The 72,089-nt window shown below is 43.5% G+C and overlaps 1 protein-coding gene across 1 annotated transcript; it reads left to right on the forward strand.

Moving 5' to 3' along the window:
* Positions 1–15,995: 15,995 nt before the first annotated feature.
* On the forward strand, positions 15,996–40,435 carry ifnlr1 (interferon lambda receptor 1). The gene is made up of 7 exons (XM_084336486.1): positions 15,996–16,252; positions 21,558–21,681; positions 28,809–28,981; positions 29,660–29,844; positions 30,276–30,417; positions 32,134–32,264; positions 37,212–40,435. The coding sequence occupies exons 1-7, from the start codon at positions 16,204–16,206 to the stop codon at positions 38,016–38,018; spliced, it is 1,611 nt and encodes a 536-aa protein (XP_084192612.1). The 5' UTR covers positions 15,996–16,203; the 3' UTR covers positions 38,019–40,435.
* The last annotated feature ends 31,654 nt before the right edge of the window (positions 40,436–72,089 follow it).

Consider the following 72,089-nt stretch of genomic DNA (forward strand, 5'->3'; position numbering starts at 1 on the left):
ACCGTGAACAGGGCGTGAAGAAGGTTGAAATACAGTACAATCCCGGGAAAAACGGGAGTGTTGACAGCTATGGTGTAGCACTACGGATGTTTGGAGGGAGTGAGTTCCAGAGGGTGGGTGCGGCAACAGAGAAGACTCTGGGACCTACAGTCTGCAGGTTGGTGGTGGGGATAGGGAGGAGACCAGAGTCAAAGGACCGCAGCCTCCGGGGCGGGATGGAGGAGGTCAGCTAGGTACCGGGGGGCAAGGGAGTGAAGGGATTTGTAGGTGATGAGGAGGATCTTGAAATTGATGCAGGACTTGACTGGAAGCCAGTGGAGGTGGATGAGGGTGGGGGTGATGTGGTGCCAGGACTTGGTGCGGGTGAGAACCGTAGCAGCAGAATTTTGGACGTATTGTAGCCTGTTCAGGGCATTGCTGGGTAGCCCTACGAGAACAGAGTTTGCGTAGTCGAGACGCGAGGTGACGAAGGCGTGAATAAGATTCTCTGCTACAGAGTCTGTGTGAGGGTTCGGTGTGGGAATAGGTGAGGAGACCCCAAATGCAGAACACGATCCGAGAGAGTAGAGGCAGAGACGACGGAATGAAATGAAGGGCTTTTACTTTGAAGTTTGCAAGCAACAATGATACGTTACAAACGGTAGCAAACAAAAACAAACTGTAAAAGCCGGAAAACAATACTCAGCAGTGCTGGCAAAAGTGGACTAAGAAAGGAATGGACTTGGGGCGGCTACGTGGCGCAGTGGGCAAGGCGCTCGCAATGAATGCTGGAGACTGGGCTCGAACAGGATGCCTCCTGTTCGAGCCCCGCTCTCCACATTGCTTTCAGTTTAGCTGGTCGTCCACAGTAATACACATTGGCCGTATTACGGGGAGGGAAACTGAAGGGTGGGGATCGGGCGTTGTGGACAGCGACTCCTACAGGTCGGTTGGTGCGCCTGCGCAGTAGAATCAAGAAGCGATGGGGGCGGGGCCCCTCCAAAGCCCAGACCCCCGACGCTGAAAGATCGAGCCTCGCAGGTGAAAAGATGTGAAGGCTGTTACCTCGAGTATCGGAGGGGACTCGTGCTATGTATGACTTAGTCCACATTGCAGCCGGCTTGTGGGAGGCAAGACAGGGGAGGATTGAATTGGACGATATGAAAATTGGGATGGGAGAAAAATAGAAAATGGGAGAAAAAGTGGATAAAAAATAAATAAAGGAACGGACTCACGGGGAATACAGGAGTGAACAGAGTGAGTGACCGAACACAAGGTTGCAAAACAACACAATGACAAAACAATGGTGCGACAATGTGAGAAACTAATTTGCTAATGAGCGCCAGCTGGATTAAGGCCAGGCATGGCCAAGACTAGTGAACACAAAGCATAAGCAAAAATAAGCCATAGGTTTAGCTGTAGGGCCTGTAGGACTAGCAATGGCTGTCCTAGCAGGGGACGCTAAGGAAGTAGCTGACAAAGCTATATTGGCTACAGGGGCTACAGGACCTGTGCTAGCAGGGAGAGCTGAGGTGCTAGCTGTAGGTGCTACGTTAGCAGGAAGAGCTAAGGTGCTAGCTTTCTTAGGTTTGCTAGCCCTCTGAGACTTGCTAGCAGTGCGTGCTATGCTAGCAGGCGGGGCTCTAGCAGACTGGGCTGAAATAGCTGTAAAAGCCTGGCTAGCTGAAGAGGCTAAACTAGCAAACAGGGCTGGACTAGCTGTGAAAGCCTGGCTAGCTGAAGAGGCTAAACTAGCAGACGAGGCTGGACTAGCTGTGAAAGCCTGGCTAGCTGAAGAAGCTAAACTAGCAGACAGGGCTGGACTAGTTGTGAAAGCCTGGCTAGCTGAAGGGGCTTTGCTAGCCTCTCTAGACTTACTAGCTGTAGCAGAAGGAGCTAAGCTAGAGATAAAGACCGAGCCCACAGTGAGTCTCCTAACAGAAGAAACCATTGACTTAGCTGTGGGGGCAGAGGTTCTGCTAGCTGCGTTAGCTACGGTAGCTAGGCTAGCGGCTATGCTAGTAGCCTGGGCTGTGTTAGCAGCGAGGGAGCTAGCTGTACTAGCTGTGGAAGCTAGGCTAGCGGCTGTGCTAACAGTCTGGGCTGTATTAACAGAGCAGGGGCTAGTTGCACTAGCTGTGGAAGCTAGGCTAATGGCTGTGCTAACAGTCTGGGCTGTATTAACAGAGCGGGGGTTTGTTGCACTAGCTGTGGAAGCTAGGCTAGTGGCTGTGCTAACAGTCTGGGCTGTATTAACAGAGCGAGGACTAGCTGCACTAGCTGTGGAAGCTAGGCTAGCGGCTGTGCTAACAGTCTGGGCTGTATTAACAGAGCGGGGGCTAGTTGCACTAGCTGTGGAAGCTAGGCTAGCGGCTGTGCTAACAACCTGGGCTGTGTTAGCAGTGAGAGGACTAGCTGTACTTGCGGAGGAAAGCGTGCTGGTAACCGGAGCTTCACCGGGGGCAAAGGACAAGAGCTCCCAAATCAGCCATCGGATCACACGGCCGTGCGCCTCCAGCTGAAGCGCCTGCTCCGCGCTGCACTCACGACAGAGGTGAGCAGCGTATACATCGTCCACCTCTCCTCTGAGGACGAGAAGAGAAAATCCCCCTTGAAGAATCTCCCCATGGCAAGGAGAGCGTCGCTCGCTCTGACTGTCTTTGTGACTGCTGGGATCAGGACTGGTCGCGCCATTCTGTGAGGGTTCGGTGTGGGAATAGGTGAGGAGAACCCAAATGCAGAACACGATCCAAGAGAGTAGAGGCAGAGACGACGTAAATTAAATGAAGGGCTTTTACTTTGATGTTTGCAAGCAACCATGATACGTTACAAACGGTAGCAAACAAAAACGAACACTAAAAGCCGGAAAACAATACTCAGCAGTGCTGGCAAAAGTGGACTAAGAAAGGAACAGACTCACAGGGAATACAGGAGTGAACAGAGTGAGTGACCGAACACAAGGTTGCAAAACAACACAATGACAAAACAATGGTGCGACAATGAATGTGAGAAACAGCAATAAATACTGCCCGTGATTGCTAATGAGCGCCAGCTAGATTAAGGCCAGGCATGGCCAAGACTAGTGAACACAAAGCATAAGCAAAAAGAAATCTCACACTATAAATAAAAGCATGTGTAAAGGAATTATCTTTAAGGGAAAACATATGTAAAGGAACAACCCTTAAAGGAAACATATGTAATGAAATTAACACCTACAGAAAAACATATGTAAAGAGACGAACCCTTAAAGGAAACATATGTGAAGGTATTAACACTTACAGAAAACATATGTAAAAGAGATGAACCTTTAAAGGAAACATGTGAAAAGATAAACCTTTTAAACACAAGCTATAACGGGGAAACACAACATGAATAGAGGAAACACAGCATTAATCATGGTATCTATTAATATTATCCAGAAAACCTAGGAGGTTCAGTATCTGGAGTTGCTGCTGCGTTTGGCCACCAGAGGGCGGCAGAAAACCACTGTTCATATTGTTCAGGTAGGGTCCCAGGCTGGGACCATGACACGGGGAGAGATGGCCGGAGTCTGGAAATGTTCCTGAGATGGAAAAAAGCTGATTTAGTTATTGATTTTATATGGGAATGAAAGGAGAGGGTGGAGTCCAGTATGACACACTGTACATACATCTGATTAGCACTATTATTCAGTAGTACTCTTTATATAATTTATATCCAGTTGAATCACCTGTACATTGTAGGGCTGACCCCTATTAATCGATTAGTCGACTAATCGGTCGAAAGGAGCCGTAGTCGACTGGCCAACCTCTTAGTCGAATATAATAAAAAAATATATATATTTATTACATGGCGTTTTAACATTCGCCGAAATGCTTGATTGTGATTGGTCAATAGCGCTCGTCAGAGGTCCGTTATTACTCGATAAGGGACCTCTGCCGAGTAACAATGACCGCTGTGCGCAGCTGGACCAATCAAGCCCACTGACATCAGTGCAATCAGACCACAGACCTGCTGGCTGCTGGCAAAGCTGCCGGCGATGACAGCGTGAGTGACAGAACAGAACTGCGTCTGCATTTGATCTCGTCTTGTCGATGGTGTAAAATGAATTATATATTGTTAGTAAGTTAGCCATGTAATAAGCGGGATAATGTATAGCCTATACTCTGTCATTGTCGCAAAATAATTGACCTTCACTGACGCAGTGGCGGCTGATGAATTCTTCCCCGGGGGGGGGGCGGAATTAATTAGTATCCCCCTCTATCTCTCCTTCTCTCTCTTTCTCTCTCTCTCTCTCACTCACACACAGCGCGACGTGGAATCGATTCGTCACACAATCAGACCTAGTAGTATGTGTAGTATATACCAAGAATAACTTCAGTATGAAAAGAATCTCCACTCTCTCTCTGATTAATCCAATAATAAACACATCCGCATACTTCGCCATACGCCAGTACGGTAATGCGCATTTCCTTTTCCTTCACCCAGGTGCTCGCCGCGCATGCGCATGAGGTCGCCGCTTGGTTCGACGTGAGACCCCCATTCAACACTAATCACAGATGCCAGAACGCGCCATATTAAACGCTGGTCAATCACATTAATACTATATGCTATTGCTATTGCTATATATTGCTATTGCTATATGCTATTAATACTAATACGGTATATATATACACGCGACGCGTTAAACGCTGGTCAATCACATTAATACTATATGCTATTGCTATTGCTATATATTGCTATTGCTATATGCTATTAATACTAATACGGTATATATATACACGCGATGGACGCAGCAGGCGATCACTGCTACTGTTATTCAGCCACGCCAGCCGCCGCGCCGCAGCCGTGCAAGAGGTACATGATTGATTGATTGATTGATTGTGTAGTGACTGTACATAATTCACACAGAACTGTTGTTGGGAATAGTAGTTCCCCCCGGACGATATTGTGTGTAGCACTTCCTGCCTCGAGCATTCATTCTACCTATCGATTCGACTACGTTGACATTGTTGTTATGCTGCTGTTGAATAAAGGAATTAGGTTCAACTTCGATACATCATTCTACCTATCGATTCGACTACGTTGACATTGTTGTTATGCTGCTGTTGAATAAAGGAATTAGGTTCAACTTCGATACACCGCCTCCGACTCCTTTATCCCAACTACTGAGCTAACATGAAGCTAACTACTGAGCTAACATGAAGCTAACTGCTGAGCTAACTACTGAGCTAACATGGAGCTAACTACTGAGCTAACATGAGCTAACTGCTGAGCTAACATGGAGCTAACATGAAGCTAACTACTGAGCTAACATGAGCTAACTGCTGAGCTAACATGAGCTAACTGCTGAGCTAACTGAGCTAACATGGAGCTAACATCAAAATCAAATCAAATCAAATTTATTTATAGGGCCCGACAACACACGTTAATGTCCCCATGGGCCGTACAGGTCTTCTTTAAACAAGTCAAGAAGACAACATAACAATAAGTCAAGAACAGAACAAGAACACCATAGGGTCCAAACATTTTTTAGATGAATGCAAATAAATGAAAGAATGCAAGCACTCCCAGACATACCCCACGCGAAGGTAAGGAAAAACTCACTAAAACCTAACAATAGGGAAAAAAGCTCCACAGGCAATGTGGAGGAGAGAAACCTTAGAAGGGCCGTTCAAGGGGGGATCTCCCTTCTTAGATGTCGGTGATAGTAGTGTTGCAGACGGACAGTTGGTAAGCATGCACTCATGTGTGTAGTGAAACACAGATGAGTGCATGCAATAGCAACTGTACATTTTGAAAAATTAAAGATAGAGTTGATAGCGGATCTATTTGAAGCACAGGGGCGGCGCAAGAGGGTCACGTCCTCCCCGTCTTAGTCACGGGACATTCAGCACTCCGGTCGTTGCTCAGGGACAGCCGGAGACAGGGGGAAGGGGGGGTGGCACAGAGAGGGTCGCGAACTCCCCGACATCATCGCGGGACATCCGGCACTCCGGTCACCACTACGAAACCTCCGAAGACAGGGGGGCACGCAGAGGGGGTCGCAATCTCCCGGCCTTCGTCACGGGACGTCCAACACTCCGGTCAACACTCCAGGACAGCAAGTCATAGGAAGACAGGGAGACGGGACAGGCGTTAGACAGCTCATGAGATTGTAGTAGGCGGACATAGCAATAGATACAAGTGGTAGGCATATATGTGAATGGAGTAGATATATGAAGTAAGCGTATTATGTGAATAGAATAGAAGTACTTAACCCAGCAATGAAACCGCGTTGACTGTTAATCTGTTAACAGTCTGTTAATCAGTTGACAGGACCACGGACAGACGGCGGTGAATAACTGATCCAATGCCTCGGAGGTGCATGTAGAGCAGTCACTACAAGCTTGGCCAAGACCCCGAGGCATCCATCACCTTGGTCAGCGCCAGGAGACGGGTACTCAGAGAGAAGGGGGAGGGAGAGGGGGGGGGGGGAGAGGGGGGGGGGGGGGAAGAGTTAGAGAGTTCCCATGTTTGTGGTGCTGCAAAGGAGCAGACATGTAGTACCCTGTAGTGCCATGTAGTACCCCGTAGTGCCATGTAGTACCCTATAGTACCCCATAGTGCCATGTAGTACCCCGTAGTATCCTGTAGTACCCTGTAGTGCCATGTAGTACCCTGTGGTGCCATGTAGTACCCTGTAGTGCCATGTAGAGCTGTGTAAGCCATGTAGTAACATGCAGCTAACTGAGCTAACTAAGAGGTACGCGATTGATTGATTGACATGTATTCCATAATATGTAAAGTACATGTGGTCCTCGTTTGGATAATATGTAAAGTACAGTTGACAGCTGCGTTGTGTTAACGTTGCAATGTACAGGGAAAACATTATGGCGTTGCGAGTGAATCGTGTCGCGATAATATACATGTATTCCATTTCGGCGTCTGAGCGGGGGAAAAGAAAATGCGCATTTGGAGGGCATTACCGGGGCCAATCAGGGCAAAATGCGGAAGCGCTCTTGCACTCTTCGGCTGGGATTAATATAGACGCGTCCAGACTGCATCCAGCTAGCCATATAGCTTCTTGTTAGCCAAGTTAGGCACCACAAGTACTGTGACGAGCTGTGTCTTTGCCCATTTCCGCGTCGAACAGCCTGCAAACTACCTGGTGTTCTATCGCCATGCTCTAAGACAAACTCTAACCTTAACCAACTTCGAAAGAGTGCCTAAGCTTAACCGTCGAAAGAACTTGCCGTCACGCTCTAAGACAAACTCTAACCTTAACCAACTTCGAAGAGTGCCTAAGCCTAACCAGTGTAGAAACAGGCGTCGGCCAATCAGAGAGCGTCTCCGAGAAATGCGGCTACGGAAGGTATAGACGCTGCTTGCTTAGATGATCTAGATCGCTTGAAAACGCGCCCGGCTTCCATCATATTACATCATATTTCAACGCACAGTGCGTTACGCACTGATAGGCAAAATTTATTTGGTTGACCTATTTCATTGGCTGCGAGGATACAGCGATGAAACCAGTGCACGCCCTGCCGTGCGCGATACGTCTTGCCCCGGCCTGAGAGGTATAGTTACTAGTGACTTCCTGTGAATGAAAAACAATTATTTATATTTGATATATTAACGTTATATTGTGCATTGGAAACACAAACATACTTAAAATGAGTAAATATTATTCATTTTAAACATGTTTATTTTATTTCTAGGGCTCTAAAAAAATATATAATAATAATATTTTCTTCTTCTCCTCCCTCTTTACCAGGGCGGTCGGCGCCCCAGCGCCCCTAGTGGAAAAAACCGCCACTGCACTGACGTTTAAAAATATTATATATATATATTTTTTTTTTGGACCAATAGTTGACTAACGGCAAATTTTGGCCAATCCTAGTCGACCATCCAAATCCTTAGTCGGGGACAGCCCTAGTACATTGTATATTGCTATTGCACTTTATTGTTACATTTGCACTCTGGTTAGATGATAAACTTATTTTCGTTGTACTGTATTTGTGCTGTATAATGACAATAAATTGTAATCTAATTGAATGTAATCTGTTTGAAATATGATTAATTTGATTTGATTTGATTTTTATTTGTCTCGAACATAGAAACATAAAACAAGTTTAAAAAACAAAAGGGTAAATAGTCTAAGACTATTTCCATACAATAAGTGTTCGAGAAGGAACAGGGGGAAGTAAAACAACGTATCAAGCCCTGCCCCTTCCTTACAATATTTGACATTATAATTTAATACAAATAAAAATAATATAACAAATAATATTTTTTTTTATAAAAGTACAGTTTTTTTTATATATCCAAACGAGAAAAAATAATAGGCAGTCACATTACTGCTCAAGCTCCTCACTCTTATGTGTCCATACATGCTTGTTTATAGCTACCTTTAAATGTTTTGATATTTTTGCTTAATTTTATACTCGCATCCAGACCATTCCAGAGTGATACCCCACAAACACTCTCTCTAGCCATGACATTTTTTTGAATGTTGCTTGGTAATTAGTTTTTTATTGCCAGAAACATAATTTGTGCAGATTTGAATTTGATTAAGTCCATGAATTTTAATGTTTGACTCCTTACAAACAGACTATTTGTGTGATCTAAATATCTACCATGATGTACTATCCGTATGGCTCTTTTTTGCAGTGTGCATATCTTTTATAAGTTGCTTTTATAAGTATTTCCCCAGGTTTCAACACAATATGATAGATATGGTACAATGAGTATGCAATATAATGTATATAGAGTTTTCTGATTCAGGATATATCTACTCTTGCCCAGTATACCAATACTTCTCGCTAACTTTGAACACAAATATTTTATATGGGGTTTCCAGCAGAGTTTGTGGTCTATTAAGAACCCTAGAAACTTGTTTATATATACTCTCTCAATTTTTACATTATCAATTTTCAGTTGAGGATCAGTGTTTATTTTACAATTTCCAAATACACACACTCATGAAGTTGGTTTTTTTCAAATTGAGTGATAACTTATTTGTGTCGAACCAACCTTTTAATTTGTCCATTTCTATGTTTGCCACTTCTAAAAGCTGCTGAAGGTCATCCCCCGAACATAAAATGTTTGTGTCATCCGCAAAGACAACAAGTTTCAGTATGTCAGATACTTTACATATATCATTTATGTATAAAATGAACAATTTGGGTCCCAATACTGACCCCTGTGGAACACCACAGGTAATGTTTAAGCATTGTGACTTGTGCTGACCCATCAGAACAAATTGCTGCCTGTTACTAATATAGCTTTTCAGCCAGTCTAGAGCAACTCCTCTGACACCAAACCTGTCCATCTTTTTCAGAAAAATCTCATGATCTATTGTATCAAAAGCTTTTTTTAGGTCAATGAATATTCCTAATACATATTTCTTTCTCTCTATACCGTCCGTTATTTCCTCTACAAGCTCCATTAATGCCATGGAGGTAGATCTAGCTGTTCTAAAACCATACTGGCTGTCCATTAGGAGATTATGTTTTTCAATGAAAGTGTCTAATCTTGCAACATATAGTTTTTCGAGTATCTTTGAGAACTGTGATAGCAGGGATACCGGTCTATAATTGGTAAACAAATGCTTGTCTCCAGCTTTAAATAATGGTATAACCTTTGCTATTTAAATTTTTTGAGGGAATGCTCCCATTTTGAACGACAAATTGAATATATGAGATAGTGGCTCCACAATTCCTTGAATAATATTTTTTACCAGAGACATATATATCAATGTCATCCCCATCTGTGGAGGTTTTATTCATGCATTTGTTTACCATCTCAATAATGTCCTCTTTCTCCATAGATCCCAGAAATATTGAAGCAGGGTTTCTTTCTCCACAATCTTCCACCGCAAAAATCTTCCCAGTGTTGACTATTTCATTGGCTAGTTTTGGTCCCACATCAACAAAAAAATTGTTAAACCCATCCACTACCTCATTTATAAGAGTAATCTTTCTGTCCTTTTCTGTAAAGGGGGGTTGAAGGGGGTCAATCTGTTGGGAATATGATTATTTGAAGGGCAAGTCAATATGTTGGGAATATGATTCCTCGAAGGGGAGTCAATCTGTTTGGAATATGATTGATCAGTTCTCCTACTGTAACAGTTTTGAGACTAGAGAGTTTTCATTCTCATGACAGGAAATTACGTAAGAGGCACGCCATGCAGCGTTGCAGCTCAGCCAGACAGCATGCTGATTATAGGACTCATTATAACACTTCACTTAGTTGATGCCAAACACTTTCAAGTTTCTTTATTAGTTGTCATACAGAAGTACAGAATACTTTTATACAAAATGCTTCTTTCTGTTACGCTCCAGAGACTGTGCTAGACAAAGGATAAGTATCAAATAAAATAAGTATAGCAAGTATAAAATAGAAGTCACGTACGTAGACACAAGTGTTCGGTATGTACATATGTACAATGTTCAATGCAGAGTAGAAGTAACTGAGTTACCATACAATATACTATACAATATACTAATTACAATATACTATATAGTGCAAAGAAGTTACTTTTAAATACTTAATATTACAGTCGACAAAGAAGAAACGAAACAATAAAAACACTCGGCTCACAGTGGAACCCTTCATCTATTTTGCTCAGTGGTAATTTCCACTAATCATCTTTGTCTACCTTTGGCTTTTCTCATTTGCATATCAAGGAGGTCCATCCGCATGAAACGGCAGGCCAGAACTAGTTAATTGGTAAGAGTCTAATTTATTTGCCGTATAGTCAAGTTTCTTTAATAGTTGTCATACAGAAGTACAGAATACTAGTCTAGTGTAATGTAGAGAGGGACTGCCAGCCAAGTGTAAAGCCTCGACTAGGGGATAGTCAAGGGCACTCGTCTCTCTTGTTTAATTATTATTATTTTTTATATCAGGCTGTTAGAGGAAATGAAGATGCAGCTGTGTATGACTCTCCTGAGAAAAATGCCTTAATGCTCTTCTCTGGTGCTCAACTTTGCTTTAGACTCTTTAGAGGCAGGCATAATGTTCTCTGAAAGTTTTTAATATAAATGGTATGGTAATTTACAAGTTGAAGTGCTGGGCGGTTAGGTGGCCGAGCGGAGATTGCGTTCGTCACCAGCCCCGGAGCTGAGCTGGATTTGCCTGTTCGAATCCAGCTCACAGCTCCGGGGTTGTCACCAGCTTGGCTGGCCGTCTGCACTGATACAATTGGCTGTATCAGAGGGTGGGAGAAGCTGGCGGGGTGGGTCCGGGTCGTTGTAAACAGCGACTCCTACAGTTCGGTCGGGGCGCCTGCTAAGCGCGGATTGGACGTGTGGTAAATTCCAACATAGATCTCATGATTAACTAATGTGTAGAAATACTTGGCCCTCAAAACAATAATTCATAGATTGTGTGTGTGTTTACATAGACTGATTGCCATTGTAGGCACACAGGTCGATTTACATATGAAGTGAGTGGTCAAATGATTCTATCTACGACAGGAACCCAAGGGCCATCTGCCATGGCCTGGGACAATGGGCTCTGTAAGATCAAAACAAAGACCAAAAGGTCACATAAACATGTTATCTCGCTGGAGTTTCCTGTGACACACACACAGACACACATTCAGACACACACACACACACACAGACAGACACACACACACACATTCAGACACACACACACACACACAGACAGACACACACACACACATAGACTCACACACACACACATTCACACACACACACACACATAGACTCACACACACACACATTCAGACACACACACACACACACACAGACAGACACACACACACACATTCAGACACACACACACACACACAGACAGACACACACACACACATAGACTCACACACACACACACATTCAGACACACACACACATAGTCACACACACACACACACACATAGTCACACACATACACACACATTCACACACACACACACACACACACATAGATACACACACAGACACATAGATACACACACAGACACATAGACACACACAGACACACACACACACACACACACACACATAGTCACACACACAGACACACACACACTCACACACTCACACACACACAGTCACACACACACACACTCACACACACACATTTTCAAATACACATACACACACACACACACAGAGAAGATCACTATTGAAATCCTTAATTTGAGCTCCAAACAAGCTAACTATTTCCTGGTATATTGTACTTGTAATCTTGAATTAAGTCATTGAAGTAAGTTAAAATATAATTAGGTTTGGTCATACTTAAAGTCTACAATTAGTTAATGTGTCTGTGCTGTTTCCAATTTATGTTCAATTTGATTAATTGATGGTTTTATATTCTGATCTATTCTCTTCTATCCAGTTCTAATTTAATCTGTTATTCAGTGATATTCTATTCTAAAAGAATGATTAAAGTCAGCAGACTTAGTGATAAAGAAATATATCTGTGTTTATGTAATCAATATATCTTGAGGTTCATCAAAGTATTAACAAGTCAAGTAATGTGTTTAAGTAAAAAATATAGGGAAAATATTCTCTGGGTAAATGTGAAGGGGGTTTGGCCTATAAGCCAAACCCCTATTTTCAAATGCCAGCTTAGCAGGCTTGTGATTGGAGGAAATAATGTGATGATGTCATCAACTCCGAGACACTGGGCCTTGGCTATAAGATCCCAGGTGTGATGGGAGAGAAGGACTCTGAAACAACCAACTCACAGGACAAGACCTCTCCACCATCCACACTCAAGGCGGGCAACAAGGACAAAGGACTTTTTGGAGGGAAAACAGACTGCTTTGTTTTGTCAGCCAGACAACAAAGACCATCAACAACTTATCAACTATCATTCTTTATACTGTAATATTAGTCTGGTTGTATCACTTACGGCATAGTGTTTGTGATCACAACTATAGCATTTTCTTATTGTAATTTGTATACACTCTTAAACTTTGATTAAACAGCTGCTATATAACCTTCTTCCTCCTAATTCCTTCTGCCTACACTGCTCAGTTTGAAGAGAAGTGATTCCCAGAGCTTTAAAAGTATTGAATCACAACGCAGAGTACTAAAGCAACCCGGTTACTGATCAGAGCAGAACCGGAATAGCTTGGGAAATCCACTTCAGACGTGAGGGGGATAGTGTGGTCCTCCCACACGCTACGCCCTCTCAATGAGAATCCGCGCTGCCAGGTGAAAAGAAGCGGTGATTGGCTGGACGTGTGTCGGAGGAAGCACGTGGTAGCCTCCACTCTCCCAGATGATCTGACTGTGGGGGGTAAGTGCGCAGCGACCAGGAAGGGACTGGGAATTGGCATACGACTAACATTGGGATGGGAGAAAATCGGAGGAAAATGGAGGGGGAAAAATACCAATAAAAAAAAAAAAAAAATTGAAGTGCTTGTTTATTGTGTGTGTTAGTGTGTGTGTGTGTGTGTGTGTGTCTGTCTGTGTGTGTGTGCGCGTGCGTGCGTGCGTGTGTCTGTCGGGGTATACTGACTCAACTTGAGCAGGAGGACAACTGATAGTATGCAGGGCTCTGTATATATTTATCAGGCATGGAACATCGACGGCAGGAATAGAACATTTTGGACTAGATTATTTTCATTCTACTGCTGTGTCAAAAAAGCCCTTCTCTGGAGAAGAATGTGAAAGTACAGCGAGGAGAAAACACAAACAAACTGAGCATTCACTTCTGTGCTCGAGTCCTCTCCTTTTATGGACAAAAAGGCGATGTCATCCATAATTTATGAGCACACTGCCTCCCTTCACCCAGCTCCCACCATAAATGTTATTTATGTAATTGTGCTCTACTTTTATTATAAAATACTTGGTTACGCAGGGCATGCTAGGGTGACGGTTGTGGGCTGAGGCCAACTCCAATTTGTGTTCTTACAAAAAAAAAACAGAATACCTGCTAAAGTTATATTGACCGCCCACTGAGTTCACAGTGCTGTCTCAAACGTGGTTGTGTGCTCATTATTATTGCAGTGTTTTTATTTGGGGTGAATCTATTGCTTTGAAACTTAGTCAAATTGAGCTTATTGGGAAAATATTATTGTGTTAAACATGTGGAAGGATAAAGTGCACTGACTCACATCAACACAGCTTCATGCAGTATTCAATTTTGTCGATGCAAGTTGACAGACACATGCTGTGCGGTCAAAGCAACGATAGTCATCATAGCTGAAGTCTGCAGTCCTGGACTGAACTATACCCAACCTCACACTGTGTCACCTACTGTACAGCTCATTTAAACTATTCAACAAAACCAACAAATAAACAACTATACCACAACAGCACAAGAGAAAACCAATGTGCCTCTCCCGCCAAAATGTATGGCAACGATCATACCAATGTTAGTATTATAATTACACCCATGGAGACTATATGATTACACTCATTAATCCAATCATACATTCATTGTTATTCATTAATTCCTCTATGGTAGGTTTAACAAGAATGTGGAAAAAAAGTCAGCACACCGTCTGCCGTGTTCCCACGTTTAATTTACTTTAACACAAGGTTTCGGCCTGTGGCCTTTGTCAAGTGTCGACACTGGACAAACAGACGGTGTGCGGACTTTTTTTCCACAACCTTACATATCTATTTGAGTCAAGCACCCGTGACTATACTTTGGATGTGCGTGAGTCTTTTCTACTGGTTTAACAAGAATGCCACCAGGATGCCAGATGAGCTGGCAACAAGTTCTGCCACCCTCTGTTCCTTGGTGTGTGCCAATTTCTTTTGTTTAATTATTATTTATTTGTTTTACCATATGTAATAGGCAAATGCTTACTCACCGCTCACTCCGGGTTGAAGGAATACAAAGAGCAATACGATACGAATGACAAGCAATAGTGATAACACCAGCGTTGCGTTGTTATTATGGGCTGAGCCGCCACGCAGGATAATGACGCCGCGCGCACATAAAGTGCAGACATATAAAATCAGTTTTTCACATTAGGATCTAACATCCCAACAGGCAACCTTGTTTATGGTTTGATTCAGTTTTAATATAAATAATAAAAATAAAGAGAAGATTAATTAATTATCTACTCAGTCCCGAAGTTTGTGATGTAGATATGGAATGTCCCGGGTTGCTGCTGTTTGCAGAGTGTGTTGTTGTCCGGGGGTGAGTGGTGGTGGGTGGGGGGTTGAATCAAAACAGTTGTCAATTCGGAATTGACGGCTGTTTTGATTTGGCCCTTCGTTCGCCGTCGTTCACCTTTGGACGGCGGTGCACTCTGTGGGCAGCGGCAACTTGGGACGTTCCATATTTACATCACAAAGAGTCCCAGACTGGTTGAAGACACCAGCCTATAGCGGCTATTGTTATGATAATGCGAGGTAGCGCCGCAGGTAAACACAACGATCCGAGCCGAGCGCAGCGCGTTCTCGCGAGCGCGTGCATGTGCGTGCACGCGCTTCTGCTCAAATCTTTAATACTCAGTGAGGTACCACTGAGTGGTACCCCGTGCCATGAACAACGCATGCCTGGATAACACAATACAAGAACGTTACACATTGTTAATATACAGCATGTATGCATAAAACTGATTTAAAGATATATGTATATACAATACAAACGAATTAATGCTGCAAATGAAAAAATATGTCTATACAGTAGCTATACAGTTGTATATATACAGTATAGTATAGTATACTACGGTCTACAGTGTGCACGTGCGTGCGCGTTAAGACTCATTTGTTTCCACGGCACTCTCAGATTCTTTCTATTTCTGTCCTGGTTGGATGAATCGCCGCAAAAAAATGTCAACAGATAAAACCTGAAAGACAAGTATCTAGGCAACAAAGAGAGAGAGAGAGAGAGAGAGAGAGAGAGAGAGAGAGAGAGAGAGAGAGAGAGAGAGAGAGAGAGAGAGAGAGAGAGAGAGAGAGAGAGAGAGAGAGAGAGAGAGAGAGAGAGAGAGAGAGAGAGAGAGAGAGAGAGAGAGGGGGTGGACTGTGGGGAAACAGGAACAAGTGATAAGATTGTTCCAAAGTTCACCTGCACACCTGGGGATTGGCACACCTTTCTCAGCGCAGGTAGATAGATGGTACACTATTATTACGACACATTGATTCACCACCTGGAATGGTACAGTACCTCACACTGTGGACCTAAGCTAAGCGTGTTTTTGAGATTATTTTGGTCGGTACCTGTATACAGTACAGTACGTCGCATGGTGGTTTTGCCAAGGCATGAAAACAGCGCGGGGACGTTGATCACTCTCGGCCCTCGTATCCCCCAGCGAAGACGATGTGGCCCGTGAGAGTGGCCGCTCTGCCCCTCCTCCTGTCTCTCTACGGTAAGTTGAAGTTCATTGTAATGAATGAATGAAAACTTTATTTAACAGATTGCAGAATGGGTACAATACAGTTCGGCTCAAGCAGGCAAGAGAAAGACGTTTGTCTTGTTTACATCAGGGTCCCCCATTTTCAATTCATAGTGACATTTATGACATACACAACATACATGACATTTATGGCATAGGGACATTATACATGACATACAGGTATTTAGTACTGTTACATTTGTGACATATACGATATTCAAATATACAGTAGGCCTACTGTAATGGCCATGCATCACCTCTCCGACTGACATGGTCTAATATTGACTATATCGTTGTCCACCTTGTAAAAATGCTAATTCTGAATATATTCCTCGTTACTATATAATTTAAACCCGACATAATTTACATTAAATTTTACATCATTAACATGGACTACAGCGGCAAAATTATTATGGGTGGCTCAACCAGTGCTGTGTGATCTTGGAAGTAAATTTACATAAAAGTGCTATATGTGCAGCAGAGCAACACTGTAGCCCAAAATGACCCAAAAGTCAAAACTGCTTTGAATGAGATCAATGAACAGTCAATAGCTGGCAAGTGTCCCCCTGAACTCTCTAAAAGTTGAGGACCAAAACTCAATCTAGAGTTTCTACCACCATGTTGAGAGAATCCCAGCTCATACAGTATAAACTCTCTCTCTATGGCACTGGCTTGTGTATGTGTGCGTGTGTGTGTCCGTGTGTGTGTGTGCGTGTGTGTGTGTGTGTGCGCGCATGTGCGTGTGTGTGTACTACTGAACCATCAGCAAGGTGTTGTAAATCTCACATCCTATTGTGTCAGTGACCATTATAGAAAAGTCATAGGACACCGACCATATAGCTATTTCATCTTTGAAATATGTTTTCTTTTGGCAAGGTTTTTTGGACAAAATTTGCTATTAATTTGTATGCATCAATTCAGGAGGTTAATGGTATTTGTAGCTCAAATTAGTAAAAAAAATCTAAGCTCAAATCAAACCTATATATGCCCGACTGAACTGACTGCAGGGGCCCTAGCAACTGTGTCACTGATAACCCATTTCAGGAGCTATCTTGATGGGTGGGAATCGCCAGAGACCTCACGATACTATCACGATACTTGCATCACGATATCGCGATTCGCGATACTAAATATATCGCCAAGCATCGATATTAAATTATTCATAATTTTTTAACATTTTATTTTAATTTAATTTATTACCTTTTTCAAGTAAAACTTTGTCAACATGTTTTATCTAATAAAATAAAGTTCAGTCTGTTCATCTCACTTCAATCATTTTTATTGCAGAACATGGTATTTTCTCAAGCAGACAGATGTAAACACTGTAATCTGTGCTGCATGTACCTGACAAACTGAACTGTTTGTATTACTGTCATATTCCAACTTAACTGAATGCACATGTGTGTGTGTGTGTGTGTGTGTGTGTGTGTGTGTGTGTGTGTGTGTGTGTGTGTGTGTGTGTGTGTGTGTGTGTGTGTGTGTGTGTGTGTGTGTGTGTGTGTGTGTGTGTGTGTGTGGACTACTGTACTATTACAGGTATTGAAATGAACAATGCAACTTCCTTATTTTTTTATTTTTTATTTTTTTTATGAATAATTAAATATCGATACTTGGCGTCCCTGTATCGATACAGTATCGCCACGCAAAGTATCGCGATATTACTACGTATCGATTTCCCCCCCACCCCCAGGGTATGCTATGTATATGATTACAAATAGTTGTGACACTGTGGATGAAGTCTACGTGGGAACTGGGTAGGCTACTAATGACAGGGTTGAGTTTTTGTTGCATGGATAAAGGTGACAGGCAGTGGCCTACTTAAAAGCAGTGCTAAGTATCCGGTCTCACAGATCAGGTTTGCAGCGGTTTGACACAAAACAACACATTCTGATTTCTGACACCTAAAAATGGCAAAGAAAGGTACACTTTTGTGGTTGAAACCACAATACCAAAACGCATGGGTATAGCAAGAGTGGTTGGAGTTTAGTAACTTATTATACTGTGAATTTCTCCATACCTCTCTTGGTAGAGAGCCTGATGTGTGGCCAGCAGTAGCAACTCCTCTCCTATACCCACTTGGGCGAAGTTAGTTAGTTTCATATTAGTGAGCTCCAGCTCAAATAGTGAGGCATGGGAGTGGCTGCTGACTGAGCCTGATACCCTTTCTCTCTCTCTTTCTCTCTCCCCCTCTGTCTCTCTCTGTATGTTCAATGATTTTAAGTAGCCAAACATTACTCTATAAAAACTAACTGGATAGTTGATGATAATAAATATTTCACTGCTTTTGCTGAAATATTCTAAAATCATTAAGTCTGATATACGTCATTCTCCCTCTTGCTTGTGTGTGTGTGCAGAATGAATTGTTACTATCCTAGAACAATATACAATATACCGTGATATATAGGCCTACCTTTACCGTCCAAATTTCTAAATATACTGTGATGTAAATTTTAGGCCATACCGCCCACCCAATACCAGGCCTTATTTCAATGGACAGATGGAAATGAATTCATGCATAAATGTTTTTAATGCATAGGTATAGCAATGGCAATAGGTTCACTATGGCATTTCCATGTTGTAAACAGGGGCCAGAGAGCTGATCCCCGGAGGCTCTGAGCAGCGAACCTGTATAGCAGGGGTCGCCAATTAGATTTGCCCACGGGCCAAATTTTCCCCAAGCCATTGTGTGGCGGGCCAATGATAAGTGAACATTTTTTAACTGTAAAAAAAAAACGACATATACATGTTTGCACTGTCTTTTTTCTATTATAAAGTGCCTCTCAGACAGTGCATTACACATGAACAGATCAGTAATTTGATTTTAATGCAGGTGCTCGCATTATAAATCGAGATCAGTAGGGTGCATTTGATTTTAAGCACCACAGCGGGTGTATTATACATCGAATGTATTATTATTATTATTAAAACACAACACTCACCGGCATAATGCAGGCAGCCCTGCCCTGGACTTGATATTGTTTCTGCTTCGGTCCTCCAAAATCCATGTTAATAACATGTTAAATGTCCACTCGCGTTGAATGCCCACCCAACTTGAACACAGTTGCTTGCTCGTGTTGCCATGTCAACAAGCGAGAGTCACCGGTTGCTTATTGCAAGAGTTACCTGTTGCGATAAACCCGTATTTTAAGAATGACACCTGTTTATTAAAATAAGCTTTATAGGTTGTAGGCTCCTCTTCTGGCTCATCATATTTCCCCGTTGCATTGCAAAGAAGTTATTCAAAGACGTTTGTTTTGTTTTTGCAAACGTTCGCTCGCCGGCATCCCAAACGCGGAAGTGAAAGTGAAATTCCATTGGTTCTCCCAGTCCATGTGACCATTTCTAGCATTTCAATTGGCTATAGTGACAGCCATAGATATGATGAATAGATAGATACAGCTTCAAAAGACACTCTGGCGTCACAACGAGTGAATATTTCCTGCGCGTAAAATAAACATCATATTCTCAAAATAACCTGACGGGCCAGAAATTATTGCTGGCGGGCCCATTTCGGCCCGCGGGCCGCCTATTGCCGATCCCTGCTGTATAGTATCGCCCCCTTGTGTTCAAATGGTGTAACTTTATACTGAAATGTATTTTGGACAATGATGGGATTAATTCAAATAAAATACTTATCATTGACCAATTTGAAAAATGTTCAAGGAGGCACATCCTTCCTCTGCTGTCAGCATGTCAGCAGTTTCATCCACCGCAACCTTGTAGTTTGCAAGATTAGCTCTGGATAGACAGACACACACATACAACCAGTGATGCCGGTAACGCGTTACTAAGTAACGCGTTATTGTAATCTGATTACTTTCCCCCGAAAATAGTAATCTAACACGTTAATCTTTAAAAGCCAGTAATCTGATTGCAGTTACTTGTCCAAGTGGCTGTGCGTTACTATTTCGTTACTATCTCATCATAAATTCATAATGCAGGCGGAATGCAGTATTTTATTTCGTTTTCGACAGTCAAAAATACATTTTGAGCTGTTTTTCTTATTTGGGAGTGACGTAGTGTGGCAGTGAAAGGGTTACACAAGAATGTGTCCCGCGGCGTGACTGGACACTCTGTCTGTGAGTGACTCTGCTTTGGTACAATCACATTCCCCATCCACAGTCTGCGAATCAGAGGCAGAGTAGGGCGGGTCTTCACAGCACGTCATGTGACATATGCGCCAATCGTGTGACAGCAGGGCTCCGTTGTTACAGCCTCGTCTGCATTCGTCTGAGAATTCCACCCCAAAACGCTTGTCTAAACGCAAAATTAAAAGTGAAACCGCAAGAAGACTTTTGCGGTTTCTGTTCAGACTTCCACCCCAAAACGCTCGTCTATGCATATGCGGAGGAAACAAAATACTGTCTACCGCTAAAAACAGCACATCCAATTGCATTGAAAGCATCTGGAATCACAACACTAGCCGACGCTTCGACTAGGTACAGGAGGACTCGGAGGCCAGCCAAACAGCAAAAGAGAGAGATTGTTTCTTTCCCTTTTGATTAATGTATATTTGATGGTGGCAGAGCAAAAGCTCTTATTTGCCAGATTTACAGTTAATTTACATGTTAAAGAGAGACTGATTGTATGTTTATAGAGAGACATTTATAAAAACAATTTAATAGTTACAGTTGATATAATTGAATAGTTCAGCCTGCATTTGTTAGATGTGAATGGATACACTGGTTTTGTAAAACCACTGGCTGGCTGCTCTAATGCTGTGAGCATCATAGACTGTTGCTTTACCATACTTGATGGTACAGAAGCTGAAGCACTAGTTTAACAATTTACGTTATGTGCAGAGAAACAAGTTAAAAACAATTTATGCACTTTCAATAAAGCGTTTAAAAAAAACTGTTGGGGGAACGATGACGACTTCGTAACCTAGTTACTTTCAAAGTAACTAAGTTACTCTGATAATCAAGTAATCAGTAAAGTAACTTGGATTACTTTTTAAAGGAGTAATCAGTAATCAGTAATCGGATTACTTTTACAAGTAATCTGTGGCATCACTGCATACAACCAAATGCATAATCCCCCCCCCCAGGCTACCGCCTGGTGGAGATAAACAATACTGCACACTATGCTTCCATGAACATTAATTTGTCTATCGTACCACCACATGTAAAGTTTTTAAGCGTATGGTCTTTCTCAGACATAATGAGTTGTGGTTACAAAACACCACAACAGAATATTGTACATGGTAACTGCTGGGAAAAGATAACCACGAACTTAACACAACCATGACAATCTCTCCCTCTCATCTCACTTCTTCAAGGCTGTCTAGCGGGTAGTGGTGGTGACTGGCCACACTTCCTCTCCAGGAACTTCAACAACGTGCTCCACTGGAAGAGCAACCAGGACAGAGCGGGAGAGGTCTACTACAGTGTTCGGTACTGGAGGTGAGGTGGTGATCGAGAGCACCGCTGGCCACTTGACCAAAGCTCTGCTTCCATTCTCAACTCTGGTGCCTCCATCTATGGAATACATACTGTTATTGTTGGATCCAGAAAATAGAAGTGGTGTCATGTCACGAACTTGTATCTTTTGGAGCTCTCTCTCTCTCTCTCTCTCTCTCTCTCTCTCTCTCTCTCTCTCTCTCTCTCTCTCTCTCTCTCTCTCTCTCTCTCTCTCTCTCTCTCTCTCTCTCTCTCTCTCTCTCTCTCTCTTGTTGTGTGATGTCTTTGTCTTTCTTCCCCTTTTTTCCCCGCTCACAAACAAAGCCTTGTGTGTGTGTGTGTGTGTGTGTGTGTGTGTGTGTGTGTGTGTGTGTGTGTGTGTGTGTGTGTGTGTGTGTGTGTGTGTGTGTGTGTGTGTGTGTGTGTGTGTGTGTGTGTGTGTGTGTGTGTGTGTGTGTGTGTGTGTGTGTGTGTGTGTGTGTGTGTGTGTGTGTGTGTGTGTGTGTGTGTGTGTGTGTGTGTGTGTGTGTGTGTGTGTGTGTGCTGTGACTTGACTTGACTTGAATTTGACTCCTTGTGTGCTCAAATGTAATGCTACAGAATAGCTATGAGGCCTGTTTCTAGTTAGTATGGGTCTCACTCGCTTCACCTGGAGTTATAGAGAGCTTGCAGCCTCTCTCGCTGCCCTCCCCTAAGAGGTTTGTCATCTTGCCTAATTACTCATGACACAGTCTCCCAGACAAATGTCAAGTGCCACCCGAATCCTATTGACTTTTCTACCCAGCCGCTGTCACCTGGAATCGCTGTCACATCTCCCCAGCGACAAATCAGCCCAAAGACAAAGATTGACCTAACCTACCCACTCAGTAGCCCCTTTTTAGACGATAGACACACTCTGTTGACGTTTGTCGTTCTCTATGAGGAACCAGACAGCCTCGTATGAAAGGGTGGATTGAATGATGGATTTCAGATCATCGTTGAGGCTACGATGCCGTTTTCACACATTGGTCAGTGCCAGTGTTATAACGATGCATGGTTTAGATAACAGCACATATGACAATTAAAGGACCATGCCAACATTATGGGAAATGCACTTACCTGTCTTCTGGCCAAAAATGACATTAGAATATTCCTTCTAAAAAATGGATGATATTCGACGATATTCGAATATCTATTGTTGTGCATATTTATTGAATTCTTTTGAAAATAATTCAGATTTTTTTTTTTTTTTTTTTTTTTTATTATTATTGTTTGTTATTTTCGTTGTTGTTGTTATTGTTGTTGTTGTTGTTGTTACTATGTCCTGTGAAGTCCTGTTTATTGTTGTTATTACTGTATTGTGTTGTCTTGAAAAAAGAAATTAAGAAAAAACACAATTCACACAATTCGAATATACATTTTTACAATCGAATATATGTTTCTTTTAACAATTCGATTATAAATTCGAATATTGAATATTCGTTGACAGCCCTAGGAGAGAGGTGTTTTTGGCCACCAGCTTTATTTTTTTTTTATCCACTTTTTCTCCTCCTTTTTTTTCCTTCTCCCATCCCAATTCCACTGTGCCTTTTTTCTCCCCTCCCCTGTCTTGAACGTTGCTCGCATATGCCCCCCACTGGCCGGTTGTAGGGAGGATAGAAGCCTTGCATCACGTGTCCCCTCAGATACACGAGGAGGCAGCCTGTCACATCTTTTCACCTGCCAGCGCGGACTCTCATTGGCGAGGTGGAACACGTGGGAGGCTCACACTACCCCCCCCCATTTCCTGTCTTTGCTGTGCAGGCATCCCCAACCGACCTGTAGGAGTCGCTGTACACAACGTCCAGATTACCACCCATCGACTTCCACCTGCTAACTCTGCCAATTGAGTTAGTATGGCGGCTGGCTCAAGCCGGAGGCAACGCCGACAGCCGGAGTCGAACCCGGTGTCTCTTGCGTTGGTGACAAGCGCAATGTCCGCTGTGCCACCCAGCCGCCCTGGCCACCAGCTTTTCTGTATTTTTTTCTTGCATATATATATATTTCTTTTAAACCTTTATTTAACCAGGTAAAATGCTTGAGATCAAGGATCTCTTTTAAGAGCAAGACCTGACCAAAATGGCAGCAATAAAAATAATAAACCAAGTTATAACATACAGGACAAAATACAAACAGACAAAAGGATAAAAGAAAAAAATTATTGAGCAAGCACCACCATATCCTTAACATTAGTATTAACTCATTCAGCGCCACCGGTTATTCCACGAGATGGCGCTAGTGCGCCACCGCTGTAAGTCAATGGGGGGACTGCGAGATTTGCGAGTCCTTAAAATATATGTTAAAGTATAGCTATGGGTCTAATACACCCGTCGATTATCAGTTAGTTGCATCCAGTCAACATGTGCAAACGGATTGTTTTTTCATCGGTACATTTCCGTTTTATAGCCTTTTGAATATGAGTATAACTTTGGGTGCCTCTGAGTAATTCCAGAGAAAGACGGATAATAGCGTTTTAGTGGAATACACTAAACACGTTGTAATTTTTCGCCTGATTATCGTATCTTCCTGAAATCAACGCTAGATTATCAGTATTGTCCTTCCTCGTGCATACATGAAAAGAGCATTGGACCGCGGGGCTCCGCCACAGCCTCCTCAACACACACACAGCCACACGCACACACACACACACACACAGCCGCGATCGCGGTAGAAAGACATATCAGATCAACGATCAAATGTATATATAGTGTTCTTACCTTGTATCTGATGTAATGCAAAAGAAATAATCCAATTATCTCATCGCCATTTGAAGTACTGGGCGCGGAGGTCCGTGCCACGTTCAACAGCATTGCATATTGAGGGGGGGGGGGGGGGGGCCTCGCAGATGCATCGGTGTATCTGCCTACCTCGCCTGAGTATTTAAACCACGCTTGCACGGCTTGGATTGTCCCAGAAAAGAAACTAGACCATTCCCAATGGGGTGCAATACCAACTGGAAGGCGTAGGCGGCGGTATTTGCCCTTTTGCGAGCTCAGACCCATTCCCAACGATAACATCAGGCTGGATGGATGAAAATGAATGGATATCGCTAATAAAAGAAATAACGATTAAAACCAGACTATACTCAGGTCTGGCACTCAAGCGATGGCGAGTTAACCCGACTATCATTGTGACTGGCGCTGAATGAGTTAAAGGGGAACTGTTTTACTATTTATTTCACTATTTGGGCAATTTGACACAATTCCTGTGAGTCTATGGAATACATCAGTACGTTTCTTTAAAAAAAATGCATTGTTTTGTATTTCGAATCAAGTACTCTAAAGCAGCATTTTTCCACTTCAAGATTTCAAGCTGTTTTGGGCTGGGCTCCGCCCATACTCGCAAATCGCTTTGAGTGACAGTTCAAGTTCAAGTTCAAGTTTCTTTATTAGTTGACATGCAAAAATACAGAATACCTTCACATGGAATGCTTTTTTCTGTTATGCTCCTATGAGGATCGTAGGACGCTTGGATCATACACATACAGCTCATTACAGTAATATTCCACAATTATTACATTTTAGATAGTAATAATGGTACAGAGCCTTGAGACATATGCGTATTCACCACCGCAAACAGACTGGCAGCCGTCATAGGCAGCGCCATGTACGGAAGGAGGGGGTGTGGATTGGGGTTGTTACAGGGCTGGATGAGACAGTCTTAGGCTCCCCCCTCCAGCGCGCCTACTAGTCGGCTGCCGTCACCATCGTGGGAGTGGCGCCGGGCGTACACGCGGGAGGGGGGATTGGGTAGGGATTGGGGGTGGGGGAAGCCGCTTGCCACTCTTATCTCCCAGAAGGCCTTCGACTCCAGCAGCTCATGGTTCGACCTTGGTCCAGGAATTTGTTTTGTCTGACTGACTGGCACATTTATCCCAGCCACGTCACTTTAAATTTGATTTGAATAGAGTGAAATATAACTCTATTGATTTGAGTGGAGTGAGTTTTAACAACTCCGTCCAAATGACTGAATGCATTATTAGTCCAAGTGTCCAAGTGTCTTAATACTTTGACTGCCATGAAACGTCTTTTCACGTCATTGCTGGCCATGCTCAAGTTGCCGGGGGACGCTGTACAGCGTCCTTATATCAATATTTCAAAAATCTGCGATCGGATTCATAATGCCCCTCCGCTGGCCTGAGATCCACCAGCAGGACCCACTGAGCTCTCTGGCGGTTCAGGAGCACCATCTGGTGGCCGATCGGCGCAATCGCCAAACAGGATGTTGAATAGAGGTTGTCCTAGACGACCGTAGTACTTCCGGCGCTCGCTATAGGTCCCGCGACTCTGGCTCGTCACACTACACAGTGATCGATTGCCAATAACTCGATAAACAACATGATTTGGACGTATATACCATTATACAAGCTGGAGATGGACGGGTAAATTTACATCCCATAATGATAAGATTTCAACTCGACGATGATCGCCCAACGGCGCGCGGAGACTGGGGTGAGTTTCAGCGTGTAACGTTACCGTCTTCGATACTAACTGATATTATCAACATTTGACCCACATTAGATGATTGGTATAACGCTGCCCACGGAATTATAAACGCCCCCTAGCCCATCCGGTCAACATCAGATGACGTGTAGTAACTTCTAGAAGTACGTCTAGTTGGAATTTTTTATATCGCGCTGATTGCCATAAAACTGTATTGCATCATCAATATAATGCATTTGGGGCTATAGATCACGTTCTGGAGAAAGCTGCAGAAAGAGATGAAAACATACTTATACATTAGACCATACTTTACTATGAATATGTGAATGAAAAAGTTTAACGTTGCTACACAATGAACAATACATATAGGACTTTGAATGGGCCCTAATAATGGCAATGTAGCAATAGAATTTAAAAAGTTATAGCCATGCAAAGAAGGGGTACTTCTCCATAGACAAATAGAGCCGGCAACCTATGGTATATCATTAATTTAACCCAAGGCAACCAAAGTGTTAATCAGTTCATTTGGTAGGTCATGTGCGCGGTAAACAGATCCAAAATCTTCTTATTGCAGTCCAAAAGCTTCGATAATCCAAAAATGACCACGTCTTCACGTTGGTAGCCCGATTATGATGTCCCAATAGGCAGAGAGGGTTAGCCTTATTCTGCTTCTTGAAGAAAATATACAATCCACTGATTAGATCCATTTAGAGTTGATTTGAGTATAGTCCGGCAACCGGCACGAAGCAGAGCATAGCAGCGTCGGGCTCCATGGAGCAGTAGAGGCGGCGGTAGGAACGGCCTTGAGGAGCCTGGGGAGAGGAGAGAAATGCGACTCTCTCTGGGAAGGGCTGGGCAGACAGAGAGAGACATAGAGAGATAGAGAGGGAGACTAATTAATTAACGGGGAGGGGGGCCATAATCCCACGAGACAATGCATTGGTAACTTGTTTCAAATGACAATATATACCCCCGTGAATATTATTGCATGGATCGGAATACGCGTGGGAGTGTGCATGTGCGCTATGATATTTTGCAACAGGTTGACGTGATGTGAGTGCCGACAGATAGAGAGCAGGGAACGAGCAAGCAAGAGAGAGAGAGATAGAGAGGGAGAGAGAGGGATACAGAGCATTTTACACACACTCCCGATTGCATGTGTGTGTTTCCCCACACACACTCAGTCGGGAGTGTGTGGGAAATGCTCCGTATCCCTCTCTCTCGCTCGCTCGCTCTCTGCTCTCTCTCTGTCGGCACCCGCGTCACGTCAACCCGTTTGAGGAAGTGTCAGTATTTCCACTCGCTCTGTTGTTGAGCGAATGGTTGAGTGTGCGCTACAACCATAGAGGGGGCGTTATTATGCAGATGAGAATTCGTACACGTCAGAGGTATATGTAAGTTTCAGAATGGCTTAGTTCAGTGCGGGAGTATCTCGTGACATGTAAACTGGACGAATGCGCCAAAATGAGAATTAGAGACATAGACCCCATTGATACAAACCCACATTGCTATAAAACAATGCTAAACACTGGAAAATGCCATTTATAAGATAGTTCCCCTTTAATGCATTTGCAAACTCCCAATTCAGACGTTGTAAAGTCTGTGACATGAACTTTAAAATCAGGCAAGGTGACGAGGGCCTGTAGCTTCAGAGTTTTTATTAAGTCCGTTCCAAGTAGAGGGAGCAGAGTACATGAAAGCCCTCTTCCCAAACTCTGTGCGAGTTCTGGGGACTGAGGCATAAAGATAATCCTGAGATAGCAAGCTGTAAAATAGATGATCAGAGATAGTGAGATATGTACTGAGGTATAAAGGTAACGGAACAATACATGCTTTATAAATAAAGGTATACCAGTGGAGAAGCCTACGAGCAGACAAGGACCGCCAGCCTACCTTGGCATATAAAGTACAATGATGCGTGAGTGATCATTGACAGCCAGTAATAAATCTTATGACACCATAAGTAGAGTCAACCATATGCAATGAGATGGAACAGGCATTCATGCACAATACATCGGCATAATGGAGCACTGGCAAAAAAAAGCCAGCGACAAGCCTCTTTCTAGAATGAAAAGAAAAACAGGACTTGTTTCTAAAATTAAAGCCCAGCCGTAATTTCAACTTCTTAACCATATTTTCAATGTGAGGTTTAAAAGACAAGTCATCATCCAGAATAAAACCCAGATATTTAAAAGATGGTCTGAATAAGAATTCCTTAAGTTGTGTACACTACAGAAGGGGAATGGGCTTTAGATTTACTAAAGACCACCATTTTTGTTTTATCAGCATTTAGTACAAGTTGCAGGAGTTGGCTGTATCCGCTTCCATTCATTTGTGCTAAGGTAGGCTAGCTTGCAGCCGGATACGTAGCTTTCTACTGAACAAACATATTTTCTTGTCTGACTCTGGAGAATACGGTAAGCGTATTTCCCATAATGTTGGGTATACCTTTATTTATAAAGCACGTAATGTTCTGTTACCTTTGTCCCTTTAACATACAATCTTCCGTAACTCTATAGCGTAGATAATCCAAAGTGCACATCCATTGTCCGCGGAGCAAATCTTAGCCTACATGCTTGTGACGGCATCAACAAACACCTACAGTAGTACAGCATGTTCATTGTGATCCCAATATCGTGTCTTTAACACCTTGTCTTTCCTTCGTTCCAGTGATCTTGATATCACACGCCGGTGGAAAGCCGACTGTCAAAACATCACTTCTCTATCCTGTGACCTGACGGCTGAGACTCCGTCCATCTATGATGTCCACTACACCGCTGAAGTGCTTGCCAACGGTCGTCCCCACGGACGCGCCTCCCACAGATTCAAACCAATAGCAGAGAGTAAGAAGCGCTTATCTTTTTAAATACTGTGGTTGTGAATAGGTTGTGAGCTTACCATACATGATTATAGGACTATTCTTTAGCCTCACTTTCTCAGTGCAACGTAACTTCTATATAATATAATATATTGTAATATAATATAATATAATATACTGTAATATAATATAATATCGTATAATATAATGGAATATAATAATATAATATAGTATAATATAACATAATGGAATAGAATAGAATATAGTATAACATAATATTATATAATATAATAAAATATAATATAACATAATATAATATAATATAATGGAGTATAATATAATATAATACAATGGAATACAATATAATATAATACAATCCAGGGTGGCTGGTATTACGTACTTACCATCACTGGCTTGAGCAAGACACCGAACCCCCAAAACTGTTCCAGGGTCTCTGCATTGTGGGTGACCCTGTGCTCTGATCTCTCTGACCTCTGACCCTGCACCCTTACCTCTCTGAAGAGATGCATATGTGTGGGGGACTAGGTGCATGTGGATTTAGGAGGGATGTGTGACTCTCTCTCTCTCTCTCTCTCTCTCTCTCTCTCTCTCTCTCTCTCTCTCTCTCTCTCTCTCTCTCTCTCTCTCTCTCTCTCTCTCTCTCTCTCTCTCTCTCTCTCTCTCTCTGTACTTTAACTTCCAGCTGTTCTTGGACCACCCATCTTGTCTATAAGCCCTACCCTGTCATCACTGAATGTAAATGTCACCCTGCCAATGGGACCAAACAAGATGTCCATTTTGGACATTTTCAACCGTACAAAGCGCCAGTCATTCAACCCACCAGCTCTCTACTACCTGCATATCACCCACCCCCCATGGGCTGTACAGGTCAGAGTCCTCACACATCCTACACATTCAATCCACTCAATTTGAAATGGAAACAAATTTTTCAATAATTCTCAATAATTTGCTAATAGACTAGACAAGACAATGTTGCCATGCCAAATATTTTTCAAGAAATTCAAGGCTGCACATAAAATATATATTTAATATTTTGCCTTCTTCACATCTTTATCCATTGTACTTACTGTTACCTGCCTAACCCAATGGGTAGATCATGGCACTAACATTGCCAGGGCTAAAATATGTACTGTACTCATGCTACTGTATGGCACTTTAGATAAAAGCCTTAAACCGAATGGCAATGTAACGTGTATTTGAAGTCACACAAAGATTTGGCCTGATGGGACAACAAAAATGATTGTATTTTCATATACGGATCATCCATTCATCCACCTGACCGGCGTTTGTTCCCCCAGACCAATATAAGCACGACGGGGCAGTTTGTCATAAAGCTGAAGAACAACAACACAGAGTACTGTGGATATGTTGCCTACATACCCACCCTGGAGCTAGGCCGCAATCACAGTGAGATCAGCCCCTTCCAGGAAACCTTACCAGGTAAAGACAACGGTGTTCAGCACAGTGTATCTCTCCTTTTATCTGCCCTTCTGAACTCTCTGTAAACTTTGTATACTCCTCTATTGACCATATTCCTGGAAAGGAATCCCAACCTGAGCATGACATAAGAGCAAAATGGCCACTGTGTGAATATGGTCAATAGAGGAGTATAAGTAAGGGATAATGTATAGCTATACTCTGTCATTGTCGCAAAATAATTGACCGAGACTGCGTTCTGGAACACCGAGGCGCCACGCCGAGGTGTTCTAAACGCAGTTAAGGTAAATTATTTTGCGACAATGACCGAGTATAGCTATACATTATCCAGCTTATTACAGGGCTAACTTACTAACAATATACGTAATTCATTTTACACCATCGACTAGACGAGATCAAATGCAGACACAGTTGTTCTGTTGCTCCTCTGTCATCGGCAGGTGTGGACTTGATTGCACCTGATGTAGTGCAGCTGTGCATATGGTAAAGCTTAGCTTTCGTTACTGCGATCAAAATGCTTGATTGTGATTGGTCAATAGCGCTCTGTTGCCCCTAGCAGCGGTCATTATTGCACGTTGCCCCTAGCAGCGGTGAATTATCGAGAAATAATTGACCGCTGCTAGGGGCAACAGAGCGCTATTGACCAATCACAATCAAGCATTTTGGCGAATGTTAAAACGCCATGTAATAATCCTCTTTAACCATCATTGACCATATTCACACGGCAGCCATTTTGCTCTTATATCATGATCAGCCTTTCTTCCCCCCAAGTGAATGTCAACGTGTGTGAAAACTCTCATTAGATTGTCAACCCATGTGCGGTTGTTATGCTTGTCATGGGAATGAGAAGATTTTAGATCATAGTTCACGGTCTGCTTGCATGGATAATGGTTAATGTCTAGATCCCATAGCCAGGAAGGACCGCTTGTACATTTATGTACAAAACATTTTTAATAATGGGGAGTGAGGAGTGAATGGGGAATGATAGTCCGAGTGAATATGGTATGTGCTGTGGGAGAGGAAGAGTGAGATATGGTATGTACTGTGGGAGAGGAAGGCCACTCTAACTGGAGCAATGTGTTTATGTGGCCTGTGGGTACTATAGTTTTTTTAGTACGTGTTTCTGTTTGTGTTGTGTCTGTGCACAAAGTGGGCTTGTGTGCATGTGTGTATGGTGGGGGTTGTAGATTAGTGTGGTGTGTGTAAGAGCGAGTGTTTTTTCATGGAGATGATTTATGAGTTAAAGTAATATTTTTAAAATGTCTATCATAAAATGAGATGGTTGCATGTTAGCCTAGCTTAGCACAATGAATGGAAGCGGACATGACCGGTTAGCCTTCGGGAGAGGTGTTAGTTGAACAATGCTTAGGCTAACCGGTCATGTCCGCTTCCATTCATTGTGCTAAGTTAGGCTAACATGCAGCCAGATAGATAACTAGTATCTATCTTCTTGTCTCTGGAGAAGACGGTAAGCTAATTTCCCAAAATGTTGGCGTGTTCCTTTAAGCTTGCTCTGAACATTCCTATGCATTTAAACAAAGTGGGCTGCCAGGTATTTGTCAATCCTGGAAACTACAGTACATTGTTACCGTAACCTAGACTCAAGATGCCGAACATTGTTCTCTGGTGACACAGCTATGCTGGTTTTGTCAAAATTCCACGACCGATTTGATTCTAATCTGTTCACACTTGTGTAACACCGATTCCCTTCCTCCACAGGTGACCCACAGAGGCTTTATGCTTGGTACATCGTGGTCGCCACCGTCCTGGTCGCGCCTGTTCTAATATCAGCTGTGGTTATTTGCCGCTACGTCAATGGTGGAAAGAAGCAGAGCATTCCAGGCTTCTTGGTAAGTCACTCCTTCCAGGGTATTTCCTCCATGAGGTGTTGGGTGACAATAAGGAAATGGTCTTCCTGGAAAACAAGCCCTCAGGCTTAACACAGAACACATGTCTTACCTGAGAATGATTCAGAGACAAGCTTTGAGTAGTGTAATGGACCACTAGTTTCAGTTCAGTTTTTATTGTTTACAATTGTTTCGTTTTAATTTATTTTGTATTAGTTTCCGTATTAGTGTCTCAATGAACATAATGCACAAATGCCTCCTCATGCTTGCTGTGTTGACAAATTTGACCAAATTAACAAAGACTAATATAGTCAGACTGTATATCCTTTTTTAAATCTTATTTTAGTTTGTTTTGTAAGTACACAATATAGGTAGTTACTTTTTTTTCTAAAGTAAAGTTAGATCAAATCTTTTTTTCACACCTAGTTTTAAGCTTAGTTCTAGTTAAATATAACCGTGTTAATGTGTTTGTGGTGTTCTCTGCGCTACTGTCTGGTTAACTATTGTATCATGATTATTTTATTGCCCTTGTCCTAAGTAAGCTGTTTGTTTGATGACCTCCACCAAGGTGACCCCATGACCTATCCTTTAGCGCCATCATCAGGCCAGAATTAAAAGCAATGGCCAGATTGCCATGAAATTGGCAGTACTAGTGCAGTGCCCGTTTGGAGCATGTGCCCATACGGAAGGGGCTAATTGGTTGACTCCTGGTATTGCTGCTTGCAATTGCCTGCCCGGAGTGAGTATTTGTAATGCGTTCCTGTTCCGAGTGGGCCCTGGAAGTGCTGCTTGTGCCGCTGTGGAGACCAGAGTGGCCCCTGGAAGTGCTGCTTGTGCCGCTGTGGAGACCCGCGGCACGGCTGCTTCCTGCTGCTTGTGCTGCTGTGGAGACCCGCGGTACGGCTGCTTCCTGCGTTCTTGAGAACTGCTCATCCAATCGACTTCACCAAATTCGACAGTGCACTCCCCCGGATCCTCAGTGTGAAGTTGATGGGATTAGCGGTTCTCGAGGTATGCGAAGGACAGGACAGAGAGATATTCAGTCCTCTATATTTAGATACATTCATGACCACAAGAGGAATAAAGCCATGGTGACCCCATGACCTTTTCTCTAGTTCCACCATCAGGCCAAAATGGTAAAATGTTGACCTGTTTGATATAGTCACTAAATTTGCTGTGAATATTCAAGACTACTAGAGGCAGACACCTATTGATTTTGGTGACCTTATAACCTTTCCTCTAGCTTAACCATCAGGCCAAACTGAGAACAAGATATTTAAAAAAGTAATGGCTAAATCTCCAGACAATTTGTTGTGCACATTCATGGCCCCAAGAGGAAGAAATCTCCTCTAGCACCTCATCAGGCCAAACCTTCCATTCAAATGAGCTCCTGACCTGTTAGTCATACAGACCCCTAAAGATATATCATGTTTTTTATTAAATTCCTTAAAATGTATTTATATATTGACAATATCAGGTCTTAAGATAATCACATAAATTCAGTCAACATTGCTGTATTGAATGTAACCTACAGTTACATTACCTACAACTAGGGATGCTCGATATTGGCTTTTTTACCGATACCGATATACCGATATTGTCCAACTCTTAATTTCCGATACCGATATACATTTACATTTACATTTAGTCATTTAGCTGACGCTTTTATCCAAAGCGACTTACAAGTTCTGTACGACAAGCCATCAGGAAGGGCACAACTCTATCAGCTGAGCAACAATGTTCATCAAAGTGTTGAGTGCTACAGTGTAGGTTAGTTTATTAGGACAAGTGCATGACAGTACGGTTAGTTAGGGTTAGATTTTTTTTTTTTTTTTTTTTTTTTTTAATTCAGATAATGGTTGAAGAAGTGCGTCTTTAGTCGACGGCGAAAGATTGGACGTGATTCAGCTGTCCTAACTGGGGTGGGTAGTTCATTCCACCATTGTGGGGCAAGGACTGAGAATAGGCGACTTCTCTTTGATGACCCTCCCGGAGCTTGGATAGGAGTAGGTCTGAGGCGGCCAGAAGATGCAGAGCGTAGGGGTCTTGAGGGTGTGTAGTTAGAGACCATTGACCGGAGGTAGGCGGGAGCGGTTCCCTTTGCCGCACGGTATGCTAGGTCGAGGGCCTTGAAGCGGATTCGTGCAGCAATGGGGAGCCAGTGCAGGTCCCTAAGAAGTGGGGTGACATGGGCCGACTTCGGTAGGTTTGAGATCAGGCGGGCCGCTGCGTTCTGAATGAGTTGAAGAGGCTTAGTGGCAGTGGCCGGGAGGCCAGCGAGCAGTGCATTGCAGTAGTCGAGGCGGGAGATGACTGTTGATTGGACGAGGAGTTGGGTGGCTTCTTTTGTCAGGAAGGGGCGTATCCTTCTGACGTTGCTCAGGAGGAATCGGCAGGTTCTGGTCGTCGCTGCGATGTGAGCAGAGAAGTTCAACTGGTCGTCGAGGACAACACCAAGGTTCTTGGCGGTCGGGGACGCAGTCACAGCTGCATTCTCGACTGTGATTGAAAGGTCGGTTAGGGGGGAGGATTTGGCCGGCAGGTGGAGCAATTCTGTTTTGCTTAGGTTCAGTTTGAGGTGGTTGGACGTCATCCAGGCTGAGATGTCGGACAGACAGGCCGAGATCCGCACAGAGACGTGGATATCTGAGGGAGGGAAGGAGAGGAAGAGTTGAGTATCGTCGACATAACAATGGTAGGAGAAGCCATGAGACGTGATAATGTTACCCAGTGATTTAGTGTAGAGGGAGAAGAGAAGGGGTCCTAAAACCGAGCCCTGGGGGACACCCGTCCGCAGGGGGCGGGTGGCCGACAGGGTCCCTCTCCATGACACTTGGTAGGAGCGGTCATTGAGGTATGATGACAGCCATGTCAGCGCAGAGCCAGCCACTCCCATTCCTGCGAGGGCCGCAAGGAGGATCTGGTGGTTGACTGTGTCGAAGGCTGCAGATAGATCTAGGAGAATCAGGACAGAGGAGAGGCCTTTCGCTTTTGCTAAGTGAAGTGCCTCTGTGACCGCAATGAGGGCTGTCTCTGTGGAGTGACCAGTCCTGAAGCCTGACTGATTAGGGTCTAGGAGGTCATTCTGTAAGAGATAAGTAGTAAGTTGGTTGGATACAGCACGTTCAAGTGTTTTAGAAAGGAAGGAGAGAAGAGAGACAGGACGGTAGTTGCCTATGACAGTAGGGTTCAGGGTTGGTTTTTTTATGAGCGGCGTGACTCTGGCTTGTTTTAGGGAGGTGGGGACCACCCCCGAGTTGAGTGAGGAGTTGATGGTTGCAGTTAGGAATGGGAGGATGTCTGGTGCTATGGTCTGGAGGAGTGGGGAGGGTAGCTGGTCCAGCTGGCAAGTAGTCGGACGGTTTGACGTTACCAGTGTCAGGGTCTCTGCTTCTGTAATGGGAGAGAAAGATGACAGAGTGAAGGATGAGGTTCTCGATTCAGCATTTGGAATGGGTGGGGGTTGGGAGAAGGAGCTGCGGATGTTCTCCACTTTTTCCTCAAAGAAGATCGCAAAGTCTTCGGCAGAGAAAGATGAGGGAGGGGGGGGTGGGGGGGGAGTGAGGAGGGAGGACATGGTAGCATGCAGTTTGCGAAGATTCTTGGCAGAGGCCTCGATCCTATGGTGGAAGAAAGAAGCTTTGGCATTAGTGATGGTTTTGGAGAATGTTAACAAGAGGTTGTGATATGTGTCGATGTCAGCAGTGAGGCGTGACTTTCTATACTTCCTTTCAGCTGCTCTCAGGACCTGTCTTTGTTCTCTCACTGGATCTGTCAGCCATGGACTGGGTGGGGAACGGCGGGCAGGTTTCTCAACGAGGGGACAGAGCTTGTCGAAGGAGGTTGCCAGGGCTGAAAGGAGGGTGGAGGTTGCCATCTCTGTGGAGAGAGCAGAGAAGGTGTCACTCAAAGGTAGAGCGGATAGTATGTCAGAGGAGAGGGTGGAGGGGGATAGGGAGGGCAGGTTGCGTCTGAGTGAGACTGTTTGAGTTGGGGTGAAGACCTTTCGGTTAAGCATGAGAGTTAGTGAGAAGGATATGAAGGAATGGTCAGATACATGTAGGGGAGTTACCGTGGTGTTAATGATGCTGGAGTTACGGGAAAATATGAGATCCAAGGAGTTGCCTGCTTTGTGGGTGGGAGGCATGGCAGTGGGAGTCAGGTCAAACGATTGTAGGAGGGAGACTACTATGACTGACTGAGATGAGTCAGGCAGGTTGAAGTCGCCCAGTAGAAGGAGAGGGGTACCATCTTCCGGTAAGGAGCTAAGAAGCATGTCCAGCTCATCTGTGAAGTGATCGAGCGGACCTGGAGGGCGGTAGAGTGTAACAATGGTGAGATTGAAAGGATTAGAGACAGATACTGCATGATATTCGAGAGAGGAGAGTGACAGTTCTGGGAGTGGTGTTACGTTTGTAGCCCATGAAGGAGATGTCATGAGGGCAGTGCCTCCACCCCGTCTGGAAGGTCGAGGTGTGTGAGTGAAGTTATAGTTTGTAGATAATGCTGCAGGTGTTGATGAGTTATTGGGGGTTATCCAGGTCTCAGTTAGAGCCAGGAGCTGCAGATTTAGACTATGGGCGTAGGCAGATATCAACCGATATCAACCGATACCGATATATGCAGGGCCCCCCCCCCCCACACCAAAAAATTTAATAATTTCAGGTAAGTAACATTACATATCTCTTGTTGTGGAATTAACACAACATTATGCATACTTTTGACAATAAATACAATCAGAATTTGTTCTTACTTACTTGCCTGGGTAAATAAAGGTTATAGAAATGTAAAAAACCGATACCGATATTTTCCGATATCACATTTTAATGCCAATATCGGCCGATAATATCGGTAGGCCGATAATATCGGACATCCCTACCTACAACCTATACTTACAGAAATAAATCACTGATTTGACTTTGATGGGTTGATCTTCTTCATCTTTCACAGCTAAACCGTAAACAGTTGAACAAGCTACCTCAAGTCATGCCGGATCTGGACAAGAATCTCTCCATTTCGAAGGCAGTTGTTTGCCCTCATGCTGACCAGGAGGTTTATACCAGTAACACTGTCCAGGTGAAGCCAAAGGTCCCATCTGGAGGCTACTCTCCCCAGGAAAGCCTCTGCCTGGACCAGCCCTGGAACAGCAGCTCCTCCACGGGCTCCCCACCAGGGCACCAGGACACCAGCGACCAGTCCACCATCTACAGTGAAGTGATTGTCCACATGCCTCGTGAAGCGGTTGAAGGGTGGCGTCCAGCTGCCAGTGAGGACAGATCAGACATTAACCTTGCATGGTTCTCTGGACCCAAAAAATCCATGCCACCCAAAGCTGAAAGCGGCCCAATAGGACCTCTGTTTTTGCCCACAACGCGGGATTCGAATGGGCAAATCAAATTCTCCATGTTAACATTTCAGGCACAAATGCAGAGCTCCACTGAGGACACAGTATCACCTTTTACCCACGAGGGACAAGCGCATCTCTCAGACCTGGTGGACAGCGGTGAGAGGCCTCTCCTGCTGTCCCTGCTCAGCATGGGGGATTCGGAGTCATCAGACTCGGGGTGTGATCAGGGTAGTTTAAATACCCCGAGCCAGCTTTCCTTCAATTCCCATGACTCCCTGTCCCAACCCTTACTTCCTGCCCAGGCACCGGACTGTCAGACCACACAACCGGAGCATGTCACTTTTGAATCAGGTTACAAACAAAACGGGATGCCCACATCCTGGAGTTACAAAGGACAATTGTCAGCATGAGAAAACTAACTTCCACCCGACGTGGAACCGAACCTGAGGAAAAAGAAGAAGAAAAAACAGAAGAGAGGAAGGAGAGAAGACAAGCATGAATTTTCTGGACGTTTGGCTGGTATCAAATCCAAGGATTGAGATTAGTTTTTTCTGCATTTTACAGCTTTATTTCGGATAGGACAGGCAGAGAGGAAAGTTGGGAGAAGATATGGGGAGGACATGCAGCATAGGTCCCCGGGCCGGATTCGAACCCCGGACGCTGCGATTACACTGCGAGCGCAGCTACGTGGTGAGCCACCGTGGCACCCCTCGAATGTAATTTTAATGGCCTCAGCGCCTGCTTTCTTCTTTTTCTCCTGATTTCAGTCCTGAGAGGACAGCAAAGACATGTTTCAGCTCAGTGAGCTTTCATAAAGCACCGGAGGAAGTGAAAGGCCTTCTCTATTGGAGCCTTAGCTGTCCCTCTCCTGGCTGCTGCAGGTAGGTGATGATGAAGAAAAGGGCTGTGAGCTATATGAATGATGACACACAACTAATCTGATTCAAGATTCAAGAGGTTTATTCATCACATACATACACAAGACATTATAGTGAAATGAAGGTGGCCATGCCCGCCTTCGATTGTGCAAAAAATACAATAGAATAATAGAACAAAATAGAGTAGATAATAAAATAGACATGATAAAAAGTACTAAGATACAATACAATGCTAAGCTTACGAATTAAAAGGTAATGGGTCCTATATACACTACTATACAATATCCTTTCTTCATGCAGACAGTCATGAAGATACAAAAAGTGTGATGTTTAGGATGTTGTTTTACTTAATTATGCCTCATGAAGCTATTTTCAAGAAACAGGTTCCACATGAACTGGTACGAACCATTCAAAGTGGATGTGATTACATACAGTATCATATTATGTTGTGTCATACACAAAACCTTGTCTTTTGGCACAATCTTTTTGGCAGTCTTTTTGGCATAATCTTGGCACAATCTTTTTGGCACTGTGGTTTAGATTTCAGCATTTTCTCCTCTTTTGTCACGATAATGTAGCATTCGGTCCTTAATAAGGTTTCACAGTGTCAAGTTATGCTTGGAATGGGTGTAATATAATTGAATTTGCAACCCCTCTAAATGGGAACATATTATTTTTCAGAATTAATACATCATATCATGATGTTATCAATTAATGGAATATATAATATGACTAGTAGACTACTATGTAGATAATAATGACTGATTGTAAACATAATTTTCTTTAGGAATGTTTAAGTCTTTTCTAGTCCATGAACACTGTTCTCATTTGTTTGCTACTATTTTTACGACGTGAAATTGGAGTAGATAAAATGATAGTCAGAGGGGGGCTTATGGTAAAGCCTATACGCGTCAGTGATAATAGCTACTATATAATAGCATTAATTATTGTAGTGCCACACATGGTTGTAAACCAAATTGTTTTCATATTTAATGTTGTGGGTGTTTTTAAATGTGAAGTGAGTCACATTTGAGAAACGTGTACAGTATAATACTGATTATATTTGACACCATTTGTTTCATCTACTTTTGAATATTGTACTTATATTTTTCAATAAAGTTTCACGTTGAATTTGGAACGCTGTAGTCTTCTGTAGGGAGAGTAAATAGTGTACAAACAGTTTTAACGAAAAAGCAACAGTTAGGGACACACTCTGAGATTCCTGAAACAAAATGCTGTTGAGAGATCAACTGCTTCAAATGACAAACTTGTATTACTTTGGCCGAATATCACCAAAGTCACATGAGAGCCCACTGACCACCAGACCCGATTTCAACATTACATCATCTAGCCTTAGCTCTCATCTATAGCCAGACCAGGCTGCAGAAACAAATTAGTGGGGGGGCACAATGGTTTTTCAACACAGGTTCCCTTTTATACGTTTCAGCTGGGACAACGGCGCTGTGGCTTGCTTGGCGCTGCCCACGGTGCTGAACTAAACAGCAGAGAGGCAATTGAAAAATCAAATTTCTCTCTATCTTAAGAACATTCACTTATACAAAAACAGACTGAACGGATATATATAACAGACCTGGGGCAGCGGACTGAGATCAGGGGACACAAACAGGCTGGATAAGATGGTCAGGAAGGCCAGTAGCGTGGTTGGGGTGGAGCTGGACTCTAGCGAGGGTGGCGGAGAGGAGGAACCTTGCTAAGCTCCAGGCCATCAGGGAAAACCCTTCCCACCCACTATACACAGACTTGGCTGACAGGAGGAGCATGTTATAGGCTCACACTACCTAAATGCAGCACTGAACGGCACAGGAAGTCCTTCATTCCGACAGCCATCAGACTATACAATGCATCACTGTGCCTCACTGCATCACTGAGCACAGAGTGACAGTTACCATCTTCCTGGACTCTTACTTTTTAAATAGCACTGTGCAATATTACACCTACTGTAGACTTCAGTATATTTTTTACTGTATTTATTTACTGTATCTTTTATTCTATTTTTATTCTATTTCATTTTATTCTATTCTTAGGCCATTTGTTTTGTTATTCTTATTCGTGACTTGTTCTGTCTAAATGTTTAATGTTGAGTGATTTGCAGTGTCAAATTTCCCTCAGGATAATACATTTCTATTCTATTCTATATCTTTGAAAAGTCTCCATTTATTCAACACTTCTGAATTCACTGACAAACTGAACTGAACTGACAAAAATAAGGTGCATAAAAAAGCAAACAAAATTCCTCCACAGGCTACTCACCATCATTAGTAGAGCGGCAAGCGGCATTTGGGGACAGAGTGAAATTTTCTTAAAACACTGTCCCTCCACTCATTCCTAAACCTTTTTGTTAAGTCCTTCTCAAATGCCAACTGAATAAAATTGGCCTTGGTCGATGAAACATACTAAGGCGATGTTCTGTAAATCCGTTCTTGAGGGTAGAAAACGAATTCTCACAGAGTGCCGTGCTAGCTTCAGTAGTGTTGTTGTTGACATCAGTGCCCACTAGGGCTGTCCCCGACTAAGGATTTGGATAGTCGACTTTGACCAAATTTTTTATTTTTTATTTTTTTACCAGGGTGGGCACAGCTGACTCAGTGGGCGGGCCCGACCCCCTAATGCCCGCCCATGGCGCCGGGTCTGTCTATAGCTCAGAATATGTCTGCTTGAATATATCTGACTTTTAGCCCAATCAGTTTAATTATTAGGCAACATATTTATTATATCACGCAAACAACTGTAAATGTCTTAAGATGCACAAGTGAAGACCATGATAGATTTGATTTGATTTGATTTTATTAGGGATCCCCATTAGCTGGTGCGATAGCAACCAGCTAGTCTTCCTGGGGTCCACACACAAAAAAACATACAAAAACAATCACTATTGCAAAAAAAATTATTAAAAGTCAGTACACACAATGCATAATGAAACTACTGTAACAATTAAGATAGCTAAAATTACATTAGTGTAAAACAAAAAAAAAATTACTTTACAGTGTTAAAACAATTTAAAAGCTATTTAAGATTCTTTTTAAAAAGTGAATCTACTGTAAATGCAGCAGAGGTTCCGAGGCAGGCCATTCCAAAGAGTTAATGCTCTAAAAATAAAAGATCTCGCCAAAGCACTGGTTCTAGGACCTGGCAATTCAAGCTGCCCACTACTGGAACTTCTAGTGTAATGCTCGTGCACAGTATTACTAAAAACAATCTGATTATGTATAAAAACAGGAGTTTTACTGCTCATGACCAACTTGAACAGCACAAGTAAAGACAATCTATTTTCAACGTTAAGCCAAGAGAGGCGGGCATGCATACGGCTCACATTAGACCTTAGTGAGCAGCCCAGTACCAACCGTGCTGCCCTGTTCTGGACCACCTGGAGCTTCCTGAGGTCACCACTGGCAGCAGATGACCACATCGCAGAGCAATAGTCAAGATGATATAAAACTAAACTTTGCACTATCTGACATAAAAGGGGACGGGCAACAAAAGAAGCACATTTCCTGGAAATACCAATTGCTCTTCCCATTTTTAAAACAATATAATTAATATGCTGAGACCAAGACAGAGTGCAATCCAGCATCACTCCAAGGAGTTTAGTACTTTCAACTTGTTGAACTGCCGAATTACACAAGTTTAAGGCTACGTTTAGACGGAGAGAGTCTGAACAGAAACCGCAAAAGTCGTCTTACGGTTTCACTTTAAATGTTGCGTTTAGACGAGCGTTTTGGGATGGAATTCTCTGTGCAGACGAGGCTGTAACAACTCGAGACAACGGAGCCCCGCTGTCACACGATTGGCGCATATGTCACATGACGTGCTGTGAAGACCCGCCCTACTCTGCCTCTGATTCGCAGACTGTGGGTGGGGAATGTGATTGGACCAAAGCAGAGTCACTCACAGACAGTGGGTCCAGTCACGCCGCGGGACAGATTCTTGTGTATTTAAAAGTACTGCCAATGTAGCCTTCAGGTGATCGCCATGGATAGAATCAGACATGCTTTATTTACGCTTCTAGGCTACTGGCGCATGCCTGTGATGTAAGCAGTACACGCGACGAGAGCCTTGACAACCCTTTCGTCATCGTTTTATGCGGTTTGACAGTTTAGATGAGAGCGCAAAGGTTTAGTGTTTCTAGGAATTCCACCCTGGAAGGTGGTCTCACTTTTTTACGGTTTCACCCCGTAAAAACGCTGTTTCCGTATAAACGAAAGGCACATCCGAAAAAATATTTTTGCGGATTCACCTGCTAGCGTTTCCGTCTAAACGGGGCCTAAATGAAGCTTTGGATTTGTAGATAACCTGTGCCTTGTTCCCAGCACAATACATTTAGTCTTGGAGATATTAAGGACAAGTCTATTACATACTACCCAGTCATGCACAACTTTAAGTTCTCTACTCAAAACTTCATTAAGTACATTGCATGATGGTGCAGCGTAATACAATGTTGAATCATCTGCATAAAGAACTGTTGTAGCACATTTGGTAGCCCAAGATAGGTCATTAGTAAATACAAAGAAGAGCAAAGGTCCTAGGCAACTTCCTTGCGGAACGCCACACTCCAGACCTCTGCTACTGGACAGGCTGCCATTTAGATACACCTTCTGTGATCTAGAGCAGGGGTTCCCAAACTTTTCAGGCCAGGGCCCAGAAAATAAGGCGTCAGAGAACCGCGGCCCAATGCACATCGTCTGGCTTTTTTTTTTTATTTTTTTTTTGCCATGTGACCAATTTTTTAAGCCAAATATCACTTCAATCCTATTAAGTTAGTTCAAGTTAGTTATTCATTTATATGTGCTATTTATGAGAGGGCTAACTTGTTGCAAAATAATAATGATAATAATCATAGCCTCATTAAAATACTATTGTTGCTTCGGTTGTTTTCAGCGTTTTATGTGCATAATCTGTTATTTAGTTTGAAATGTTCGTTGAAATAAGTAGATTTTTCGTTTTTGTTTATTTATTAAGTTAATATAAAACCATATAGTCACATTTTAGAATACAATAGAATAGAATTTTAGAATACAACTAGAAACACTGTCCTGGCCTGCTTCTAAGTTCAGTGGCCTGACAAAAAAAATTAAAAATTAAAAATTAAAAAATTAAATATATATATATATATATATTTTTTTTTAATCATCTCGCGGCCCACCCGTGGCTGCTCGCGGCCCACCTTTGGGTCGCGACCCCGACTTTGGGAACCACTGATCTAGAGGACAAATAACTTAGTATCCACTTTAAAGCAGAAGAGTTAAAACCATAACATTTAAGTTTCTCAACCAGTAGAGAATGGTCCAGCACATCAAATGCAGCACTAAAATCTAACAGCACAGCTCCCACCAACATAGAGTTATCTATAGCTTTAAGCCAGTCATCAGTCATCTGTATCAAGGCAGTAGAAATAGAGTGACCAGCTCTATAGGCATGTTGAGAATCTGTTGCAAGCTTGTTTGAAACAAAATACTCTGAATTTGTGAATGCACCAACTTTTCCATGATTTTGCTCAAGACAGGTAAAATACTTATAGGTCTAGAATTTCCCTCATTAAAAGCAGCTTTGGTATCCTTAGGTAAAGGAAAAACCTTAGCCTCCTTCCACATCTTATCATCCTAAAGGATCTTTAGGATCACCACTTGTTAGGAAACAATTTAGTTTGTTTAATGCGATGCCAACAGCTTTGGAGTTCATTATGTGATGTGAATAGCAATATTTGTTTCCTTGTTAGTAAGAAGGAAAGGCATCATCATGTCCTGATTGGTTAAGTAAGTATTTTATTTATAAAGCACCTTTCATACATGTTAAGGGTTGATGTGCAATTTGATGTATCTTCCTCAGAGTCAACAGTTGACTCTGCAATAAATTACTTTATGAGTGCTCTAGTGTCTTGCTTTGGGTCTATTTTGAAGTGCCCAGGTGAAAAACTTGTTTATATGTACCAATGTACTAATCGTTTGGGATTTATTGATGCTACCGGTGAAACTATTATAGCAGCGATGCACTTAGTATCACTGAGTGTTTGCTTTAACCACTAGCCTACATCACTGGTTGTCCCTGTCCCAGCCTCTGGGCTGAAAGTTTTCACCAATCAAGATGATGGGCTTTTCATTATCGAGGAGATGACTAATACCTGGCGAAATTTTGTTATAAAGTAAAGGTTTAGTGGACATCTATATGATAGCTTAGTTATCGATACAACAAAATGTAAACATACTGTATATATAGCCGCTGAAATTACACTAAAATGTCTACTAAACGGTTGGTTTTAGCTTAGATACACACATCCTATCATGTATGCCTTCAAACCAGTCATGTAGTCTAATAATAGGGGAAGTTATACTGTTCCTAGTTCTCATTGAAGTGGCTCTCCTGGCTTCCCCAGGACTCACACGCACTTGTGTTTTCCGAAGATGGTCGGGGCGTTGCCAACAAGCTATATTAGATTAGATTAAACTGTATTGTCATTGCATAAGGCACAAGTAGTACAATGAATTGTAGTTAGCATCTAACCAGAGTGCAATGGAGCAGTAAAGTACATTAGATTAGATTTGATTCGATTCAAATGTATTCTCATTATATAGCACAAGTGCAGTACAACGAAAATAAGTTTGGCATCCAACCAGAGTGCAAATGTAACAGTAAAGTGCAATAGTAATATACAATGTACAGTAGGGTTGGGTACCGACCGAATTATGTCGGTACTACAGAGTAGCGATTCACGTTAGATCAATCGGTCCCACATTTCGGTACCTAAGACCCGCCTAGTTAGTCATAATAGACACAGACCAGCGCGAGCAACGGGTCCAATGTGTCTAACATGCTTTGCATCCTCGTCATTCCTGTATGTCCACGTTGCGATAAAAACCTTAATTAAATGACACGCAATTGTCATTTCATAATAGACATCAGCATGAGCCTCTCTCCCTCTCTCTCTCTCTCTCTCTCTCTCTCTCTCTCTCTCTCTCTCTCTCTCTCTCTCTCTCTCTCTCTCTCTCTCTCTCTCATTTATCAATGTGGCGTACGCACAGATATGTGCGTAACCCGTGCGTACGATCATTTCTAAGCAAAGTGTGGGATTTATCCATTTGAACTTGTGCTTGACTTTGTGCGTATATTTAAGCACAGGTCAGACCATGCGTAGCTGGCGCCGGTGGTAGAATATTTTTACAACGCGGAAATAAGCACTGACTGCGCTCCGCGTAACTCAACTCGTTATTATTTTGCGCATATATTGCAGAAATACGGGAACGTTTTGATTATATTTAAAAGGCTTTGCCATTGTTAAACGTAATAAGTGGAACCCCGAAGCCAGGGTTAGAAATTAACTTTTTTTTTCAAGGGATTTTTTTGCCCCCCTTAATTGATTTCCGGGGGCTTTTTTTTGTATTTCGGGGGCACTGCATTTTTATGATAAACGGTAGGTGTGGGACGGTTCACAAAATGGACGGTTCGGTTCGTATCACGGTTTTGGGGTCACGGTTTTCGGTTCGGTTCGATATACATTAATTTTTATAAAAAAAATAAATAACACTCAAATCTAAACATGCTTCTCATTTCTTCTCATTCACATATAAAAAAGGTTTACATTGTTACAGTGTTTACAGCCTTAAATAATGTTTGGCACACAAAGACCGGACTGACTGAAAAATATAGGCTACATTTGTCAAAGTATTAACTTAATGCAAACAAATAATATGCTCAGCCAGCACTAGACTTTCCTTTCTTTAATATAAACACAAAAAAACAATGTCAACCATGTTTAAATTCCCTGATTGTCAGTTCTTAATGGAAAGATTTGTTTTCTGCTTGAAATTATTATGTATCTGTCTACATTTATTTAGACTAACATTATTTAAATATTGAGTGCAACTGTGGTGGATTACGTAATTCATTGAGTTGGAACTATCTATGGGTTGGCGCCGGGTCCCCACGGACATTTTAGCGTGTGGCACCTTCAGCTCCGGTAACGTTAGGACTCGGAGTTCATAACATCAACAAGCAGCACGAAAGCAGCAATAGTCCTGGTTGGAGTTAGTAAAACACAGTTGTATGTTAGCCTTCTTGGATGTTGAATAAACGCCTATCATTGTCTTTAAACACCCCGCCTCCCAGACTCTCATTTCCTCCTCTGCTAGGCTGCTAGCTAGTAGCACTAGCTACGGTAACATTTCGTTGACTATTAGCTGGGGCTAGTTCTACCATAGTTCAACATGCGTTGTGTAGTACAAACTGCTAACGCTATGGCAAGATGTGTGTAGGCCTATGTAATGTTAATGGCTATGTTTTTAAAGTCGTAATGAAGATTGATTTATATTGTGCTTGCCATTTACACAAACTGACTAGCACCTGGCTGCAGTGCTAGTGCTGCTGCTGCCTGCAGCCAGTGCCCCCCTCTCCCGGCTCCGCCAAATGAAGTTTTTTATTTGCGCGTCATCTGAACCGTACGACACACAGACGCTCCATTACCGGATAAATATATATATATAATTGTAAACTGTCGGGGGCATTTTGTGCCCCCCTTAACTGATTTTCGAGGGCATTTTGTCCATTTTCAAGGGCATTATGCCCCAAGCCCCCGTTAATTTCGAACCCTGCCCGAAGCTGTAAGCAGAATACAAGTCATATGAACACCCACGATATAGTGTTAGTCAAGTCAAGAGTTTTATTGTGTTCTTCCCCCTTCCTATAAGAAAGAATAAAAAACGCATTGCAACGAGAACAGACTGAGGTTATTTGTTGAGTGTATGTGTATACAAAACCCTTGCAATAAATGTGTCTTAAATCAGTGGTTCTCAAACTTTTTACACCAAGTACCACCTGAGAACGTAGCTGGCTCTCCAAGTACCACCATATGACCGGCGTTAAAATACAGTATATTCAGCTATGCGCAGTTCACGCAGGAGGCAAATGTATTCCTAATACCAATATTGTTAACTTTTGTCAGACACAGCCACAATGTACAAAGGGATAGCACTAGAACTAGCAAACGCTTCCACACAACTCATACAATGCAAGGGGCATTGAGAACATAATAACTAACATTCTCACATAGCAAGTGAGAAAATTAAGAACAACTGTATTTCAGCAAATGTACTTAATTCTCTCTCTCTCTATCTCTCTCTCTCTCTGTCTCTCTCTCTCTCTCTCTCTCTCTCTCTCTCTCACACAGCAAGCGATTGTCCATCATTCTCTCTCTCACTCACTCACTCACACACACACACACACACACACACACACACACACACACACACACACACACACACACACACACACACACACACACACACACACACACACACACAATTATTTTGTTACAAAAACTTAATTTCCTGCATTCTGGTGCAGGAATTTTTGAATTTTTACCCTTTAAATGCCAGTGTTTGTGATGGGCATCACAAATTATTGTAAAAAAGAAAAGAAAACACATATTCAATACATTTTTTAATGTTTACCCTTTAAATGCCAGTTTGTGTGATGGCATCACAAATTATAGTTAAAAAAACACACAAAAAGTAAAATATTTTCAATATATCAAATGCAAAGTACATTTTTCTGGGGGGGATTGTTACAGGCTAGGCATGTGTCAATGATTAGCAGCAACACAGATTTTGATGAATTTCTTGTAATGTCAGATTTTTTATCTGACATTACAAAAAATCTAAAAAGAAATGGTTATGATCAGGGCTGAAGTTGAATTAAAGATTTATTATTGTTTCGACTGCATTACTCTCTGTCTCACTGGTTGTTCCCCACTTAGGTTATCTAACTATCGCGCCACCGCAACCAGAAACACTGGCCTGGCCTGCTTCTAAGTTCAGTGGCCTGACTGCAAAAAACGGCCTGTGTGTCTAATTTGATGTTATGTTTAAAAAAGAATTAAAAAAAAAATAGTAAAAAAAGAAAAGAAAAAAAAAGTGCTTTTTTGTAAATGTTTTCAAGTACCACCAGCAGTACCACCAAGTACCACTAGTGGTACGCGTACCACAGTTTGAGAACCACTGTCTTAAATGAATGAAAAGCATACATGCTCTGGACACAGAGCATATATCGTGTGGGTGATATCATGACTTGTATTCTGCTTACAGAATTTCACTTATTTAGTTTTACAATGTCAAAGCCTAAATCAAAACGTTCCCGTATTTCTGCAATCTATGTGCAAAATAATAACGAGTTGAGTTCTAACAAAGAACGTATTACATGCTGGTAGGCTGATAGAGTAAACTATGATATGAATATGAATATGATATGATATGATATAAAGGTATACTGGTCCGTCCGCGAGGATATCGAGGACTCGAGTAGGATAGCCATTAAATGCAATTTGAGAATATAGGCTAAAGCGACGGCCTATACATATTACATATTATTTAATGTTTTCATAAGCGTAAAGATACAACAGCTAGATTAATGATCAAGTTAGTTTACTGTATGCAGGCTTCGCAGGGCTGTGTGTTATTATATATGCGCAAGTTACTGTTGCATAATGTAGGCTATGGGCTGGCTGCTATTATATGTAATTGTAATATAGATTGTATCATATGCCTCTACACGCATTTTTCATCTGTCACTGCTGCATCATCACTCGATCCCGTGTCTGATCTCTTCAGTAATAGGCCTCCTGATCACAGCTTCTCTTTTATGAAAATGTTACCTTTGAAAGTCTTTGATGCCATCAATAGTCTAAAAGTAAGTGGTGGTCCTGGATTAGATGGTTTAGAACCTATGTTCCTCAAACTTGCATCCCATATTCTAATGTACCCATTATGTGATCTGTTTAATATGTCACTGTCCACATTCGAAATGCCTGACATATGGAAGTGCTCTCGTATTACCCCGTTGCATAAAGGTGGAGATGCACTTGAAATGAATAATTATAGACCAATCGCAATTATTTGTTCTATTGCCAAAGTGTTTGAGAAATTGATATATAATCAGCTCTCTAAATTTCTTGACAAGTACAATATTTTATCACCTCATCAATCTGGTTTTAGGTAAAAATTCTCAACATCAACAGCTCTATTAAAGCTTACAAACAACATATTTTCTGCAACTAACGATGGTAAATTAACTGGTGCAATTTTTATCGATCTGAGCAAAGCTTTCGAATTAGTTGACCACCACCTACTTTATGCAGATGATACAGTGTTGTATACATCCAAAAATAATGTAGCACAGATTCAATCAGCCTTACAATATGACTTTAAGACACTACAGAAATGGCTTGCTGAAAATAAACTAATACTAAACAAAACCAAATCGCACTTTATGATTTTTGGTACTCGGAAAAGACTGAAGGCAACCAAATCTAAGGCATGCGTTATCTTATGTGCCGATAATACACCTCTGCATAAAGCTGAACGCATCAAGTATTTGGGAGTATGGCTTGACCCCGAACTCTCATTCAATTTCCATATTACCTCTACTGTTATTAAAATGAATCGCACCATTGGAGCCCTTTATAGAGCTAGACATTGTTTTTCCTTCACTGTTAGAAAGAGACACTCTGTACAGTATTTTTTCACAGTTTCTCCATTTTCAAAAGCAATGGCCAAGAAATCTTTCATGTTCAAAGCCCCTTCGGAATGGAACAATCTTCCGGTGACCATTCGATCCATATCTTCATTTTACCTCTTTAAAAATGCTCTTTGTTCTAATTTTATGGTCAAGTGTACATGCTTCCTTGGTGGGGCTCCTGCGCTGGTGAGGGGACGTGGGGCACAGCCGTCCTTTATGCGGGTGTTACGGGTTAGCTAGTTGGCTCTACTCCTATTTTTAGGCAGGGGGGGGGCCGATGGGTTGATTTGGGCGCCCGTTGGGCGGGTTGATTGCTCCTCTTCTCCTGCCAGTCCTGGAGCTCAATTTCTATTACATCCTGTATTATACTCACCCTTTGAATGTTTTGTTGGGCCTTTCTCGCGGCGGCTGCCTGGCGGTGTCATCGCAGGGTAAGCATATTTGTTTGTCATATGTGACTGCCGTGGAGTGGGCCTCTTATGATGGAGATTGAGACATATCCTCTTATCCTCTTATAATGAGACATATCCTCTTACAATGTGTACTTGTTCTGTTGTGTTTTTGTATGTCCTGTATTTATTTAATTTTTGTTGTTGTTGTTGTGTGTCATGTGTTACATTGCACAAAATGTGGGACCCTTTCGAAAACGAGATACTGTATCTCAATGTGGTTTTCCCAATAAAAGAATTTCAATATATAATATACATGATCATGCAACATAAAAAAAATGGTTGTAGGAACAGTTTGGGAGAGGGAGGTAGGGAAGGGTTTTAGTTTGTGTGGTGTGATAACATAACTGTTAAAATTGAGAAGTTTAGACTGGTTTAGTTTTACAACAGAAATAAAAAAAATTGTTATAATGAAAGTACCGAAAAAGGTATGGCCGGGTATACCGGTATCGATCCACAGGTACCAGTTCAAATGTGAACGGTACCCAACCCTTATGTACAGGTGATTAAACTGGTGATTAAACTGGCCAGCAGCACAACTACAATAGTAAGAGTAGATAAGGGATATGTATGAAAGAGGAACCCCCCCCCCCCTCCAAAAAAAAACAACAGCCAGAAACTGTACACTGTTTGAAAAGGAGATGGAAGTTATTTCAGCAAGTACAATACGATACAATTTACAATACACAACATATGATATTGCGCATGTTGTACATGTTGGGGCTGTCAACGTGGCACAGAGTTCAGGGAGATGACAGCTGAGGGAAAGAAGCTGTTCCTGAGTCTGCTTGACTTGGAGCGGAGGTTCCTGTAGCGTCTCCCTGATGGGAGGAGGACAAATAGTCCATGATTGTGATGAGAGGTGTCTTCATCAACAATGTTTGCGTGCCTTCCATGATGAGAGGTGTCTTCATCAACAATGTTTGCGTGCCTTCCATGATGAGAGGTGTCCTCATCAACAATGTTTGCGTGCCTTCCATGATGAGAGGTGTCCTCATCAACAATGTTTGCGTGCCTTCCTCAGACAACATCCACCCTTCGGCAAGTCAGACCACGCCTCCATAATACTCCAACCTATCAGCAGAGGCTAAAGCAGGCAGCGCCCACAGTGAAGAAAATCCACTGCTGGTCTGACCAATCGGATGCTGAGTTGCAGGATTGTTTTGACAATGTAGACTGGGACATGTTCTATGACACATCAGATGACATTCATGCATATTCAGATGTAGTCATGTCATTGTATGGAAGAGCATAGAGGATACTGTCCCAACAAAAACAATAAAACTTTCCAAATGAAAAACCATGGATAAATAAAAATGTAAGAACAGCCCTCACTACTCAGGACAGAGCCTTTGCTTCTGGTGAGGATAAAGAGGCACGTTACAATCTCCGCAGGGCCATTAAATCAGCCAAGAGGGAGTATAATGAGAAGATTGAGAACCAGCTCAGTGGGAATGATTCACGCAGTGTATGGCAGGGCATCCATACCATATCTGACTTCAAGGCTAGACCTAGCTGTGCAGCCAATGGCTCAGCCTCCCTGCCAGACGGGCTGAATAATTTCTATGCCCGGTTTGAGTCCACCAACACCAACCCTCCAGAACTAACCCCCACCACAGCCCCCGCCAACTCCATCATGCCCAGTTATCTGACCATCACTGAGCATGAAGTCAGGTCAGTCAGGTCAATATCAGGAAGGCAGCCGGTCTGGATAGGATCCCTGGCCGGGTGATTAGAACATGCACAGCACAGCTGGGGGGCGTGTTTACACATATATATACAACCTCACTCTCTCTCTGTTTATTCCCCTCCTGCTTTAAGTCCTCCACGATCGTGCCTGTCCCAAAGAAAACCAATGTGACGTGCCTAAACGACTGGCACCCTATTGCCCTCACCCCAGAGTGAGAAAGTGTTGAGAGTCACATAAAAACAAAATGTGTACCATCATACCCCCCACACTAGACCAGCACCAGTTCGCTTATCGTGGAAACAGATCCACAGATGATGCCATATCCACAGTACTCCATAGACATAGCACCATCACTCACCTGGAAAATAAGAACACATATGCCAGATTGCTGTTTGTTGACTACAGTTCAGCATTTAAGACAATAATCCCCTCCAAACTGGTCATCAAACTCACCAACCTAGGCTTCACCCCTGAGCTGTGCAGTCTAATCCTGGATTTCCTGTCTGAGCGGTGACAGGTAGTAAGGATGGACTCCATCACCTCTGCTCCTCTGATCCTGACCACTGGAGCTCCTCAGGGCTGTGTCCTGAGCCCCCTCCTGTATTCCCTGTATACACACGACTACGTATCTTCACACCACTCAAACCTGTTGGTCAAGTTGGCCGACGATACAACTGTGGTGGGCTTGATCACAGATGGGGACGAGTCGGCTTACAGGAAGGAGGTCGACAATCTGGCACAGTGGAAACTGCACTGTTCACAGCTGCAGAGCAATATACAGAGAGTTGTCAAGACAGCTCAAAAAATCTGCGGCTGTGAGCTCCCCTGCATACAGGACATTTATAACAGCCGGTGCATCAGCTCATCATTAACAACCCCAGCCATCACGAAAATAGCCTTTTCCAGCTGTTGCCTTCCGGTAGGCGTTACCGCAGCCTCAGAGCCAGGTCCAGCAGGCTCAAGGACTCGTATTATCAACAAGCCATCAGACTCATGAACACTATTTAGTCATACAGATTTTATTGTGTATTTATGTATTTAATATTTTAAATATTTTACGTTGATTTTATTCTACTGTTGCACTTTTAATATCAACCACACTCTCTCTGTCCCATTTTCATACATCACTATTATGCTGGCATGGTTTTATTGTGTTTTTGTGTATTGTATTGTTCTATTGATTGATTGATTGATTGATTGATTGATTGAAATCTGTATTAACAGATTGCAGAATGGGTACAGTACAGTACAGCTCAATACATACAATTGTTAAGGGGATGCAGACCAGTAGGTCGTTGGGTGGGTTGGGGGGGGGGGGGGGGGGGGGGTTGGGTAGGAGGGGTGGGTGGGTGACGGACACTGTACAACTGTACAAGCAAAACTGTACATTGGAATATTGACAAAACCATACTTCGTTATTTACTGTACATTGGAGGGGGTTGGGTTGGGACATTTACAGGGGTCAGTTTCGAATTGCAGTCTCCCGTAGGTGTTCTTTGAGAGTGGTTTTGAAAGTAGGTAGTGATTCACATTCCTTTACAGCTTTGGGTAGGGTGTACCACATTGATGTGGCATAATTGCGAAACGTGTTTAGTCCCTTGTTTGAGCCGAATCTGGGTTTAACATGATTTGTGGAGCTCCCTCTGGTGTTGTGATCGTGGTATTCACTGACCTTTGGGAAGTATTTTGACATGTACATGGGTACCTTGGTCGTGTAGTGTATCTTTTAGACCAGGCCCATTGCAAGTTGCTGTACTCTGTCGTCTACTCTAAGCCATCCTAGGTTGTCAAAGTGGGCAGGGGTGAGGCGGGTTCTAGGAGTAAGGTCAAGCAGTAGTCTGACCAGTTTGTTTTGTGAAGTTTGTAATTTTGTTTATTTTACTATTGTGTATTTGAATGCCATGCTGTAGGTCGAGGGGGCAATACCCAAGAATTTTGCTCTTTCTTTTATGTGAAACATGACAAAGATGCAACAATAAATTTGTTAAGGCCCACCACCGTTGCAAACTATATAATAATATATATAATAATATAATAATGGTGTTGGTGCCATGTATAGGAGTGCAGTCGTGGGTGAAGAGGGAGTAGAGAAGGGGGCTCAGCACGCAGAACAGCCTGTGTTCAGGGTGAGGGTGGAGGTGACTGGTGACTAATTGGTTACATACGTATGTATAATACATATGTATAATATGTAGGGCTGTCCCCGACTAAGGATTTGGATAGTCGACTATGATTGGCCAAAATGTGCCGTTAGTCGACTATTAGTCGACAAAAAAAAAAGTATAATATATATATATTTTTTTATTTGATCATTCCATTTGGACTGTGGGGGTGCTTAATGTCTGAAGGAGTCGACTGAAGGCGTCTTGTCCTCTGCAAAAGCATGCAATTGGTCCACTGATGGATACATCTTGATATTTGTCTAGTCTAGTGTGTTCATTAGATGGGTGAAATCCTTTTTCAGTGCCTCTGTGCCTGTTTTCTTAGGCAGTTAGCCTCTGGTATGCGTGCCATTAGCGTTAGCCGCGCTTCTAGGCCTCTTTTCTTTTGGAAAGAATGATATAAAAAAAAGTATAATATTTATTTTTTGTATTCGACTAAGAGGTTGGCAGTCGACTACGGCTCCTTTCGACCGATTAGTCGACTAATCGACTAATAGGGGTCAGCCCTAATAATATGTATAATATATATGTATAATATGTATATTATACATATAACATGTATATTGAATGTAGACAACATGAAATATGACTATATGAAAAAGCAAAGACATATACAGTATTAACAGTATTGATGTACAGTATAAACAGAGTGAGTAGACACACAATATAGACAGTAGTATAAATATGAATACACCAGGGATAATATAACCAATGTACCCAATGAGTAGATGATATATGTTGTGAAGGATCAGATTAAACCGAATATGTATATTTATTTATATATATATATTTAATTGTATTTGTATATCGTTTGATATCCCCTGTATATTCCTTGTACAATATGCATTGAATATCCCCGTTTCTACTAAACAGCCCATAATAGTTTCATTCTACCATTGGACGAGAACCTGGCGCCAGGTTGCCATACCCCTAGGTCCAAGTTCAATCGTGCCGCCTAACATGTCGAGGCAACCCCCGGTTCCGCGCAGTAATATGCCGGGCGAAATACGAATGGTACTATTTGTTCATAGCGATTTTTTATATGGCGCCCGTAAAGTAGAACTTTCTTTTAGTCCAGTTCTTTACCCTCCAACAGAGTGACAGACGCAAAAGCCTCCCCACGACGCACGTGCGGTGTAGTAAGGCCTACTTGGCCCAGAATAGGCATTGAGATATCGTGTAGATTAATAGTTGAATGGTCATAGTTTGGCACCATACCGTCGAGTTGGACGTATTCTATTAAGCTAATAATAGTCTATTTATGTATGGTGCATCGTTCGGTTAGAGTTCTACAGTTATCAGTACCCCCATCGTTCCTGACGTTATCTGGACGCTTAACCAGGCTGGTCAGACCCCTAGTGGTGATTGCATCCGAGGAGCTCCGGGTCAAGAGCGACTGGACCTGTATATTGGATTACTCTACCCTGACGACGGCGAGCCTTCCACGGCTCTTGGATTATGCTTTGTGTGCTTTGATTATTCCATGGATAAAGGCCAACACTGCCGAGTGTTGGAATTACCCCCCGGAGAGGACTCCAGGTGAGGCGGCGCTCTACACGTGAGGTCGCACCACGTCTCTCCGTTGTGGACCGGCAGATACCGTTCCACAGAGGGTCCAGCTGTATTCGTCTGCGGCCCGAGGTTCTGTGGGCACCGTGTCCAAGACTTTGGATTCTCCCAAGACACCGTCGGCCAGATGGGATACCGCCAGCGGCTTCTCTAACCCCCCCCTCCTACTGTCTTACAACCAGCGGGACCCCCCCCCCCCCCCTTAGTGTATCCAGCTATAATCATTTAAGTACCATCGCTATCGTTTCCTAAATATTCCAGGTTGTATACTTACTCCCTGCGCAACCAGAGATTGGACATTCAATGTTGATTTACCTACGAATACTCATTTGCCATAAAAGTGCATATTCCATATTTCAAATCATAAATGTAATTAAGTGATCGTTGTATACACCCTTTGCTGTATTAAACTTTCGATTTGGTACATTTGTGTTGGTTCGTTTCATCAGGTGGGAAAGTGTTCATCATACTTATATCTTGTACTGGGTGGCCAGAAGTTGAAGTACATGAGGTAGTGGTATTAAATATCATATCTAACAATACAGTCAGGGAATTGTACCCCTCAGTTACAATTGGTCCTTCGAGCCGGAGGGTAACTAGTGTAATATTAATATAGTGTTATTAATATCGAAATGGCCTATGATGAACACTCCACGAAACGATCCTCCTAACCTAGAACGCCCGCGGCGCAGACGACAGACACCTCAGTACTTAGAGGCTTACACTGTCAGTCAACTACCTAGCCTTCGACAAACGGTAAACGTGGTAAAAGTAGAAAGTAAAATTATGTCTGACCTTAACGACCAGGTTTCCCCGACCACAGAGGCCCTAGTAGGTCCTAATGTAACTGACCAAGCCCACGGTGGGGACCAGGAGGGAATTGACATGCCTTTACCCCCCGCCACTACTAAAGAAGTAGTCCCCGACAAGCCCCGGGAGGAAGACAACCCTACAGAGAGAGAACTCTGCACGGAGGAAGAGGAGGAGAGCGCCGAGGAACTAGAGCTCCAGGACTCCCCAACGAGTACCCCCAGGAGCAGCTCACGCAGGAGCGGCTCACCTCCACTACCGCCTTCCCCCAACGAAGCGGAGAGGACACTACAACAGGCGTTCCTCGTCAGCCTGACAGCCTCCGCCGAGCGCGATCGGCTCCAAGCACAGATGCTTGGCGAGCGCGAACACCTCCAAGCGCAGCAACGGAGCGAAGAACAGCGCACATGTCTGGAGATGAGACGCTTCCAGATGGAAGAGAATATGGCAAGAGACCGGGCCGACGCCCAGCGCGCCGCTGCCGGTGCCCAAAGAGACGCAGAGCGCGACAGACTACAAGCGCAACTAATAGAGCAGCTGATCAAAAGGACAACTCCCTCTCCCTCCGCCAGGGGCTCAAGGAACTCGTCGAGACAACAGTCAAGAGCAGCGTCACCGCAACGAGCAAGCGACCCTGAACTTGACCAACAGACCGAGTCTAGACCCCCCGCAGATCCCCTTCCCATACCGGTCCAAGCGAGACCCAGCTACAAGGAAGGAGCGGCCTACACTGCGGAGAAGCTAAATAAACGATTACAGGATCTGGAAGATTTGATAGAAGAAGAAGAGGGAGAAGAGGAGAACCAAGCCCGACGACAGCACAGTACTCCACCGGACCAGGAGGTCCCATACAGTCCAGGCTATACCCCCGCGGCGCTGCGCTACAGACCCCCGACTCTATTCACGGGTGAGCACGACGCACGACCAGCCCCGAGGAACAGTACCTGGACCAACGGGCCATGGTACCCTGCCAGTACCAGCCCACAGCGAGGCGCAAGAGGGGACTCGCCCAGGAGGTCTCTCCCCCAACGCTCGCCGATGTATCAGCCATCCACGGCGTCATACAACGCCACGCCGTCATTCCCAGACTTCGCCTATGAGAGTCGAGCACAGTACACGGAGCTCCGGATGTGCTTAGAGACAATGATGGTGGATGTCGCTGATGAACGCCACCAGTATGCAATATTATTGAAGCACCTGAAAGTACCGCGAGCGCACAATATAGCGCTAGCCTATGCTACCTCCTCGACCCCATACACAGCGGCCCTTGCAGCGCTGGATCAAAGATATGGACGTATATGGGATTACGTAATCCAGGAGATAAGGCATATTGACCGCCTACCCCCAGCCACAGACAATCGCTCACTAGACGACCTGTCAATCAAAGTGCAGTCCCTGGTGGGGATGCTGGGAGCTCAACGGGAGAAGGGCATGCATGAGCTGTACGCCAACTCTAACGTTGAGAGGATTTTGGAGAAGCTGCCACCCGCAAGACAGGAGCGCTTTCGGCGGCAGAGGGACTACCGAGATCCCGACGGCCCCGAGCCATCCCTCCTTGATCTGGCCGACTTCCTGGCGAGAGAGGTCAGCAGCTTACGACTGGACACCTTCGGGCGGAGCACGCCAAGCTCCAGAGAGGGACCCAGGAGAATAAGTGATGGAAGAAGATCGGTGACTGTCATGCACCAATCAGAGTCAGTACCGAGCAGTAAGAGTCACAGCACCCCCTCGAGAAAGGAGAAGTGGAAGATAGCGTGTCCCTACTGGGAGAAAGAACACTGGCTGTCACAATGTGACTCATTCACAAAGATGAATGCAGAAGAAGTGAGCCAATGGATAAAGTCCAACCGGCGCTGTTATCGATGTGCGCGGCCCCACATGGCAGCCGAATGCCGCCTAAAGAAAAGGTGCAGCCGGTGCGATGGAGCCCATCTAGATATACTACACGATAGTAACGGAAGACGGCCTATACCTGCACCACGGAGTGGCACCAAGGCAAGTGTCATGTACATTGACCCCGCCAGCAGCAACGGAGCTCAAGTGCTCTTAAAGGTAGTCCGTGTGACATTGAGCTACCAGGATAAAGTCATGGACACTTACGCCGTCCTTGATGACGGGTCAGAGAAGACCCTTCTGCTCGCCTCCGCTGCGACTCAGCTGGGACTGCGGGGGAGCAAGAACGAAATGACGATTCGGACAATAAGAAGAGATTTAAAGACGATAAAGGGCGAGAATGTCTCCTTCACTATCGCAGCCAACGGGCAGCCAGAGCGACGGTACAAGATCACAAATGCTTTCACCAGCCAAGAAATAGGACTATTGCAGTACACCTACCCTGTCACCAAGTTGATGGATAAATATGTGCACCTGCGTCAATTACCTATCCCGCTCATAGACGGCGCTACCCCGACCCTGTTGATAGGCTCCGACCATGCAGAACTCATAGTCCCGATTGACCGGGTCCATACAGGCCCCCGAGGCTGTCCTGCAGCAGTCGAGACCCGCCTAGGATGGACATTGCAAGGCCCCCTCGCTAAATCTCTCAACCGAACAGCAGCCACTAGCTGCTTCCACTCCAGAACGACAGAAGAAGACACCACTCTCCTGCAGCATGTCGAGAGGCTATGGACCCTAGAGACAATGCCCTTTAAGAACGAAAAGAAAGACATTCGCTCTAAAGAAGACATTTACGCCATCAACCTACTCGAGCAGGGGACAAAGAGAGTCACAGTCGGCGGAGTGATGAGATACGCAACTCCACTCCTGAGGCGAGAGGGAATGCCCACCTTTCACGCAAAGAAAGACGCCACGGAGCGCCATCTACTGAACACAGAGCGGCGCCTAGCAAAAGACCCCGTTCAAGAGAGTGTGTACCGAGCTGAGATTGAGAAGCTAATCACAGCGGGACACGTAACAAAGATTGACATTAAAGAGGCCGATCAGACGACCGAATCATGGTACGTGCCGCATCACAAGGTCCATCACAATGGCAAGGATCGCATTGTGTTTAACTGCAGCTACCAGATCGGATCCCAAAATCTGAATAAAGAGCTCTTGCCCGGCCCCACACTCGGCCCCTCCCTACTAGGCGTGCTACTGCGCTTCCGCCAGGACAAGGTGGCTATAAGCGGGGATATCAAAGGGATGTTCTTGCAGGTGAGACTAGTAGAGGAGGACAAGCCTCTGCTACGGTTCCTATGGAGAGAGAAGATCGGAGATGAGAACCCATCCATCTACCAGTGGGAAGTACTCCCCTTCGGAACCACATGCAGCCCGTGCTGTGCTACCTTTGCACTACAGAAACACGTCACAGAGGACCCAGCAGCAGATGAAGAGGTCCAACACAGTGTGAAGAACAGTTTCTACGTGGACAACTGTCTACAAAGCGTCTCGACTCAAGAAGAAGCCGAGGCTCTCCTAATCAAGTTACGCGCCTCCCTAATCAAAGGAGGCTTTGATCTCAGGCAGTGGGCCAGCAGTGACCCGCACGTATTGCGCAGCCTCTCCTCCGCAGACAAGGCTGCCAGCAGCGAGACCTGGATGGCGACAATCCCAGGAGAAGCCCAAGAAATGACACTAGGATTAGTCTGGCGCTTCAAAACAGACTCGCTCCACTATAGACACAAACCCTTGGCTCCAGAGCAAGGAAGGTCGGCGGCGATACCGACCACCAGACGGAGTGTGTACAGAACACTCGCCAGACAATATGACCCGTTGGGATGTATTCTACCTTACACCACCAGGGCAAAGATGATTGTACGAGCACTATGGGACAAGGACCAGGGCTGGGACGACCCAATACCTGCACACCTTGCCTCAACATGGAGAGAGTGGGAGACGGAACTCCGCTCACTCCCAGGTGTCAATATACGCCGCAGCTACTTCCCATCCACAGTGAGGCCAGAGACATGCGAGATTGAGCTACACGTCTTCAGCGACGCCTCCGAAGTAGCCTACGGATCGGTTGCCTATTTGCGTGCCCAAGAGATGGGAGGAAAGATACACACTGCTTTCATACTGGCCCGCTCAAGAATAGCCCCACGTAGGCAACAATCTATCCCACGTCTAGAGCTCTGCGCAGCCCTCGCAGGAGCGCATCTAGCCACGTTAATCCAACGTGAACTCACCATTCCGGTGCATAGAACAATCTTGTGGTCAGATTCCACGACAGTACTCACATGGATTAAGTCTGATTCATGCAGATACAAAGTCTTCGTGGGAGTCAGAGTCACCGAGATTCAAGAATTAACAGAAGAAGCAAGCTGGAGGTATGTGGATACCAAACACAACCCAGCTGACGTCATCACCCGGGGAATGTCCCTGGATGACCTAACCCGTCGCAACATCTACAGTGACGGACCAGCATTCCTCCAGCTCCCGGAAGGAGATTGGCCTACACCCACCCCGAGGGAAGCAAGTAACGAGGAGGCTGAGAACAAGAAGCCTATGTTCTGTGGACTGAGCACTGTCGCCTCCACAGACCCCAACATAGATGACTGCATTACCCTAGAGAGTGCGCAACAAAGAACATTCCTTATGGCCTTCCGGAGATTCATGTCACGGAAAGGAAAACCGTCTACATTGTTGTCTGATCACGGGACCAACTTCAAAGGCGGAGAAAGAGAGCTGAGAGAGAGCTTCCAAGCTATGGGCCCAGAACTTAAGACCCACCTCGCTCCAGCCCAGATTGACTTCCAGTTTAATCCCCCGAACGCACCCCACTTCGGTGGAACCTGGGAACGAGAAGTACGTTCTATAAAGACAGCCCTGTATGCCGTACTCGGAGCCCAGACTGTGGCAGAGGAAGTCCTAATGACAGTCCTCACGGAGATCGAGGGAGTATTGAACTCAAAGCCCCTCGGTTACGTCTCCAGTGATGTAGCAGATGTCGACCCAGTCACCCCCAACACACTCCTAATGGGGCGGCTGGACCCCGCGCTACCCCAGACAATGTACAGGCCCGAAGAAGCGAACGGCCGAAGAATGTGGAGGTACAGCCAAGTACTAGCTGAAAAGTTTTGGAGCAGCTTCCTACTTCACTACCTACCGTCTCTACAGACCCGCCAGAAGTGGGTAAAAGAGAGAGACAATTTGACAGAAGGAACAGTCGTCATGATTATTGACCAGTCACTCCCCAGAGCTATGTGGCCGGCTGGCCGCGTAAGCAAAGTGATCACCGGTGCCGATGGCAAGGTCCGAGCAGCTGAAGTACTCGTCCAAGGGCGCACCTACACACGTCCCGTGGCGAGGCTCATAGAACTGCCCCGACTCCCAGATACTATCGATGATGACCATGACCCTATGACTTTGTGAGTTGACTGACCCTTACAGCGGACCTTGAGTGGTGGACAGTGCGGTTAATCTGTCTCTGCTTAGCTAATTAGGTGGGACTAATTAGGGGGCGGCTGTTGTGAAGGATCAGATTAAACCGAATATGTATATTTATTTATATATATATATTTAATTGTATTTGTATATCGTTTGATATCCCCTGTATATTCCTTGTACAATATGCATTGAATATCCCCGTTTCTACTAAACAGCCCATAATAGTTTCATTCTACCATTGGACGAGAACCTGGCGCCAGGTTGCCATACCCCTAGGTCCAAGTTCAATCGTGCCGCCTAACATGTCGAGGCAACCCCCGGTTCCGCGCAGTAATATGCCGGGCGAAATACGAATGGTACTATTTGTTCATAGCGCATATATATATGGCGCCCGTAAAGTAGAACTTTCTTTTAGTCCAGTTCTTTACCCTCCAACAGAGTGACAGACGCAAAAGCCTCCCCACGACGCACATGCGGTGTAGTAAGGCCTACTTGGCCCAGAATAGGCATTGAGATATCGTGTAGATTAATAGTTGAATGGTCATAGTTTGGCACCATACCGTCGAGTTGGACGTATTCTATTAAGCTAATAATAGTCTATTTATGTATGGTGCATCGTTCGGTTAGAGTTCTACAGTTATCAGTACCCCCATCGTTCCTGACGTTATCTGGACGCTTAACCAGGCTGGTCAGACCCCTAGTGGTGATTGCATCCGAGGAGCTCCGGGTCAAGAGCGACTGGACCTGTATATTGGATTACTCTACCCTGACGACGGCGAGCCTTCCACGGCTCTTGGATTATGCTTTGTGTGCTTTGATTATTCCATGGATAAAGGCCAACACTGCCGAGTGTTGGAATTACCCCCCGGAGAGGACTCCAGGTGAGGCGGCGCTCTACACGTGAGGTCGCACCACGTCTCTCCGTTGTGGACCGGCAGATACCGTTCCACAGAGGGTCCAGCTGTATTCGTCTGCGGCCCGAGGTTCTGTGGGCACCGTGTCCAAGACTTTGGATTCTCCCAAGACACCGTCGGCCAGATGGGATACCGCCAGCGGCTTCTCTAACCCCCCCCTCCTACTGTCTTACAACCAGCGGGACCCCCCCCCCCCCCCTTAGTGTATCCAGCTATAATCATTTAAGTACCATCGCTATCGTTTCCTAAATATTCCAGGTTGTAAACTTACTCCCTGCGCAAACAGAGATTGGACATTCAATGTTGATTTACCTACGAATACTCATTTGCCATAAAAGTGCATATTCCATATTTCAAATCATAAATGTAATTAAGTGATCGTTGTATACACCCTTTGCTGTATTAAACTTTCGATTTGGTACATTTGTGTTGGTTCGTTTCATCAGGTGGGAAAGTGTTCATCATACTTATATCTTGTACTGGGTGGCCAGAAGTTAAAGTACATGAGGTAGTGGTATTAAATATCATATCTAACAATACAGTCAGGGAATTGTACCCCTCAGTTACAATATATATATATATATATAAAATGGAGGATAGGAAAAGCTAGGGTATAAACAGTATGCACAGTGAAAAATGAAAACAATTTAAAATCGATAGACCAACAGAAGAAGCTGTATATTTGCTTCATCGATTTCACGAAGGCCTTCGACAGAGTTGAACATACAACATTGATGAGAACAATGGAAGAATAAAAAATACCAGTTTCTGACCGAAGAATAATTGCCAACTTAGGCTATGTGTCCACTAAAAGCATTTTTTTCAAGGCGGACCGCTTTGAAAAAAAAAAAAAAAAAGCTCAGAGCGTTTTTCTGAGGCTCGTGCCAGCCGCGGCTCCGCCCCTTCCTCGATGAGTTACATTGATGAGCGCGCTCCTTTCCAAAAGTTGAACTAGTTTCAACTTTATGAGCTGGGAGCGCTCCGACCAAAAACGCTGCCGCAGAGAGCTCATAAAACGCGAGGCGCGGCGCTGGGAAGAGGAGCGCGCCTGAATGTCGAATGCAAAAACTATGGAATGTCGCTAAACACAAAGAAAATTTAAGTAATGATCATTGAAAAAACACCAGGAACTGTTTGTAAAATACAGGTGGATGGAGAAAAACTTGAACAAGTGAAGGAGTACATGTACCTTGGAAGCTGGATCAGTGAAGGTGGAAGAGCTAACATGGACATTAAGAGAAGAACCGGAATTGCAAAGGGCGCATTCTGGAACCATAAAGAATTATTGAGAAGAAACATAAGTTGGAAAACGAAGACCCTAGGATTTTGGAAACGTATGTTATGTCAGTCTTTTTATACGGAGCAGAAGCATGGACGCTGAATGAAGAGGCAAAGAGGATGATAGACTCTTTTGAAATGTGGACGCTGAGGAAGATGCTGAAGATAACATGGAAGGATAAGATCAAGAATGAGGAGGTACTGAGAAGAGCGGATATGCAAGGGGGACAGCTGCTGGAGAGGTTGAAAAAGAGAAAGATGGAGTTGTGCGGGCATGTTCTGAGAGGATCCAGCGGGGAGATGTTCAAGAAGGTGGTGATGGGGAATGTGGATGGAAGGAGAGGAAGTGGAAGACCAAGAAGAGGCTGGGTAGACGACGTCTGTGATTGGAGCGGAGTGAGAGGCGGAGTCACGGAGTTGGAGAGAAGAAGTGGGGACAGAATGGGTTGGAGAGTGATAGGCAACCTTCGGAACGAAGAAGCCACCTAATGATGATGACAGTACTGTACAGTATAAACAGTGAGTGTGGTATTAAATCTGAATACACCATAGAAGACACACTCAACCTCTGTCCTGTTGATACGGATGTGGGTGTGCCGCCAATGAGCTGTTTGAAAGCTGATTGAATATTAAATATGTTTTATGAGGATGCAATATATGCCAGAGGCATCCTTCATTTAACCCAATTACATTGTAAGTTGACTCCTTAGTGACTGAGAGTCAAAGTGGAGTAGAATTTATTCCTAGACCCCACAAGTCCACGGCTAACCTGGTGAAAATAACTGTTTCCAGAAACCAGATATCCCAATAACAAGGCTTGAGATAAGTAGAGGCCCTTTCTTAGTGTATCAATGTTTTAATCATGGCGAAAATGCGTCCGAATTGAACAAAGACTCAACTCAGCTTGACTCCAGTGGTAGGAGTTGGGCTCGACTGCAGAAATCCTGTAGCCGTGCACCACTAGCAAATACGTCTTGCTAACCTTCTGCTGGAGTGACAGACTGAATTATTTGTGTAATCTTCAAGTCCTCAGGGAGACATTGGCCCTTTTAGAATTCCATGCATATTGAGCAATGGCTTGACTTATCTGAGAGCCTATTGATTGGTCAGCAACAGTGAACGTGTGAAATTCACTTTTCGGGTCAGAGAAAGTCTTCCAAATCTACAGTATCTATTCTTAGTGCTGTGACAAACTGTCAAAAAGGGCTTTAGTTTTTGAGATACCCCTACCGGAGGTAGAACAAAACACAAGCATGTTTTTCCTCATCTCTAAGGTCTCCCATATATGAAATGGATTCTTGTATAAAAATATTTTACTGCAAAACTTGTTAAATTGATAGATATTGTTATACACCCCCAAAGGAAAAAAGAACCAAAATATAGCCTGGCCGTATGGGAGTTGAGACATATAAACTCATGTAGATTAATAATACAAGCTTCAAGAGCTTTCAAATTTGACATGCTAGCAGTCAGACAGTTGCTTAACCTAATAGAAAAACCTGGATGTGAATATCTTTATGCATGTAGGAAATATATACCTATGTACACATACTTAAAATAAGCGGAAATGTAAAAATTGTATATCTATGCAGAATGTTCTCATTTACTTTGTAGTAGCTCTGCCATGGATTGTCATAGAAACACATATGAGGGCTTTTTCAGAAAGGTGTGGTTGTGCTGAATCCAGCAATAACACATGTGTAAATATAGCATGCATGGTCAGGGAGTTACATCAGTAAATGTATGAGGTGTCCTAAATGAAAGAAAATTAAACATTGACATAATGAAGTCTTCAGTCCAAAGCCCATTATCAGTGGTGAGAAGCATGTTGACAAATTCAATGTTACTGCAAAGTAAAGTCACTTGAGGTAATGTTCTGGTCTATAATGTTAATATATTTATGATACATTTAATAAATTATACATTTCATATGATACATTTTATGATACTTGATATGATGATATGGAAACAAAGATCAAATTGAATCAGGTTGAAATTGAAATAGAACACCTTTATCTCAATCTGCGTTCTGAGCCCCCTGCTGTATTCACTGTGGACACACATGACTGTGTGGCCAGGTTCATCTCTAACTCCATAGTGAAGTTTGCGAAACAGCGCCTCTATCACCTGAGACAGCAGAATATCAGGGAAGATACTCCACTCCTTCTATTCCGGGGCTGTAGAGAGAATTCTGACTGGAAACATCACTGCCTGGTTTGGAAACAGCACGGCACAGTACAGGAAGGCCCTCCAGAGAGTGGTGCACTCAGCAGAGCGTACTACGGGTATTGCACTACCACCCCTGCAGGACTTATATAACAGGAGGTACAAATCCAGAGCCTGCAGAATAATGAAAGACCCCCACCACCCCAATCAGGCAAGTGCCTACGTACACACGCTATGAGCACAGAGAGACTCCGGCTCAGCTTCTTCCCCCAGGCCATCAGAACACTGAACTCTCCACTCACATGAGTACACATGAGCATTGAGCACACACACACACACACACACACACACACACACACACACACACACACACACACACACACACACACACACACACACACACACACACACACACACACACACACACACACACACACACAGCTAATGTCTTTTTTATTTGGGCCTCACAGGGTTAAAAGTACCCTGTGAGACCCACGGTTGCAAAATTAAGTTGCAAAATTAAGCACATATATACTCAATTGGTCCTGTTGTTCAGCCTCACAATGCTATTTGATAGTTTATATGTCCCACCCTCTGGCCTTTGAAGTTGCTAATGTCTTTTTAATTTGGGCCTCACAGGGTTAACCTCTTAAGCCCGAGATATACAGTAAAAGTGTATATTTTCAGCATTACATTTGTTTACCAATTATTTTAACTGTTATTAGTGAAATATAAGATTATAGAAATCTCAGGGCATTGAGTCGGAAACCGGCGCATATTGACAGGAGGAAGTGGCACAGCCAAAAGTGAGTGTAGTCTTTTGAAGGAAGAGACTCAGGGCTTTCGAATTTCGAAAAACTACCCTACCCAGCTTACACCAGCCCCTGTCAATCATCTGACTTCTGGATTTATTTTTTTATTTCTCTTGTTTTTTGGGATTATCTCCCACAAACCTGAACGTTATTGCCATAAAACAGAACGCAGTTAGTTTCTCTACCTTTCTGTAAACGTCTTGCAAAAACGGTGTTGCAATACGATGAAAAATGGTGGAGAAATTTACATTATAAAAAAGATGGCAGAATTCAGTACTGTATCTACAAAATCTTCTGTTTAATCATCTTCCCTTTATTAATTTGCTTAGATTTTTCAGGTCTGGTCAATTTTAGCATGGTGTTCACAGTCAAAGAATTTTTTTTTTTTTTTAAATAGAATTGATATTCTCCTTTGGTTCATTACAATTTACACACTATTTCTGACACTGATCCATATATGTCCCTAGATTCAGATACCAAGAACATGCAAATGGACCATTTAAAAAAAAAAAAAAATGTTTATTCTACGTCCTTATGGAATGAGTGACACCCCTGGTATATTGTATAGTAGTGTACATATGAACCAGTGCCGTCTCAGGAATTTAGCATGTCTATTTGTATCATGCACATCTTATGTCTTACCTGTTTTTTTTCTATGTCTATTTTATTATTGTATTATTGCACAATCGATGCAGGCATGACCACCCACATTTCACTGTATGCCCTGGTATGTATGTGACAAATAAAGCTTTTGATTCTTGATTCTAGAAACACATCACCGTCACTCATCCACATTATCATCAGTGACAAAATGGATCATATTTGGGCAGTCAGGGAAAGAGCAAGAGCAAAACTCAGTGCAAGTCAAAGCCCACTGAAAGACATTGGCATTTGCTGACATCATTGCAGTTTCCATCTTTACAGTACAGGTGGGTGATGTCTCAAACTTACTTAGGTGCCGGTGCTTTCTGGAACATCACAGGTTCAATGGTCCCATCTTCTCTGAGCCTCCACCCTCTACCAACTGGGTTCCAGAGAAGAGGCTTGGCCAGATGGCTGTGACGCCACACTGCTGTTTGGTACAAGGCTCTCAACACATGTTGCTGGAAGGCATCTTCTGTTGGGGGTAGATTTGCAGCTGATGAATCTGTGGTAGATGCTAGTGTGTACCTCTGCTCATCCAGGTTGGTGCAAGGACGTCCATTCTCCATTTTCTTTTGGCCATACAGGAGGAGGGCATACTGTGTTCTCTGAAGAGATTATCTGTGGCCCTGCCTGTATTGGTTATGTAGTTGCTGACGACAAAGCTACATAGAGCAGCCTTGTTCCCACTGATCCTCAGGTATTTCCTGTAGTTAGGAACACTTGATTGTCCTGTGATAATATGTGTTGGTCTGCTGGTTTGGATGGTGCCTCTTCTTTGTCTTTCAAGGTCTTTGATTGAGTGTTGATGGTCATATCTGTCAAACACTATAAAAAATGCAGTTGATGCCTTCCTTTCCCATTAACGTTGCTAATGGGACACACTCACCCAGATCATTGTATGTCTGAAAGGGCCACAGAGAATCTTTTCAGAGAACACAGTCATCTTGGCAGGTGGCTTTGAAAATGGTGAGGAGGTTAAGACGATTAGCAAGTCAGGCGTTGACTGCTTGACAGATCTTTATAGTGACCAGGAGGAGGCTGACACAAGATTGGTGTTACATGCAATACACCTTGCACAGTCACATTCTCGTCTCATTGTCAAATGTGATGATACAGATGTGCTGGTTTTGCTTGTGTACTATTCAAGCAAAGGGATGTTTGGATCCTCAACAGTGTTCATGCACTCTGGACATGGCCCAAAGGAAAGATCCATCGATCAGAAGCTTGGAGCAGCACTTTGTGAGTGTTTACCTGCATGCCACGCCCTCACAGGTTGCGATACCACAAGCAGCTTGTACAGAATTGGGAAGACCACTGCATTCACAAGACTGAAGACCCATCTGAGTGAGTTAAAAGAAATGGCCAATTTTAGACTGTCTGAAAGCCTAGAGGAGGCTTTTCCTGTGGCAAGAAAGTATGCCCTCCTCCTGTATGGCCAAAAGAAAATGAAGAATGGATGTCCTTGCACCAACCTGGATGAGCTGAGGTACACACTAGCATCTACCACAGATTCATCAGCTGCAAATCTACCCCCAACAGAAGATGCCTTCCAGCAACATGTGTTGAGAGCCTTGTACCAAACAGCAGTGTGGCGTCACAGCCATCGGGCCAATCCTCTTCTCTGGAACCCAGTTGGTAGAGGGTGGAGGCTCAGAGAAGATGGGACCATTGAACATGTGATGTTTCAGAAAGCACCGGCACCTAAGGAAGTTCGAGACATCACCCACCTGTACTGTAAAGATGGAAGCTGCAATGATGCCAGCAAATGCCAATGTCTTTCAGTGGGCTTGACTTGCACTGCGTTTTGCTTTTGCTCTTTCCCTGACTGCCCAAATATGATCCATTTTGTCACTGATGATAATGTGGATGAGTGACGGTGATGTGTTGCTAGAATCAAGAATCAAGAGGTTTATTTGTCACATACATACCAGGGCATACAGTGAAATGCGGGTGGTCATGCCTGCATCGATTGTGCAATAATACAATAATAAAATAGACATAGAAAAAAAAAAACAGGTAAGACATAAGATGTGCATGATAAAAATAGACATGCTAAATTCCTGAGACGGCACTGGTTCATATGTACACTACTATACAATATACCAGGGGTGTCACTCATTCCATAAGGACGTAGAATAAACATTTTTTTTTTTTTTTTAATGGTCCATTTGCATGTTCTTGGTATCTGAATCTAGGGACATATATGGATCAGTGTCAGAAATAGTGTGTAAATTGTAATGAACCAAAGGAGAATATCAATTCTATTTAAAAAAAAAAAAAAATTCTTTGACTGTGAACACCATGCTAAAATTGACCAGACCTGAAAAATCTAAGCAAATTAATAAAATGCTAAATTCCTGAGAAGGCACTGGTTCCTATGTACACTACTATACAATATACAATTTTAACTCCGTCATTATGGTTTACTCACTATATCTAAACTATACTATACAAGAACCACATCTGTTCTTTCCTTAAAGTGACTTTTATATTCTTCATTCCTTTAAAGTGACTTTTCTATTTAGTTTAAAGTGATTGTTTAAAGTGGTTGCAGCATGTGTGTTGTGTGTGTGTGCTCATGTGAACTTGTGAGTGGAGAGTTCAGTGTTCTGATGGCCTGGGGGAAGAAGCTGAGCCGGAGTCTCTCTGTGCTCGTAGCAAGTGTACGTAGGCGCTTGCCTGACCGCAGCAGCTTGAACAGGCTGTTGTTGGGGTGGTGGGGGTCTTTCATTATTCTGCAGGCTCTGGATTTGCACCTGAACTTCCTTAACTGTCTCAGGTGATAGAGGCGCTGTTTTGCCTTTTTCACCACAGAATCCATGTGTGTTGACCATGTCAGGTCCTCTGTGATGTGGACTCCCAGGTACTTGAAACTGCTCACCCTGTCCACGATAGCCCCATTTATCCCCAGTGACGTGTGTGTCCCCTGCTGTATTCTCCTAAAATCCACGATCAGCTCTTTGGTTTTACCAATGTTCAGGAGTAGGCTGTTATCCCGGCACCAGCGTGCCAGTTCATCAACCTCCTCCCGATAGGCCTTCTCGTCATTGTTAGAGATCAGCCCCACCACCACTGTGTCGTCCGCAAACTTCACTATGGAGTTGGAGCTGAACCTGGCCACACAGTCATGTGTGTACAGTGAATACAGCAGGGGGCTCAGAACGCAGTAGATTGAAATAAAGGTGTTCTATTTCAATTTCAACCTGATTCAATTGGATCTTTGTTTCCATATGAAGTATCATAAAATGTATCATATGAAATGTATAATTTATTAAATGTATCATAAATATATTAACATTATAGACCAGAACATTACCTCAAGTGACTTTACTTTGCAGTAACATTGAATTTGTCAACATGCTTCTCACCACTGATAATGGGCTTTGGACTGAAGACTTCATTATGTCAATGTTTAATTTTCTTTCATTTAGGACACCTCATACATTTACTGATGTAACTCCCTGACCATGCATGCTATATTTACACATGTGGTATTGCTGGATTCAGCACAACCACACCTTTCCGAAAAAGCCCTCATCTGTATTTCTATGACAATCCATGGCAGAGCTACTACAAAGTAAATGAGAACATTCTGCATAGATATTCATTTTTTACATTTCCCCTTATTTTAAGTATGTGTACATAGGTATATATTTCCTACATGCATAAAGATATTCACATCCAGGTTTTTCTATTATGTTAAGCAACTGTCTGACTGCTATTATGTCAAGTTTGAAAGCTCTTGAAGCTTGTATTATTAATCTACATGAGTTTATATGTCTCAACTCCCATACGGCCAGGCTATATTTTGGTTCTTTTTTCCTTTGGGGGTGTATAACAATATCTATCAATTTAACAAGTTTTGCAGTAAAATATTTTTATACAAGAATCCATTTCATATATGGGAGACCTTAGAGATGAGGAAAAACATGGTTGTGTTTTGTTCTACCTCCGGTAGGGGTATCTCAACATTTTGGGGGCATTGTCACTAGGCTATCTGTCACCATGTGTCCAGGTGAAGGGTTATTCAAACATGACAAACTAATATAGCGGCACCCGTATGACGTTGAGCAAACACAGAGAGGCATTCGTATTTTTATGGCTAGGTGTGTTGTACAAAGGAATCAAAGTGCAGATCCACAGCCTGTTGCCAGGTTACGCTTTCTGTCGAGAGAAAATAGAAACTGAAACCTTTTTGATATAGGCCCTGGTCGTGCCTGTCTGTCTGGACCATCCAACTGTGGCATACAAGTTATGAGA

This window comes from Notolepis coatsorum (assembly GCF_963971535.1).
Source record: "Notolepis coatsorum genome assembly, chromosome: 19".
NCBI lineage: Eukaryota > Metazoa > Chordata > Actinopteri > Aulopiformes > Paralepididae > Notolepis > Notolepis coatsorum.

What these genes read in the sequence shown, in the direction of transcription:
- ifnlr1 (XM_084336486.1), top strand. Translation starts at nt 16,204, where the DNA reads ATGTGGCCCGTGAGAGTGGCCGCTCTGCCCCTCCTCCTGTCTCTCTAC. An exon ending in CCTCCTCCTGTCTCTCTACG is followed by an intron (nt 16,253 to 21,557) that starts GTAAGTTGAAGT and finishes CACTTCTTCAAG; the next exon opens with GCTGTCTAGCGGGTAGTGGT. An exon ending in TACAGTGTTCGGTACTGGAG is followed by an intron (nt 21,682 to 28,808) that starts GTGAGGTGGTGA and finishes CCTTCGTTCCAG; the next exon opens with TGATCTTGATATCACACGCC.